Below are 60,948 nucleotides of genomic sequence, written 5' to 3' on the forward strand. Positions count from 1 at the left end.
AGGCTGTGCTTAACCTCAGGGAAAGAACAAACAGACTTCGGAGAGGGAACTTTCCAAATTCAAGTCCTTTATTGAAAAGAGCAATGGCAAAGGGAGGTAGAGCTTAATAAATACATGGAAATATGGGGCTGGGAAAGATCTGGGTCATATGGTTCACTCATGGGGGCTGTAAATATAAAATAATGGGGGCCAGCTTGAGAATTTGAAAGGAAAAATATCAGAAAGCAAAATAGAAAAGGCCTTTCCCTGAAAGGAAATTTAATTAATAGTATTTAGTTTCAGAAAAGATGTCAGCCCTCATTGGGAGAAGTTTTCTCACCTGGCCTTCTCTATCCCTGTTGTTTGCATTACTCCTGATTTGTGCAATAAAGCCCAGGATATTTAATAATGTATTTTACTTGATGATTATTTATCATTTAGTTAAAGATTATACAGAGTAATAACCACAATCATTTCTCTCTAGTGCGTTCAGAAGACAGTCTAGTGCAGAGGAGAGAATGCTGAATTTGAAGTCCCAAGACAAAATTTCAATCTTGGATGTACCCACCTGACTTTAGCCAAGTAATTTAATTTCTCTGAGTCTTGACATCTCCATCTGGATCATGAGGGGGTGGGGGTAGCCCCACCCCACCCTAGGTATCTCCCACCCCTAGAGCTAGGATCCTATAAGATTTTAAATGGAATTTAAAGATAACATAAGAAAGCTACCTTAAAAAGGTTTTCTAATTCTTAGAAGGTCAAGCAGTCAGAGATGTCAGAGGTGGGACACTCATTCTAGCTCTCTCCTGAATCAAAATCCAGAACCCTTTCCTCTTTTTTTTTTTTTTGTAATTTTTCAAAAATTTCAAACTTAAATACAAAATGAGAAAAGAAACAAAAAATGCCTCAAACATGACAGACCACAGGAGAGGATTCGATATAAAATAATAAATTTCCATTTTGAGAAAACATATATAATAAATACTATAAGGGGTAAACATGTACATAGAGAAACAGACATCCAGATAAATTATATATGTTGCATAGACATGCATATGTAAATTATAGTTTTATATATAGATGCATTGTATATATATGCATATGTGTAAATAATGTGTGCTATACATATTTATATATCATAATGCATATATATACATATGTACATGATTATACATCTCTATAAATACCTATATGTGTGTGCATATATATTATACACATATACATATTTTGTTGTTATTTGTCCTTCCTTCTTAAAGAGGACTATGACATCAGGGAGGGGATGCCATGACATGAAAGTGAATTGAATTTAAGTGAAAGAGGGCTGGGCAAGGTCACCTGCCTCACTGTCCCCTCCAGAGCCATCTGAGCAAGATATAGATCAAAACGACTGGAGATGACCCTGGATGAAATGGGAGACTTTGACCTTTTTAAGCTAAGGTCTTCAACAGATCTCAGTTTGACTGAGGCAACACCCCTATTCAGTGATATATGTGCATATATATGTGTTATGCCAAAGTTCCCTTTTAATGTTGTGACCCAGTTTCTCCAATTGTCCTATTTAGTTATTCTGCCTTAGGTTATTACCTTTCCCTCTTAATGTTTGAGATAAAGGTTATAGACATTCCTTCTTAATGTTTGACAAGATAAAGGTTTATCCATTTTAGATGTCATTAGAATATCAGTAACCTCCCTCCATTAGGTTATCCCCACCTAGGTACCTCCATCATGTTCTTGTTATTCTATAAAAAGCTCACTGTCCCGATACCGATACTCTAGACTCTTTGAGTCTCGTCTAGCCCTGGGATCAACCATGGATCCATTGGTCCCATTATTTCTCTCCATTTAATAAACTATTGAATTGGTCTCTAATCTCTTGTCTTGCTCAGTTTCTTTGAGCAAGTACATATATATATGTACTAATGGAGCCCTTGAGAGATCTCTCTCCATGAAGAGAATTTGGGAACTCTGTATTCCAGAGAATTGTGATAATATATAAGGGAAATGCCTTAGAGAGATAGACTATGGGATATGTAATAATAATAAAAAGAACAGTTAGCATTTATAGCACCTACTGTGTGCCAAGCACTGTGCTTATGTCTTACAAATATTATCTTATTTTATTTTTACAATAACCATGGAAGGTAGGTGCTATTATTATCCCCATTTTACAGGTGAGAAAATTGAGGCAAGCAGAGGTTAAGTGATTTGCCCAGGGTCCCAGAGCCAGTGAGTATTGGAAGAAAGAATTGAACTCAAGTCTTCCTGAATCCCGATACAATGCTTTGTTCACTTACCACCTATCTGCTCCACATTGATATTCAGTAACTGGCTCCCTCAAATAACCCTAAACTACAATTTTTTTAACTTGAATCTTTTTCAGCTTCATTCAGGATTCTTTAAATCTTACCAAAGGGGCAGCTAGATGGTGCCATAGTGGATAAAATGCCTAACCTGGAGTCAGGAAAACTCATTTTCCTGAGTTCAAATCTGGCCTCAGATACTTACTATCTGTGTGACCCTGGGCAAGAGATTTCACCCCGTTTGTCCCAATTTCATCAACCGTAAAATGAGCTGAAGAAAGAAATGGAGAACCACTCCACTATCTCTGCCAAGAAAACCCCAAATGGGGTCATGAGTCACACATAACTGAAATGACTAACCACCCACCACAAAGATCATATACCAACTTTGAGAGTTTCAAAAGGTCAAGAGAGTGGATCACAGTAATTCAAGAGTCAGAGATTGGGAGAGGTTTTATAGTGACAGTAACACTGATGGCTCAAAGAGCAAGGAACAATCATTAGGGGTGACTTTCAGGAGGCTGCCTAAGGAACCACTAATTTCTCCCCATTATTAGAGAACTTCAAAAAAAAATACTACTTTTAGGAATGATATAGAGGAGATTCATTGGTAGGTAAGGATTGAACCATATGGCCAGAGAGGTCCCTTCCCAATGTGAGATTCTGTGATTGTATTTTTTTCCCCTGAGTAATGAGTCTAAATTCAAAGATGATCACCAAGTTGATTCCAAGAAAAATTGAGTGTTTGGCCACAACATATCTTGAAGATCATCTACCAGCCTCTAGAGGTGTTATGATTTTCATCAGTGGGAGTGGTGCCCACACCAATGAAACCACAAAGTTTTAAAGAACGTCTAAGATCAGTCCCAAGGTGATTAAAAAAAAAATGAACTTACAAAATGACAGGAAAATACTTCTATTTCGGTTGACACACAGGGGATGGAGTGTCTAAAAGATGAGGCAGGAAAAAAATGAGGTAGGGAAGATTTTGTGTTATGCATAAACAAATATAGTAAACTCTAAAACAGCACCTACTCTGTGCAGACCCCTGTGCTCAGAGCTGGCGAGTTCCAATAAGATGTGATCTTTGCCCTCAATGAGCTTACAGTCTAGGGACCAACACAGATGGCTATATTACATAATTTTCTATGATAAATAGATGAGAATATTTTTTAAAGTGCTATGTAAGATGTGAAAGGGAAAAATGTTACTGATTTAATATTATGGAAATCAGTTTCTTCATTTATAAAGTCAGCAACATAGTACAGTGATAAAGTACTCAGGAAGATCTGAGTTCAAATATAGCCTCAAATACTATTTAAATGACCCTGGGTAAGACAACCTCTGCTTGCCTCAGTTTCCTCCATTATAAAATGGGGGAAATAATGGCATTTACTTCTTGGCACAAAGTAAGTGCTTAATAAATACTTATTTCCTTCCTTTCTTGTGGCAAAGTGAAGAAATTGGATTAGACAGGCTTCTGAGATCCTTTCCAGCTCTAAAATCTATGATCCTATGGTAAGTTACTTCTCTGGGTTTCAGTTTCCTCATTTGAAAAGATCCGACTCGATCCATGGGTCCCTTCCATATCTAACTAGGCACTTAGAATCCTACCATTGCAAGAGATAATTGCATAGCAACTTGGCTTCCATACTCTTATTTGGTCCTCTCCACCATCCCTGAGAGGGAGGTTCTCATTAGTATCCAGATCCCCAGTTTACAGATGAGGAAACTGAATCTCAGATAGCTAAAGTGATCCACCCAGAGATCCAAGAGCTGGTAGCTAGGATACAGATTGACTGATTCCCATTCTGTTCTACCACACTGCCCCCTAGTGGAAAGAGCTCTGCATCATGATGATGATGATGATGATGATGATGATGACAAAGATAACCCAGATTTTAGTCATTGTGATTTATGGGAAAGGAAACTCAGAGACTATCTAGTCTGATCCCTCTGTTTTATAAACAAAGGAACTGAGGCCCATGGAGAAATGGCTTTCCCAAGGAACATAGGTGATAAGTGGGGTTTGAGATTCAAACCCCAAGTTCCCTGAATCTAGAACGAATGTTCTTTCCACTGTATCACTAGGAATTCATTGAGTCAGGGTATTTTAGTGGAAGGCAACAAAGTTGGTATGAGTTCAAATCCAGGATCTGCCATTCACTACCTGTATGATCTTGGAAAAATCATTTCAAGTCTGTGAACCTCAGTTTCCTCTTCTGTAAGATGAAGAGATTAGACTAAATAGCCCTTGATTCACTTCCAGCTCTAAATTTATTTCTGGAACTCAGTGCCCCAATCTGTAAAACAGGGGTCCTAAAGCCTGTCTTAATAATAACTTTCCTGGGGCAGCCAGGTGACACAGTGGCTAGAACATCAGTCATGGAGTCAGGAGGATCTAGGAGAATCTAGGACGATCTAAGTTCAAATCCAGCCTTAAGCACTTACTAACTGTGGGACTCTGGGCAAGTCATTTAACCCCAATTGCTTTCCCCCCTCAAAAAAAATTTAAAAATAACCTTTTTGTGAGGAAGTGGGAAACAGGTTAATACGAGGCTGAGAAGGATCTTACCTACACACACTAATAATAGTACTACCGCCATTAATAAATCATTACAGTTATAGTTTGCAGAGCCCTTTCTAGCTAATATCTTATCTGGGCCTCCAAAGAGCCCAGAGTGGTAAACACCTAAAAGGTACTATTATTCTTATTTCATAAATGGAGAAACTGATGCAAATGGAAATGTGGAACATTTTGCTCGTGATCATGACCTTGGAAATGTCAAACATGGGATTTGAATCCAGATCTTCTTTACTCCAATCCCAGCATTCCATCTATTAAACAACACTTCCTACTGCTATCACTAACAATAAAGTTAGCATTTACATAGCACTTTAAAGTTTTTAAAGTGTTTTACATATATTATTTCATCTTATCCTCACAGCCATTATGGAAAGTAGCTACTATTTTTATCCCTATTTTACAGGTGAAGAAACTGAAGCAGACAAAGGGTAACAGACTTGCCCAAAATCACACAGCTAGTAAGAGAGGTATCTCTTCAATAACCTGATAGTTCTCTACGTGACTGACATCATAGGAGAGAGATTAAGAGAAAGAGACACACAAATCCAACTGAAGTTGAATTTGAATTCAGGTCTTCCTGATTTCATGTCTTAATGCTCTTTCCAGAATTCTAAATCTCTTCCAAGTTTCCAGTGTTTACCTAAAAGATGACATTTAAAGTCAGTTTTTTGCCCTGGAATCATGGTCTCATTCCAACCCCACCCCCAGGAGTTGTGACCTGTTTATACAGAAGCAGTCCTTTCTAGGCAATCATGAAATTTTGCTAGAACCCTGGGATATTTCAGCTACTGAAAAGATCCAGAGGCTTTCTCCTTCTGGAGCAAAATCAAATGGCAGGAGAAGGAGATACAATCTTGGAGATTGAAGACTCCCAGGTCTCCAAGAAGTCACTGAGATATTTCCTGTAGGGATGGATTCTATGCATGGCTTTTTCCTAAAGTTTTGTTGGAATTATTGACATTGATGACATAATGACGCTGGGTAAACCGGAATCCGGGGCAGATTCATTTCAAGGGAGAGTGTGACATTCAAATTTCTAGTTAACTCTTCTTTGTTTTTCTTTCTCCTCCTCTTCCTCTATGGCTGGACCCACCAGCCATAGAAGAAGAGTTGGACATGATTGAAGAACAACACAGACATATTAATTTGAGCAAAAGAAAGAAGGCAGTTAAGACTAATGACATCAAGAAAGAATTCCCATAAAAGATGGTACATGCACTGAGAGGGGAGCGGAAGGAAAATATGTTTTCCAGGAGTAGTGGACAGCCTATACAAGAACAAAGAGGTGGGAGATGGTATTCCAAGCATTTTGTTGGCTAGTCATTTTTCAGTGGTACCCAATTCTCCATGCCCCTATTTGGAATTTTCTTGGTATCTCTGTCAAGTTTGCCACTTCCTTCTCCAGGTCCTTTGACAGATGAGGAAACTAAGGCATTTAGGATGGAGTTGCCCAGGGTCACACAGCCAGGAAGTGTCTGAGACCAGATGGGAACTCAGGAATGGCACCACCGTGTTCCAAATATAAAAAGACAATAAATAGGTTGATTTTGATACAACAAAACATGACTGAGGAAAGAGACTGTGCCATGGGATTGCAGAGTAAGATTAAAATCAGGCTGGGACTGGCTTTAAAGGCCAAACTAAGGAGTGTGTTTTATCTTTGAGGCGAAAGGGAGTCACTAAAGTGTCTTGAGGAAGGGGTCAAACACAATTAGATGCGTGCTTCAAGAAGATAATCTGGTATCTGGCAAAGCAGAGAGAGAGAAACAACCAGGGAGACCTGGTTTAAGTCCTGCTTCTGACAAATACTGGGCAAATCAGATCCTAGTCCCCACCCCCACCCCAGCACCTCTCATGTCATAAACTGCAAAATACTTGCCAAGAGTTAGGTGCCTCTGCAATAGTCTGATAGTCCTCTAGGTAACTGGCATCATAGGAAAGAGATGAGAGAGACAATGACAGAGAGAGAGAGAGAGAGAGAGAGAGAGAGAGAGAGAGAGAGAGAGAGAATGAGAATGAGAATGTAAGGGGAAAATAGAAACAAAGACAGAAAAAGAGAGACAGAGACAGAGAATTAGAAAAAAAAGAAACAGAGAGAGACAAAAACAGAAAGACACAGTGATGAGAGTCAGAGACAAGAGATAGAGACAGAGGGAGAGACAGACATCAAGAATGAAGGATGCAACAAGAGACCAAGGCAGAAAATACAATCCTTTCATTTTACAGCTCAGGAAACTGAGTTCCCAGAGAAAGGGAATCAATTGGCTAAGTTAGTAAGGAGCAGTGCCCAGATTTGATTCTCAGATCACAAATCCAAAAGACTTGCAGTGACACTGGGCTATTGATGAAAATGACTCTCATTCTTCTTATAAACCCCAATCATAATTTCTCAGCTGGATTGAGACTCTCATCCGAAATCAATAACTACTCCAAATTACTCTCTGTGTGTGGGAGACTGGGTAACAATGGCCCGGCATGGAGGTAATGAATCCCACTGGAGCCCTACTGGGGCACGTTCAGGGAATCACCCTCAGAGAGACACCACTTGCTGAAACAGGGATCACTTGAGGGCACTACCCATTTCCCCTGGCGCAAGAATTGTCCAAATAAAGTCACAGATCTTCAATTATGAAGTTTAGCTCTTCAAGGGACAATAATCTGTTGTCTATAGATGGAAAAAAAAAGAGGAAGGAAAGAGTTGAGATAAATCAACTCCACCTGAAAGTACAGTGCTCCCCATTGAGCTCGTTTCCCAAAGAATCTACCACACAAGCTCGTAGTGAGGATCGGATACACAAACACACATATTGTTGTTAAGTCATTTTTTAGTTGTGTCCACTCTTTTTGAGCTCATTTGGGGTTTTCTTGCCAAAGGCGCTGAAGTAGTTTGCCATTTCCTTCTCCATTTAACAGATGAGGAAACTGAGACAAATGACTGAAGTGACTTGTTCAGGATCATACAGTCAGATCTTAACTCAGGAAGAGGAATATTACAGACACACACAAATGAAACGCATGCATGCATAAATGAATGAATGAATGAATAAAAGTGCCTTATCAAGCACAAGTGCCAGATACTGGGCTAAGCATCTGGGAGACAAGGACAATAAAGAAACAGTATGCGTTCAGAATCAGAAGCAAGATGCATGGCTAAGTCATCGAGAAGCTTCCTTTTGATGCCCCACAGGCAACTTTATTTCTTCCTTTTCTTTCTTTCTTCCTTTTGAGACAATTGAGGTTAAGTGATTTGCCCAGGGTCACACAGCTAGGAAGTGTTAAGTGTCTGAGATTAGATTTGAACTCAGGTCCTCCCGACTTCAGGGCTGGTGCTCTATCCACTGTACCACCCAGCTGCCCCTCCCAGACACCTTTCGAAGGCCAAAAGTCACAGATGAGTGGCCAACCTGCCTCAGTGAAGGGAGTTTCCATGATGGGAGTTCTCTTTAATTAATGAAATCTGGATCCAGAAGAAGGTGCAAAGTTCAAATCTCTCTGACCCTAACAACCTATGCAGTTTCAGGAAAGAAACTCCCCTTCTCTGAGAAAGATATAGTTTACTCTATAAAATGAGGGCACTGAACTAAGCAGCCTCTAAGGCTCCTTTCTACATCTGTGATTTTGAGATATTGAGTCTCCAATGGGACTAATGCAATTTTTAATGATTAACAGTTACATTAATTCATAATAATTAATAATCACATTAAAGCTGACCAAAGATACACACAATAACGTGCTGCCTAATGTTCCTATCAGCTCTGAAACAACAAAAAACAAAAAATAAAACACACACACACACACACACACACACACACACACACACACACACATTAAAGTGCTGTTATAAAAACCAGTCACCAGAGGGCAGCAGGTCCACGTGTTACAGAGCTACAAATAGCCCCTTAGAAATAATTCAAAGGGGTAAATCAGTAAAAAAATAAAAATAAAAGGAAAAGGAAAAGGGACCAATTTTGAACTCTTTTTATATATCCCAATAGGGTTGTAAGCAGGGGTTTATCAGAGTATGAAGTAGCAGGCTCTTCAGACCCTGAAGCTCCCATGAAAGGCAGAAACAGTGTTGCACTAGAGGAGCTTACATTCTAACAGGAAGATTTTGTGTGTGTGTGTGTGTGTGTGTGTGTGTGTGTGTGTGTGTGTACACAAGTATAAATACATATATAAACACAGAATGGGTCTCTGTGTGTACATGTTTATATATGTATGTATATTAGCTCACTGATGGTAAGGGCTATCTTTCTTTTTATTAATTGTATCCCTAGAGCTTATCCTTGTACCTGACACATTATCGGTGGTTAGTAAATATTCATTGGACTGAAGATAGTAGATAGGTAGATAGATAAATAGATGGGTGGATGGATGGATGGATAGATAGGTAGATGGATGGATGGATGGATGGATGGATGGATAGATAGACAGACAGACAGACAGACAGACAGATAGATAGATAGATAGATAGATAAGTAGATAGATAGATGGATAGATAGGTAGATGGATGGATGGATGGATGGATGGATAGATAGACCAATAGATAGATAGATGGATAGATAGGTAGATGGATGGATGGATGGAGAGAGAGAGAGAGAGAGAGAGAGAGAGAGAGAGAGAGAGAGAGATGGATGATGGATAGACAGATAGATATATAGGTGAATGGATAGAAATGGAAAGATGGATGGAAAGATAGATAAAAAGATACAAACATAAATAGATGATAGCTAAAGAAGTACATGGATAGAGACAGACAGGTGGATGAATAGACAGATAAATACATATATACATAAATTGATTGGTAGATAGATGGTAGATAAAGAAGAGGTCGATGGATATAGAGATGGAGAGAAAGATAAATATATACATATATAAGCTGGTAGATGGTAGATAAAGAAGTAGAAGGATAGAGATGAAGAGACAGATGAACAGATAAATACATATTTACATAAATTGGTTGGTAGATAGATGGTAGATAAAGAAGTAGATGGATAGAAATGGAAAGATGAATGAATGGATGGGTAGAAGGTATATAGACAGTCATATATGTGTATGAATATATAGATATGCATATGTATATGCTATGTATGTTGTGTGTATCTATATTATTGTATTAAAATAGCTTTATTTTGTATATATCATATATATATATATATATATATATATACACATGTGTCTATATATACACATACATATGAGACAGACACTGGGGTAGATGCTAGAGATACAAAGAATAGAACAATTCCTATTCAAGAGGAGCTTATATTCTAATGAAAGAAACAAATACATATGAAATAATATTAATAAATTAGAAATAAGTACAAAGTTGTGACGACCACGTTAACACCCCGGACATCTCAGAATCAGCTGGAGGCAGGATAAGCAAAAGTCCTTAGTCTTTATTCTTGGTCTTTAGAGGTAGAAGTGAAGGGATGGATGCAGAATCTCCACAATCTCCTTCTTCCTCATCTACTGCCAAAAGTGACTCTGGCTAGTCTTACTCCACCCCCCCACCCCCCCACCCCCAGTCCCTCCTACAATCCTCTGTATACACCAATCATTGAGCCGGCACAGGATAGTGGGAAGAGCCATTTTCCAAGCATATGCCCATAGAGTATTGTCCAATCAGTAGTTAGCCTCAAGTGCTCAGCTATCCTGACCTCAGTACATCGACTCAAGAGTTTCAGCCCTCTACAAAAAGTAATTGAATACAAACATCAATCTCATGATGATTATGTCCAGATTTGGAGGTGACCTTGGGAGTCTAAGAAGCCTGATGGTCGCTACTGGTTACCAGGGGAGTTTCTGCCTCAGAAGAGATGACTGCTGGCAAGAAGAATAGACCAAACATTAGCCTGTGTGGCCAGCCCTTAGGAACAGAGGTGCAGAGCAAGGTGAAATAGTGATGTTTATACAGTTTTCCCATAACTGCTTTATGTTCTGATGGAGTTTAGGTGTCACCTCCCAGAAAAATATGACAATAATTAAGCTACTGAATCCCACGTTCAGCCTGTAGAGATATGTTTATGGTTAGCATTTCTTTTGTATTTAGGAGAATACCAATCTCTCATACCCGATTCACATTGTACCTCTCTACTTTGGGAAAACCATAGACATGAGCTAAAACATAATAAAACCTCTGTAAAGGAGGATTTATGACTACTGCCAAATGATGGGAGTTATGAAGAGCATAGATGCAATGCTGACCCTGCTTTCAAGTAGTATGCAATTTAATGCAAGAGAACAAATAAATGAGGCTGCTGGTGACCTGAGTGTTAAATTTTCAATGTGAGCATCTATCCCTCAGAAATTAGTAAATGCTACAAATCAAGGCTTAATTTATTGTTTTATTGATTACCAAGACTTTGAAAAGGGATGTGGAAAATGTTAAAAAAATATGTATTAAATCTAAAAGTACAATCTCGTCTGATCCTACTAGGGTCAAAGCCAGTTACTGAATATGTATCCACCCACCCTTGACCAAACAAAGTGAGAAACAAGGGCAAAGATAAGGTTCAGGAAAAAGTCCATAAGCAATTTGAGGAGCTGTTGATCATTGCAAGAAGGGGGAAAGGGGAGGCAGAGGGGAAGCATTCCAGTATATCACTGTCCTTCCTAAAATATGGCACCTGGAGTTAAACACAATTCAAGGTCCTATCCACATTGTCAATGTCACTTTTCCCCTCCTAGACACTACTCCTTTGTTACTGTTTCCTATGTCACTATCTTTTATTCCTAAGTTCATTTCTCTATACTCTATGGAATTCTCTATGAATTATAATCAAAATTCTTGTTTTTAACATTTACAGATTCAAAATTTTTAGTCTCTCTCATTTTCCCATCAAAAGCAGAGGCCTGGGATCCATGGATAGATTTCAAGAGGTCCATGAACTAGGAAGGGGTGGAGAAGTGACATTTTTATTTCGATATAATTGATTTTCTTTATAGTCCTATGTATTTTATTTTATGCATTTAAAGAGTTAATTCTGAGAAAGGGTTCATAGGTTAAAGAAATACATAATACCAAAAAGAAGGAAAAGGAGGAGAAGGAGGAGGTGGAAGAGAAGAAGAGGAAGTGGAAAAAAAGGAGAAAGAAGAAAAAAAAGAAGAGGAGGAGGAGGAGAAAGAAGGAAGAGGAGGAAAAGGGGGAAGGGGAGGAGGAGGAGGAGGAGAAGGAGGAAAAGAAGGAAGAAGAAAAAGAGGAGGATCATGCAGAGTCACCTTTTAGACTCAGTTTCCTCATCTGCAAAATGGGTGTGATCAGATTCAACCTGACTTACTTTGCAAAATTAGGATGAAAGTGTTTTGTCAACCTTAAGATGAGTTACATGGGTAAGAATGGGTGTTCAAAAGAAAACCAAATATAATAAAGCATTGCCCCTTGATTACCGAGACAAAGATCGATTCATTCAATCTACCATGATCCTTGTTTTGCAGCCAGGGTTATGTGGCTGACTCACCTTCCATTTGTGGTCTACTATGTCCTTCAAATCACCTCCTCCCTTATGGGTGCTAGACTAACTATTGATGTTAGTGTATTTTGCAGTTCTATGTAAGAACCTTTCACAATCAACATGGGGGGGGGAGGGGGTCAATCCCTCCCAAACTGGTTAAGACAATATATGTCTCTCCAGTGAAGAGGTTGTATAACTTCCCCACTCCTCCAGATCTCTGCAGCATGGAGAGCACATAATGATGCGCATTTCTCATTTGCAAGACTTAACCTTTACACATTATTTAGCTTGATCTTTTCCTTCCAGTTCCTTTAATAAAAGAGAGAGAGAAAATACATAGAAACAGCTCTTTTCATCATGCTTTTCAGTCAACCCGTTCTGGCATTTTCCCTTTGTCCCCCCAAACCCATTACAGTTAGTTACCCATTCAGCTCCCCTATACTGATCATCTTTTCTATTTACCTTTTCAGCCCTGGTGAATCAAAAGAAAATCAACCTTTCTCATGCATTAATCTGGAAGAGCCAGGGGAAGTATTTGGCTGAGGTAGATTTTAACCTTTAATTTCAAAGATTTTCAGACAACTACCAGCTTTCCATTTTTCTTTTGCAATTCTCTAATAGGGAGTTGTCAATTATCCACGATGGTTTTGTTTTAGTTTGGCTTTAGTATATATATCACAAGCACCATCCTTATGAGACCTGGAAACGTTAACCTCAAGATAACCAAGTAAGGTAAGCGGATGGCAAGTGTAATTACCTTATAAGAAACACAAGACAATTCATAAAATGATAACTAGCTGAAGGAAAATAGTGAGATTTGACACAATAGCATTTATATTATACAATATATAATATTATATAATAATCATCATTTATATAGTGCTTACTATGTGTCAGGCACTGTGTTAAGAGCTTTATGGTGATATAAATAAAGATATGAAAAAATTTTATATTCAAGGAAATTCACTGAAGTCTTGACAATTATACTAATATAAATATGAAGAAAAATTTATATTCAGGGAAATTCAATTGGGAATATGCAAATTCAAACTCAATGATGGTTTTATGAACTACTATGCTAATAAATTATCAAAATTTTATCTCCTCTTGAAAAGTTCCAAGCTTTTTACTTAAGGACCGTTGTGTCCTTATGGTTATGATATGATCTAGCTATGTAAAATCATTCCAAAGTGATTTCTTTCCTTGAAATTTTTTAACTTGATGTATCACTAGTTCCATTTGTGGACTTGACTATATAATGTATCTTAATGGCTTTCTCATTTTTGAGTATTTTTGCTTGCTTCTTAGGAATATTACATTTACCCTTGAAAGTTTTACATTTACTCCACCCCCATAACACTCTCAACTTAAGGTAACCCATGCATGGTTTGGATGACATCATTCCTACTCAAAACCTTTTAGTGGCTCTCCCCACTCCCACCCCCTCACAAAGTCCTGCAAAACAAAGTCCAAGCATCTTAGCTTGGGATTCAAGGCTTTACCAAATCAGTTTCTTTTCTTTTTTTCTTTCTTTTCTTTTTCTTTTTTGTTTTTGTTTTGTTTTTTGCTGAGGCAATTGGGGTAAAGTGACTTGCCCAGGGTCTCATGGCTAGGGAATGTTAAGTGTCTGAGAATAGATTTGAACTCAGGTCCTCCTGACTTCAGGACTGATGTTCTATCCACTGCACCACCTAGCTGCCCCCAAATCAGTTTCTAAACCACTTTTTCAGCCTCATCTCAAACTAGTCCCAATCATCTAATCTACCAAACTAGGATGATTATCTATCTCCATCTTCCCTTCTTCACTTCTCTCCTTGCTCAATGCACCCACAATCAGAATCAATCAACCAATAAATATTTATCAAGTGCTTACTAAGAGCCAGACACTGCTGGAAGCACTTAGGATGCAAAAAGAGGCAAAAGATAGTCCCTGCCCTCAAAGAGCTTACAATCTAATAGGGGACAAACAAAGCAAGTTATATGCCAGATCAATGGAAAATAATTAACAGGGGGAAGGCACCAAAATTAAGAAAATTGGGGAAGACTTCCTGTAGAAAATGAGATTTTAGTTGGGACTTAAAGGAATCCAAGGAAGTCCGTAGTGTGAGTGGAGGAGGGAGAGTCTGTCTACTCCATCATATTGGAAGAATTTGAAATTTACATGTCAAAATCTTCCTCTCATCCTCAAGGGACCATAGGACTCTCCTATACTCAGTCATCTTGGCAACTCCCTAAGGTGTCTAATATATAAATTGCTCTGGGTTAACCTTCTAGGTCCTATACAACCTGCCTCCAAACTACTGAATTCTGGGAGGCAGCCAAATTAGACTTCTCACAGCTCCTCACACACCACATCCTATCTTGGTCTCCATTCCTTTGTGTGCATTTCCTTCTTCCTTCCATCTCAGAATACTCATCTTGTAAAACAGAGCTCAAAGCCTCCTTCTCTTTTCTGAGTCCCCAACCTCTCGTGCCCTACCTTGCAAACTCCCTACTTTGTATGTGTGTGTGTAAACACATATATACATACATATAAAAATGTGTGTATAAATGCACATACACACAAATACATATATACATACATGAGCATATATGTATATAAACTTTACTACATGTGCATCCATATATGGGACAATTTATGCATATGTACATATGTGCATATTTACATGAACATACCCTTGCTGTTTCCTTCATTAGGATGCAAATTTCTTGTGAGTGGGAATTATTTCATTCTTCATATTTATACCTCCAGCATCTTACACAATGATTGACACATTGTAGGTGCTTAATTTGTCGAATGAGTGAATGAACAAATTTCACCGACACATTTACTATATGGGATGTTTCTTGCTACGTCCTATTGCGGAAGAGAATTAAGAATCCATACTAAAGAGGAATATAAATGTTTTAATTGTCTAATTCCACTGGTAAATAGCATAGCAAATTACAGCACAGTATTTAAGTAGAGAAACTTACAGTTATTAGCAAATGAAATACTTCCCAAATAGCCCATTAGTTACTCATCAGTTATTCTTACTGATTTTGAATAAGTAAATAATATTGTGATGACCTAAAATTCTGGGAAGGTCATAACGCAGGTGGGATAGAACAGAAGACTAGTTGCAATGGCTACATGAGCCTTTGTACATAGAAAAGAGATGGTTAACCAGAGTTTTTACAGAACATGCAAAATCAGTATTCTGCTTAAAAAAAACACATTGCAACGAAATACATTATTCTTTAAAAAAAAGAAAGTTCTTTTGAGCAGTTGAATGTTTTAAAAGACTGAAAACCAGTAGTATAAAAGGGACAAAAATAGCCATGAGAACCTCAAACCTTTTTAGCTACTTGATCAATTTAAGATTTTACCAACCAAAAAGAAATTGATTCAATTTGTACCGAGAGCACTAAAGATTATAGATGTCAAATGTATGGTTTTTCATTAATTCCCTTACAATGCCTCATTATTAGATGTTATAAATAGAATGAAGATTTTTGTCCTATAAAAGCTATCCAAAAATGTATTGGTGAACTTATAATTCATGAGCTCTCCCATCTGGCCCCAGTGATGGGGAGCATGCTGTCTACTGGTCTCAAGGCTGATTTCTTTCTAAAGTGGCTTGCCCCAGGACAGTTGATGAACTTGATTTTCACAAGGTGCCCACAGGGTGGTTCCATACTCTGAGCACGATGTCCAAATAATTTCCTGCTCCTTCAGTCGCATTCAAGTTTTGCCTGTAACTTTGCCTTCCAACACTTGGGATTTAGGATGTCCAGAACCTTCTTGAAAATGTCTACAAGATGTCAGCGTCTCCTGTGTGACTAAGTTCTTCCCAAATGTTGATGAGTAAGCTACAAAAGGCCAAGGGAAAAAGGGAGAGAGGAGAAAGGTTAGTAGGCTAGAGTCCAAGACTCTTTAAAATATCATGCATTAGCCTAAACCTGAAAATATTTCTTATTTTATAAATGCATTTTTTAAATTGAGGCAGCAATATGGAGAGAGCTAACCTCTGAGTATGGAAGCCCTAGATTTAGATCCATACTTGATGTGTGACTCTGAGCAAATTTTAACCTTTTAGTATGTTTAAGCAACTTTCTGAGCCTCTATGTAGAAGGGCAATTGCCAACCCACATTGGCGGAAGAAGTTCCTCCCCCAAAACTCCCAACACAAATGAAGTTCAGGTTTTTAAGGGTAAGAAAAAAGAGACTGCAATACTCTCATAAATAAAATAAATGAAACTTTGCTGCTAAAAGAAAATCAAATGCAAAAGAAAAAATGGCAGGAATATTTTCAAAATCAAATGAACCAGAGCTTTCGAAATGCAAATAAAATAAGCAAAAATTAGTTGTCTCCTTGAAGTACCCATTTCATTTTCTGAAAGGCTTTTAACATGAAGAGCCCTCATTAACAGCTCAACATCATCGAGTTAAAAAAGCTAATATACCCAGTCAGATTTACTTCTGAGAAAATATTTAAACCAGAACAAGTAACTCCAATACAATTTAAAGTCTTTTCATAATTCAGCAGATAAATAGCAGTACAGACTTGTGATAGCTACTCTCTCTCTTGCGTGTGTGTGGGATGGGCATCAATAATAAAAATGATAACATTTATCTAGTGCCAACAATGTATTAACCATTGGTTGGCTGTTGTCCTTCCTATTCCAAGAGAACCAAAATGGCATCGCTATGTTAGTTGAGTTATGGTAATCCAACTGTAGCCGATCAGACCAATGAGAGCTTGCAGTGCTCTGCCGCAGATCAGACACAAATAGTCCCTATGAACATTTGAAGCGCCTTTTCTAATTTTGCACATCTCATGTTTCTTTGGGCTAATTCAGTTCTGCTTTGCTCCTAGAGTACAGTACCTTCTCCGATTAAAACAATAGTGCTGTCTTAAGTACAATAATAACAATGACAATAACTGACACTTATATAGTGCCTACTATGTGCCTGGCACTGTGCTGAGGACTTTACATTTATATTATATTATCTGATCTCTACAACAACCCTTAAGAGGTTGATGCTATTTATTATACCCGTTTTATCGATGAGAAGACTGAGGCAGATAAAGGAAAAGTGAATTGCTCAAGCTTTATGTGACTAGATTTCATTCTTCCTCCTCCATTATTTTCTAGGAAATTTGTACTTCCTTGGGGACAGAAGCATGGTGGACTGAGGGGGGTGGTGTGAAACTGAAATTCAGGGTCTGAGTTCAAGCCTCAGTTCCAATGCTTGCTAATTGTATTACCTTGGAAAAGTCATCTTTTCAGTCCTAGTTTCCTCCTTCATAAAATGGGATAATATGTATACTTCCCACCCCAATGGAATTAATATGAGAAAAGGACACTGTAGGAAAGAACGCTGTAAAACACCAAACAAATGTGAGCTATTATTTCATTAGATTCAGTCCCAATTGCCTCCTTCATAAAATGGGATAATATGTATACTATCCACTCCATGGGATTAATATGAGAAAAGGATACTGTAGGAAAGAATACTGTAAAACACCAAACAAATGTGAGCTATTATTTCATTAGAGAAAGTCGGCTTGTTATTTATTTATCCCCAAAACTTTCTTCACTGGGATTTTTTGGCATTATTTAGTTACTCTTTATAAGTCACGTATCAAGTTCCATCATATGGAAGAACCATAAAGCAAAGATCTGGCAGACTCGGTTATAAAGTTGGAATAGAGTACATGGTCCTTTTTACAGATAAGAAAACTGAGGCTGAGAACAAATATCATATTTAGCCATATTTTGGCAGAAAAAAAAGGGCAAAAATAAAATTATTCTGTAAGAAAGAGTGGAAGAATGAGCAGAAATCAGGAAGGAAGGGGTTAAGAAGAAGCATCATCATTATTATTATTACCATAACAATCACTAGGGCCATACTGCTTCCAGCTGCCAACAATTACACAGGCTAGGATTCGAGCCAGTAGTCATGTGGAGGAGACTGTGTTGATACAGAATGTATCAATGCTGCTATTCTTACTTGGAGCTGGATTACCTTCATTATTGGGTAAACAAGAAACAGCTCTGTCCTGGAGAAGTTGGCAGCAGATTCCATCATCCCCTATCCTCTATAAAAGAAGGGGGTTGTTCCATATGACCTCTATATGCCCTTCTGGCTGTACTCCTGGGATCCACTGGTCCGATGTGGAGTTACAGCCTTATTAAAAAGTCCTATAAAATAAAATTTAAAATACCTCCGAGATGGACAATATGGAATCCACAACTCTGGGCGCCAATGCTGGGGTTCCTGGAGACTTCACCCAAGCCCTCTTGGAATGGATAGAAAGAACCTTTACTTCTATCTGGGAAGAGTTTCCACCTTCTCCTTTACAATGGTAGAACCCCAAAATGGGAAGGCTGTCACTACAGCAGAAGTGGCTACTCCCAGAGCTTCTTCTGGTCCTTGTCAGAAATTGCCACTGACCCAAGGCTTCTCTATCCCATCCTCGCTCCTACCTAAAGGTTCAGCTCCAGCCGGCCTTGACCTTGGCAGACAAAAGCATACTAACTTCCTTTTAATAATACAGACAGTAATTATTTCAATTATTTTCCTAGATCTATCATCTTTCTTTACTGCATGTATTAGGAATTTGCCTGAGGAGCAAACATGTAAAAAGCCCCTACTTTGGATGAGACTGACTCACTACCAAAGTCAATGTTGCTATTGGCTTCTTTGTCCCAGTCCCTATGTGTCTGGTTTCCCATCCCTCTGGACCCAGACTTCTCTTTTTCCTGGTTCTTACTCCTTGGATTTCTAGATTAGGGGTTCTTAAATTGGGGGAGAGGATCTCTAGGCAGATTTCAAGGGGGCGGTGAACATGGATAGGAGGGGGGAAATGACATTTTAATTTTCACTATTTATATACCATATCTTTATAGTCTACATAGTTATTTTCACTTCTAAGTGAAATTTAGCATTTCCTCCAATTTTTTAAAAATATGATTCTGATTGTTTGGGAAGGGAAAGGTAAGGGAGGGAGGGAGGGAGAAAGAAATCTGGAACTCAAAATCTTAGAAAGACTTATGTTGAAAACTATATGTATAATAAAAAATTAAATATTACTGAAATTTAAAAAATACAAGTTAGGTTGGGTTGAAAAAATAATAAAAAATTAAAAGTAAAAATTATGATTCTGAAAAGGCTTCCCCAGAAAGGGTCCAAGATATGCAAAAAGATTTGGGACACTCTTTGAGATGTCCACCTAGAACACATTTCCCGATTTTAATTTTGTCTCCATCATCCTACTTGGGTCTAAGTCTCCACTCTCCTTACCTAAATTTTGACCCTCATCATTTGGCTGACCATCTAAGCCTATGAAATATGCTTTGCCTCCTAAACTCCCTGTTATCACAGATCCTCTATAGCCCCTCCATATTTGCAGAAGGACTTTGCCATTCCAACTCCTTCTCATTGCAGCAAAAGTGCCCCCAGAGATTCTCCTGTCCTTGTCAAAAACCACCATTGACCCAAGACTTTTTTACCCATCAAGTTTCCATTCTCACTCTTACCTAAAGCTCAGTTCCAGCCGGGCTTGACCTCGATTCTATTCAGCAATTATTTCAATTATTTTCCCAGATCTATCGTCTTTCTTTACAGCATGTATTAGGAATTTAGAGATCTTCCCTAGCCCAAATCTGTAAGTCTGAAAGTCTCAGACCATGATAGCATTCACATTGACAACATGAGTGCTTTAATGCATCTATTCTATCTTGTAATGATAACTCCTATTGAGAAGCCACAATTCTACCTTAAATGGTAATTCCCATTTATAAGCCATATTATAAGCACACACAAGAAGTCACTTATAGGTGTTCAGAGGACTTTTATCTCAGGAGCGTGCATTACCTCTATTTTATAGATGAGGAAACTGGATTTCACAAAGATTATATGGTTTCCTCAGGGTCACACAGTTAATAATAAGTATCAAAGTCAGAAGATCTGGATATAGGAGTTCTTGGCTATATACTTGCTGTATACTTGCTGATGCTAATGAGAAGCACCCTTGTGTGATGAATATCTAGTAATTACTCAGAACCCAGGGCATTATAAATATGAGATGTGGGTAAAGAATTTACAAAGATGACATACCTCTTATTTATTGCATCAGGATGTAATTTCTTCTAATCTGAAAGAAAGAAATTGAAGAGAATTAAATGTTATGATTTTTATAAGAGTTATTTTTTCAACTTAAAGCAAAGCTTTTTCAACTATGGGATCATATGATTAAATGTGTGGGGAGTCACAAAATTATGCTTTATTAACAGTAAATATTTGATTCATATAAGTATTTTATATATCTATATATCCAAGATCACATAAAGTGAAAAAGTCTGCAAGTAGAAAAAATGAAGAAGCCCTAATCTACAGGAGTGTTTTACCATAATTATACAGTAGTCTCTTCTTTCATAAACTGAGACCTATCGCAGATCTTAGCTTAAAAAGGCCATTGTATCCCATTGTAGCCAAGGTCACCTCTAGTTGTCTTGTTCTTTTGGCCATTGGACCCAGATGGTTCTGGAGGGGAAAATGAGGGAGGTGACCTAGCATAGCCCTTCCTCACTCAAACCTATTCACTTGCATGTCATGCCCCTCCCTGATATTATGGTTCTCGTTAAGAATGAAAAACAAATAACAACAGAGACCATAGTGGGCACAAACCCATTATGATTCCACAGAGCAAATAGGACTGTATGCTCACACAGAGTGTACCCAATACTATTGAGAATAGTTCAACTATGTATGTATGTATATATATATATATATATATATATATACATACATACATAGTTGTATATATATATATATATATGTATGTATATATATATATATATATATATTCTGATTCTCATAATTTTGTAGATACTCTTTGATGGCAGCAATTTCTCCACCCTTTCAGATTGCAGCCCATCCTAGAATTCTCATTATATAATATATATCCATATCCTCCTATAAATCCTCCCTTGCTTTATCTGATACTCTAGACTTCCTCATTTGGGTATTTTCATAATTTATGGCTATGATACAGCCTTTGGGCTGTCTGTTGTCAGCCCTAGCTCTCAGTAAATGGCTGGCCCACTTCCTCTTCCAATCATACATGACGTGCATGGTGACTTTGACTCCACTTCTTGTCTATAAATTATTACTGGTGAGATACCTAGTTACATTTCTCATTTGATTTTTAGGTTACTTGAAATTTTGATGCTTTGGCATATTAACAGGGCACATATAAAGCACTTTCAGGTGCCTCCATATGGGGCAATCTGGGAATGGGCAAAACTCAGTTTTAAGAGTTTGATTTAAAATTACTTCCACAAATAATATGTCAGAAATTCGGCATAGGCCAATATCTCACACCTCATACCAAAATAAGGTCAAAATGGGTACATGATTTAGGCATCAAGGATGATGCCATAAATAAATTAGGAGAACAAAGGAAAATTTACCTATCCGATCTTTGGAAAAGGGAGGATTTTATGACCAAAGAAGAATTACATAACATTATGAAAGGCAAAATGGACAACTTTGATTACATTAAATTACAAAAGTTTTGCACAAAAAATAACAACAGAAACAAGATTAAAAGGGAAGTGCAAAGTTGGGAAAAATATTTATAGTTGGTATTTCTGATAAAGGCCTCATATCTAAAATACAAAGAACTATGTCAAATTTATAAGAACATAAGTCATTCCCCAGTTGATAAATGGTCAAAGGATAAGAACAGACAATTTTCAGATGATGAAATTAAACTTATCTATAGTTATATGAAAAATGCTAAAAATTATTATTGATTATGGAAATGCAAATTAAAACAACTGTGAGGTACCACCTCACACCTCTCAGATTGACTAAGATGACAGGAAAAGATAATAAATGTTGGAGGGGATGTGGAAAAACTGGGACACTAATGGATTGTTGGTAGAGTTGTGAAATGATCCAACAATTCTGGAGAGCAATTTGGAATTATGCCCAAAGGATTTTGACCCAGCAGTGCCATGAATGGATCTGTATCCCAAGGAAATCATAAAAGAGGGAAAAGGACCCACATGTGCAAAAATGTTTGTAGCAGCTCTTTTTGTGGCAGCAAAGAATTGGAAAATGAGTAGATGCCCATCAATTGGGGAGTGGATGAACAAATTGTGGTATATGAATGTAATGGAATATTATTGTTCTATAAAAATGATGAACAAGCTGATTTTAGAAAGTCCTGGACAGATTTACATGAACTGATGCTGAGCAAAACAAGCAGAACCAGGAATACATTGTACACAATAATTGCAAGAATGTATGATGATCAACTATGAAAGACTTGGTTATTCTCAGTGATTAAGTTGTCTAAAGCAATCCCAATAGACTCTGCACAGAAAATGCCATCTGTATCCAGAAAAAGAATTAAGGAGACTGAATGTAAATCAACGCATGCTATGTTCACTTCTTTTCTGTTTTTTTTTTTTTTAATTTCTCCTATGGTTTTTGCCTTTTGCTCTAATTTTTCTCTCCAACATGATTCATAAAGCAATGTGTATTAAAAATTAATAAATAAAATTACTTTCACTTTCTAAAAATTTAAAAAATAATCTTTATTAGTGGGTCTCACTTAAAACATCCCTAACTTTGATCAGAGTTCAAATGGTCAAAGAGCATATTTTAAAACTCTAATCATACCTATGTTAAAATATTTTAATGCTATCCAACTGGTACCAATATTCTTCTTTGATGTGCACATTTAAGAAATTCAGAAAAGAAATTTTTTTTTTCCAATAAAGAAACACATTATTTCACTTATTCACAAAACTCTTCATCTTTGTGTCATGTTATAGAAATTCAACTTGTAAATAATTTTAGAATTTCACAAATTTACATAATTAGACCTCAGTGCTGATTTTTTAATTCCCCAAATGATGGCATTTAAAGTACAAAGTGCTGCCACAGAAGATAAGTATCAGTAGAAGCTAAATTTTATTTCAGAATTTGGCTTCGAAATGGTTGACAATTTCAACCAATGGGCATAATGAGTATAGTTATAAATAATTTTTTGCAGTTAAATAATTATGGTCTAAGTCAACTAAATTGAAATGTTTTTAAGAGAGAAAAATAAATAGAAGCAGCGCAATAAATACAACATACCCTTTCTTGCACTCTTTGTCTGACTGGAAACCATTGTAACAGTATCCGAGGGTAGGCCGACATAGACCCCTCCGTAGTTCCTTAAGGGAATGAAGCAGGTACACAGAATTTAAGTCTATTTCAATATTTCTATACCTCTATAGAAGCAGTGCTAGATGTTACCAAAATAAACTCAGCTTTCCCTTTTCAAAAGCCAAAGATTTGGGGGCAGCTAGGTGGTGCAGTGAAAAGAGCACCAGCTTTGTGTTCAAATCTGGCCTCAGACACTTAACAGTTCCTAGCTGTGTGACCCTGGGCAAGGCATTTACCCCAATTGTTTCAGGGGAAAAAAATGTCAAAGATTCAAGCTACCATTGTTTTGGGGAAACAATTGAATTATGTCCTATATTAAAACAGAATAAATGGACATTCATCAAGCATTCATTTATTATAAATACTGAACTAGAGGAAAGGAAGGAAATAAGCATTTAGCACCTACTATGTGCCAGGAACTGTGCTAAGCACTTACAGTTATTATCTCTTTTGATCTTCACAGCAACCTTTTGTTATTACCCACATTTTACAGTTGAGGAAACTGAAGCAGACAGAGAAGCTAAAAGTCATACAGCTAGCAAATATCTGAGACCAGATTTGAAATGAATCTATCAAATGGGCAAAAGCATCCCAAGGAAAATCAGTCATAATCAAAAACGCACCTTCTCTTGTCGTCATCTGTGATGGATTCTTCTGTCCTAAAAAATCAAAAACATCAAATGTGAGCCACTATTTATATATTTTCAATTCACTGGCTACAGATTGAGTAATGGAAAAATCAGAAAACAAAGAGTTAAATCTTATCCCATTTTGCTGAAACATGAACTACTTGTTTACTTAAAGAATTTAGTCCCAACCTCAGTCATTCATATAATATAGTAAAGAAAGAATACAATGATTTTCTACTTAATAAAGTTTTATTCACATACAAATCTAACAACTAGCAAAAAACTCAATTATCAGTGTAATTAAAAATATTTTCAAAACCTGTCACTCATATGAAGAAGCAATAATCATGAGGTATTAAATAATAATGGATTTTTCTGTCTACTTCTTTCTGGTAAAAAATAAAAAAAGGTGGAGGCCTACAGATGTAGAAAGTTACATACCCTTTCAGATTAGATCACAGTGTTGTTTGTTTTGCTTAACTGGATTTCTTTGTTACAAGGATACACTCAAAGTGCAGAAAGGAGTGGAAGGGAATGAATAGGTATGATATAAACAAAAGAATAAAACCTAAAGGATTTCTTAAAACAAAAATGAGTAACAATTTGTTTCCTTTTATTAAAATACTTTGTTTCAAATGGGTTATATGCTATGTAACCTGGGGGAGGAAGAAGAGGTGGGAGGGAGGGAGGGAGAAAAGACTACAGAGAGATCTCCTAATTTGAATTGTACAGAAAGTATCTATTATCTCTTGACTTCAAACCCAGTGACCAAAGCCAGCTTTTTGCCGATCAGAGCTCCACAATCAGGAATAAATTTCTAATGTGACATTATTAAGTACCTGCTTTTTACTAGCACTGGAAATGTAAAGATGAATTAATACTAACCATGAGCCTGACCATGGTAAAAACATGAGCTTGACTTCCTTATGGCATTGCCAACAGAACACAAGCTTTGGTGGGTTCCATCAGGCTGGAAAGGCTTCAAGAACATCCCTGGAGATATGTCTGCTTATTATGTGCTGCTCATGAGCCTGCTTGGCCAAGTCTAGAATCTGGAGACTGCAGCACCAGCTACATCTAGCTGTAGTGGAAAAGTTCTAGACTTGAGAATCTGGATTTTGAATCCTTCCTTAGATGCTTATTGCTCACGTGATCCTCAGGCAAGCTACTTACTCACTATCAGTTTCCTAATCTGCAAAATGGGGATGATGTTGAAAGCATTTAGTCTTCATGGAGCTATTATGAGAACCAATGAGATTTTAAAGCATTTTGCAGCTCTTAAAGAAATATATCAGTGCTGCTGCTAATGATGGTGATGAGTAGATTGGAATAAAAATCCTAACACTATTTTCAAGATTTAACACAGAATCTTTTTATGGCTTCTTCACATGGTGCAAGAACAATAGAATGCTTTTAAAAAAAAAAAAGCAGTGAGATTACTACCCATGTAACCTTGGACAAATCACTTTAGCTCTCTGGGACTCAGTTTCCTCATCTGTAAAATGAGGGGATTGGATTCAATGCCTTCAGAGATTTTCTTTAGCTTTGGAGCACTGCTTCTATGATCATAATAATAACTCATTTAATTTATATAATAATTTATAATCATAACATCATAATAACTCACATTTATAGCGTGCTTGGAGATTTGCAAAATGCTTCACATTGGTAACCCAAGGTCTCCAAGACTATGTGCTTACATGGACTGGGTATGATCCTGATCTCAAAGGGTCAGTTTTTCTCTTTAATTTATTGCCTTCGAATGGAGTGATTCCATTAATATATTAATGGAGTAGTTGTGTTGGGTGCCACAACTGCAGATAATAGGATGCCCAGATCCTTTATAAGTATTCAGTGTACTAAATTACATGTCTTGTATAGGGCAGCCTTTACTTCACTCCACAAAAAACACATAAGATTTAGAGTACTGAAAGTAGCCCACAGTTTCATAACCTACTGAAGTAGCACATCAATTTATCCCAGGTGGGAATTGAATGTGGGGTTACTATCAAAATGACCTTTTGATATTCTGAAGAAATTCTATTTTCTATTCGTGATACCATCCTAAAATTAAGACTCCCCTCAAAAGTTATCCTGTTTTGGGGTTTACAAAATAAGCAATTTTTTTTTCAATTGGACGGTCCATTAAGATGCTGTACAATAAATCAGGGATGGCAAACACACAATCCAAAGGCATAGGTGCTTTTATGCAGCTCCAACCGGATTAAAATGTAATTGGGAGATATTTAATAAAATTTTTTATTTAAAAAAACAATAAAACATGGATAATGTTGAATTTTGAAACTAAGTGGCCTAGCCCTGTTTCTATATGAGTTTGATACCACTGCAATAAACTACTCTCTTTTCTCCATGGAGAAATCTCTATCAAGAAATCTTCTTTTGGGGGGCAGCCAGGTGGCACAATGGATAGAGCACCAGCCCTGAAATCAGGAGAACTTGAGTTCAAATCTGGCCTCAGACACTTAATACTTCCTACCTATGTGACCCTGGGCAAGTCACTTAACCCCATTTGCTTCAGTTAAAAAAGAAAGAAAGAAAGAAATCTTCTTTTCTCTCCAGAAGGTTTTATCTTTGAATTTACAAAAAAAGAAGTTTTATAACCTTGAAGTAGGTCCCAATCTAGTGTTGTCCAGTAAATCAAATCTCTCTTTCTCTGTCTCTCTGTGTCTCTCTGTATTTTTCTCTGTCTTTATCTCTGCCTCTCTTTTTCTATCTCTTTGTCTATTCTCTCCCTCTCCTTCCTCCACCCTTTCCTTTCCTTCTCTCTTCTCACCTTCCCCCTGGAGTCATTCTCATTTTCCTAAATTCACATCTGGTCTTAGACACTTACTAATTGGTCGGCCCTGGGCAAGTCACTTAACCCTGTTTGGCTCAGTTCCTCACCAGTAAAATGGACTGTAGAAGGAAATGGCAAACCATTTCAATGTCTTTGCTAAGAAAACCCCAAATGGGGTCAAGAAAAATCAGACATGGTGAAACAACTGAACAACAAATCCCTTTTAATTAGCTTTACCTAATTAGTCACCACCTCCAGATATATAGTGAAGCTTTAATAGCTTAAAACAGCACTGAGAATTTTGGGACACCCTATATATAGTTTAATTTACGTAGACTGATTGTATAATTCTCCATCCAATTGTTTACCATATAAATCTGACCATGAACAAGGATCTTTTTTCAACTCAAAAAGTGTCCAAGTGTTAGAAAATGATGCTGTGCTAATCAATATGGTCTAAAGAACTGTTGTTCACTACTTGTAATTAAAATTGATTTCAAAGTGGAGTTCTGAATCTGTGATAATAACATTGGCCATGCCCATCAAGAGGAAGAACAACTTGCTCCTTGACTGCTTCCTTGTGTCCCATCCCCAATGGTTGACTGAAGGTATAATGAGGTCCTTTTGAAAGCTCTAAAGAGCAAATGAGTTTTGGAGAGAAATAGAATTTCATAAATTCTGCCAAGGCTCATCTTTTTCTCTTATTAGGTTTCTGTTTACCAAGTTTCCTCCTCTTGTCTACTATTCAATCTGCTCAATTCATGGCAGAGTCAAAGATTACTGCACAGCTTCCAGAAGAGCTTGAGTTCTTTCCATTAATAAAGCCCCATCCTCAACCGGAACAAGTCATTTAACCCTGTTTGCCTCAGTTTCCCCATCTGGCAAATGAATTGTAAAAGAAATGGCAAGTCACTCCTATATTTTTGCCAAGAAAACCCCAAATTGGGTCAGGAAGAGTTGGACACAACTGAAATGATTAAATAACAACAAATCCTCAGCCTAATCCTTCTTCCACCTCTACCATCCCAAAACTTAATAAGGAAAAAATTAAAACACAACAGTTATTTAACATCCTGGGGACTAAAACCATTTGTGCTCCCCATTTTAAGTGATCAGCTCCATCTTAGTGACCAAGATAACTAAACCTTCAAGCTCAAGGGAGTTGTAATTTCTTGATTAGGTCTACCCTCCCTACCCCCAACAAAGGATCACAACCTATCTCTGACTTCTTATCTTGAGAAAGTCCATAGAAAATCCACTTAACACAATGAAAGGTTTCCACTAAGACTTTTAATAATAATAGCTAATCTTTACATAGCATTGTAAGGTTTACAAAATGTCTTTACAAATATTATCTCATGTGATCCTCATAACAACCCTGCTAGGTAGATCCTATGTTTGTGCCCATTTTACAAGGGGAGAATTTGAGATAGACGGAGATTAAGAGACTTCTTGGAGTTACATAGTAAATATCTGAGACTGAATTTGAACACATCTTCCTGACTTCAAGTCCCATGCTCTCTCTACAAACTAGTTGCCTATTGGTAGCGGGGATATCAATATAGTGAATATGCTTATTCCAGGCCAGTTCAGTGATTCAAGCTCCAAAGGTTAGAATGTAATGAATTATTGAGGACTATAAAATATAATAAAACCAACTTTACTATTGGGATTAGGCTCAGAATGAGAGTCAGAGTCAGAGGATCACAGGACAATTAGGTGGTACCAGAGTAGATCAAGGCCTGGAGTCAGGAAGACTCATCTTCCTGAGTTCCAAATCGACCTTGGACCCCTACTAGCTATGTGAACATGGGCAGTCATTTAATCCTGTTTATCTCAGTTTCCTCATCTGTAAAATGAGCTGGAGAAGAGAATGGCAAAGCACTCCAGCATCTCTGTCAAGAAAAACCCCAAATAAGAGTCAGAGAGTAGGACAAGACTGAAAAATGACTGACCAACAGCTAGTGTTGGGTTAAAAGGATAACAGAAAAAAAAATCCCAGATCAAGAAAGCAACCCATAAGCAATTAGAACTCAGGAATAACCTTTGATTCATCTCTACCTCCTTTATACTTCTAGGGACCAAAAAGCAAAATGGCCCCAGCCTCGTTTACTTGGGATGCCTGGGAGGGCAACTTGTAGAAAAAGAAGGATGACTGAGGAGGTAGGGACAAAAAGAAGGAGAAGAGACTGGGTAGTGGTCCTATGCTGGACCCCACCCTCAGGATAGGCCAATGGCTCCTCCTGAACCATGGAAAACTGTAGCACCTACCCCTCACACAATCCAGTCCATGTTCCACCCATATATTGTATATGTTTCACCAATTTTCTCAATCTAGAAAATAATTTTAATCAACCAATCAATAAGAGTTTATCAAGTTTCTAATTAATAGGTAGTATTAGTAGTAGCAATAGTGGTAGGCTCCATATGAGGCAACAAGGATATAAAGTCAGATTTCGTCCTCAAAGGTTTTATATTTTATTGGGGGAGACAACATATACTCATATAATAATGATATATATATATATGTGTGTGTGTGTGTATACAAATGCATACACATACCCATGTCTGTGCACATGCATATATGTATATACTAATATGTTTGTATACATGTGTGTATATAAGTACATGCATGTATAGGTGTGCACATGTGTACAAGCATATTTGTGTGTCTATAGAGAGAGACAGACAGACACATACATATAGAAGATAAACACAAGATAATCTGGCAAGGGCATTAGCCATTACCCTGGATAGAATACAAGGCCTAGAGAGTCAGGATCTGAGTTCAAATGTATCTTCATTCCTAGCTATGTGACTCTGGAAAGTCACTTAGTCCCGTTTGTTTCATCTAGAAAATAAGTTGGAGAAGGAAATGACAAACCATTCCAGTATCTTTGCCAAGAAAATCCCAAAAAGGGTCACAAAGTGTTAAACACAGCTGAAAAACGGCTGAACGACAATTTTGGCACGGTACCATTAGAAGAAGCTACGATCAGAGGGGGAAGGAAGGGGGGAGATCAGGAAAGGACTCAAATAGGGATTTCTTTTTGTTTGTTTATTCCTCTTGCATGCAAGTCATTGCTGGTAATGTTTGCCAACTTATATAAGGCCATCATTTGTCTCTCTGGTGTGCATGTACCACGGATACAAGAAGCAAATAAATATTATTACGAATGAACTGTCAAATCACTGATCCCTTTTCACTTCTACAGTATTATTGAGGAGGAAAAGGGGTATATGGTTTAGGGCTCAGTCATGAGTTTAAGGTAGCTTGGGCTCGACTGTGAAAAATTAAGGTTAATCAGCAGAGGTCTGGCAGTTCATTGTTTGGGTTTTGGTGGTTCAGAGTGAGTGTAAATAGCAACTATTTTGATTCTGGCCAGAAACTCAGGGGGCCTTTTCCTCCCAGATTGATTTTTTTTTGCAAAGTCAAACTAGGCCATCTTTTGCCTCAGTTCTCACCTAGCCTTTTAATCACTGAATGGGTATAGCCTCAGACAAACCTGGGAAAAACCTTAACTTATAAAAGTCATGCTATCCCACTGCATTCAGGGCCATCTCTAGTCATCTTGATCTATATCTGACCACTGGACCCAGATGGCTCTGGAGGGGAAAGTGAGGCACAGACTTCCTTCACTTAAATCCAATTCACTTGCAAATCAAGATATCATCTTCCTGATGTCAATAAGCTTCTTCAAGAACAAAAGGCAAACAAGAAGAAAAGATCTGGCAAAAGCCATCTATGTCAGAACTCTTCTAGATTATTATTGAAACTATGTCAGAAATGATCATAATAGCCAATATTTATATCGTATCTACTATGTGCCAGAAAGTGTACTAAATGGTTTAAAAGAAGGTAAAATTTTCCTTAAAAATTTTCCTGACTTTTTGCTTTGGCTTATAGCATCTCCTTCGGTTAAAATGCCATTTCCCTCCCAGTCTCCACCTATCAAAACCCTATCCATTGGAAACTGCCATCCACATCTAGAAAGAGAATTATGGAGACTGAATGTGAACTGAAGCATAGAATTTTTACCTTTCTTTGCTTACTTGCTTTTTCTTTCTCATGATTTTTTCCCTTTTGGTCCAATGATTTTTGAACATCATAATAAATATTAAAAGGATTGTACATGTTTAAGCTATATTGGACTGGTTGGTGTCTTAAGGAAGTAAGAGAAAGAGGGGAAAAATTTGGAACACAAAATTTTAGAAAAATAAATGTTGAATGAGATGATTCAGAACAATTCCAATGATCTTCTGATGAAGAGAGCCATCTACAGCCAGAGAGAGGATTGTGGGAACTGAGTGTGGTTCATAATATAGCATTTTCACTCTTTTTGTTGTTTTTTGCTTGCATTTTATTTTCTTTCTCATTTTTCTGATTTGATTTGATTTTTCTTGTGCAGCAAGATAATTGTATAAATGTTTATGAATATATTGGATTTAACATACATTTCTACCATATTTAACATATATTGGACTACTTGCCATCTAGGGGAGGGGGTGAGGGAAGGGAGGGAATTGGAACACAAGGTTTTGCAAGAGTTAATGTTGAAGAATTATCCATGTGGAGCAGGACCAGGAGATCATTATATACATCAACAACAATACAATATGATGATCAATTCTGATGGACCTGGCCCTCTTCAACAATGAGATGAACCAAATCAGTTCCAATGGAGCAGTAATGAACTGATCCAGCTACACCCAGCAAAAGAACTCTGGGAGATGACTATGAACCATTACATAGAATTCCCAATCCCTATATTTTTGTCCGCCTGCATTTTTGATTTCCTTCACAGGCTACAAGTACACTCTTTCAAAGTCTGATTCTTTTTGTACAGCGAAATAACTGTTTGGACATGTATACATATATTGTATTTAATTTATACTTTACCATATTTAACATGTATTGGTCAACCTGCCATCTGGGAGAGAGGGTGGGGAAAGGAGGGGAAAAATTGGAACAAAACGTTTAGCACTTGTCAATGCTGTAAAATTACCCATGCATATAACTTGTAAATAAAAAGCTATAATAAAAAATTTTTTTAAAAAGAATTATCCATGTGTATGTTTGAAAAATAAAAAGCTTTAATAATAAATAAATAAAATTTGAAAAAAGAATGAATCAGAGAGATTAAATTTTATATCAAATAAAAAACTATTGCAACCATAAAAAAGAAAAAGAAATGTTGAAAATTATCTTTATATGTATTTGGAAAAATAAAATATTATTAGTAGGGGAAAAAAAAGAAAGCATTTAGATGCATCAAGAGAAGTAAAAAAAAAAAAAAAAAAAAAACCACAAATAAAATCATATCCATATTTTAAAGCCAAGCCCCAAGAACTAGATAGTAAGTTAACAAGTTTTTCTAACTCAGAGAAAATATTTGTATTCTTTAGGTTCACTCATTATACAATCTCTACATTCATATAGGATCATGTTAAAGAATATTTGAGGGAAAAACACTTTTATCTCATGGTAACTGCCAAAGTGACATTCTCCAAAAATGACCTTGCCTTCATTCTTTCCAGACAAAAGTTACCTCTCCCTCTACAGGACTTTATTTATCTTCTCCTATAGTACTTTCAACTTTCCTTTTCCCTTGAGTCATTATCATTAGTGCTTCTAACTCAGATCTCTTACTAAACTACAAGTACTTGAAGTTAGGAATAAAGTTCCTATTCATTTTTGTGACTTCCATAGTATCTAGGAGTATACAAGGTAGATGCTGGGGGAAATTGTAAAATTCAGTTGAAACTGTATTACTTTAGACTCCAATGAAGATATGATAGGGAGCAGAGATTCCAAAACATACAGCGACATAAGAATATCAAACTGACTTTAGTCTGAAAAAATAGAAGAAAAAAACTAATCCTTTCTAGCCCTGGAAATCTTACTGGAATTTACTAAAACATATTGCTTAATTACTTAGGCTTAACAGAAGATTAAATAGAATTGTAATAAGGAAGAAAATATCTACAATCTGGATCTACTAGACAAATTGAGAGAAATTTTGCAAGTTGCATTGGAGATTCACTTCTATCCACATTATTTCCTGCCCATCAGTCCTTAATAAACACCTACTATACACTGAATATCAGCTCTTCACCTATCCAATTTCTCTCTTCATCTCCTGCAAAGTATTTAATTCTCCATGAATATCTATAATCAGCCAATTTATGAGGCTTCCCTTCTCTTCCTAGAGCAGCTACCCTGGCTTAGACTGCCTTTGTTCTCAGTTTATTTAATGTCAGCCTGTTTATGAAATCCAGCTCTCATCATTCCTGGGTACTTTCAGTCTGAGAATCATTTCCATTGCTCTGAATTTTCACCTTATCAACAACAACATTTATCTTTAATAGACTACATGAGAAAGGAAACCTTAACCAAAGTTATCAACTCCCACTGAAGTCACCACAGCTTCCTTTTGGGACCGACCCAACATATATATGCTTCCTCTGCTGATGTTTGGCCTCCCTTGCTGCTTGATAAAAGGGGGATTGGGGCCCTCCACAGCTGCACCTCCCCAGAGAATCAAAGAGTGGTTGGAAAGATAAAAAGCATTCAGACAAAGTAAAAATTGGTTTTAAAAAATCTCTTAAAATTAATCCCCGAGGGGTGACTGTGCAATGTCCCAGCCTGCAAATATGCTTTCTCCCAGGCAACATGACTCTACCGGCTTCTGGTGAGTCTCTAGCTAAAAGCTTTATTTAATTGGGAGACTAAACTCAATTTGTATGATTTTGGACATGGGAGGAGGAGAGCGGAGGAAAGTAATGGGTAGGGAGGAGGTGCTCTGGCCAGAACAAGCATCTCACTCTCCTATGCAAGATCAAGCCTTCTTCCCACCAGAGTTATTATTAAGATGCCACTCCCCACACCCAACCACCAGGGCCTAGAGGAGATAAAACAGCCCTCTGGGACAGGCTCTTGGCACGAGAATCCAGGAGCCATTAGGACAATTATGGTCCCAAATCCAACTTAATATATTAGCTAAGGGCAATAGATTGATAATGTGGAAGTGGCTATAAAAAAATAAAAGCTAAAGGCCAGCCCTGCCCTGTGACTAGACAAGGAGCAGTAATTATTCCTGCTACAACTAACAAAACAAGGTCGTCTCTCTAGATTTATAATATGGATCTGTCTATAGATGTGAATAATCCTGTGGTCTTAAAATATACTCATATTTACTACCTATCCATATGCATAGATAGATGTATAGAAAGATAGACATATTACACATATCATATTAAACATGCATTTCTCACACTCTGGAGTAACTAAACCTGGTACCTTCCCAATCAGCACACAATCAGAAGCCATTTCAAAAAGCTCAATATAACTCAAGATCTCCCATAACATTTTTAAGCTGGAAAAGTTTAATTTATTTAAGGGTAATGGGAGAGCATGAAGGCAAGAAGATATCATGATCCTCTATAATGTTAATTTTCCAATCATGCTATATTAATAAATTAAAAGGTCAAATGTTCAGTCCCCATCATAGAATCTTAACATTGGAAGGGATGCTCATATAAGGGGAGGTAGGTAATGCTTGAAGTTTCCCAGGAGAACTGTCTCCATATAAGTAATATGGACGTATAGATACACAATTCACAAGCATTTAATTAAGCACCTACCTATTTGGTAGGTACTTTTGGGCCAGGGACATGCTACAGGCTAAGGAACTAAAGGAAAAAAAGGAAACAACCCCTATATACACATACAAAATACATAGGACTGATCCATTAATAAGCATTGATTAAGCACTTATGGTATTCTAGACTAAAGCTTCTTAAACTGGGGTCCTATAACTGAGTGTGAGGGTCATAAAATTATGATTTGTTATCAATAGATGTCTAATTTGTAAACCTATTTTATTTATCTATGCACCCAGGATCCTATTTTATCTATATATCCAGGATCATGTAAAAATTTCTTGGGTGAAAAAGGATCACGAGTGGAAATAGGTTAAGAAGATCTGCCCTGGATAATCCCTAATCATTTAAGTACCTGGCCAGGTACATGTTACATGCCAAAAATCTAAAGGAAAAAAGGAAACAGCCCCTACAAACACATACAAGATGCATAGGATTGATCCATTAATAAGTATTGATTAAGCACTGATATACTCTAGACCAAAACTTTTTAAACTGGGGCATGAGGTCCTATAACTGAGTATGGGAGGGGGGGAGTCACAAAATTATGATTTGTTATCTCTAAATGTTTTATTTGTAAACCTATTTATCTATAAGTTTTTATCTATATACCCAGGATCCTATTTTGTCTATAAACCAGAATCTTGTAAAAATCTCTCAGGTAACAGGGATCACGAGTGGGAAAAGGTTAAGAAGACCTGCCCAAGACACTATACTAAACTTTGGTATTCAAAGACAAAAAAGAAATAGTGCCTTCTCTCAAAGAGTTTACATTCTTTTTTTTTTTTTTTTTTGGTATAAATTTTTTTTATTAAAGCTTTTTATTTACAATATATATACATGGATAATTTTTCAACACTGACCCTTGCAAAACTTTCTGTTCCAAATTTTCCCCTCCTTTCCCCACCCTCTCTCCTAGACATCAGGTAGTCCAATATATGTTAAATATATTACAATATATGTTGAATCCAATATATGTATACATAGTCATACTGTTTTCTTGCTGCACTGGAAAGATTGGATCAAGAAGGAAAAAAGAAACTGAGAAAGAAAACAAAATGTAAGCAAACGACAATAGAAAGGGTGAGAATGCTATGTTGTGGTCCACTCTTAGTTCCCACATTTTTCTCTCTGGGTGTAGATGGCTCTCTTCATCACTGAACAACTGGAACTGATTTGAATCATTTCATTGTTGAAGAGAGCCATTCAGAACTGATCATGGTATAGTTTTCTTGTTGCCGTGTATAATGATCTCCTGGTTCTGCTCATTTCACTCAGCATCAGTTCATGTAAATCTCTCCAGGCCTCCCTAAAATCATTCTCCTGATTGTTTCTTATAGAACAATAATATTCCATAATATTCATATACCATAATTTATTCAGCCATTTTCCAACTGATGGGCATCCACTCAGTTTCCAGTTTCTGGCCACTACAAAGAGGGCTGCCATAGACATTTTTGCACATGTAGGTGCCTTTCCCTCCTTTAAGATCAAAGAGCTTACATTCTAATAGGGGAAGAACACTATGTACTAATATAAGTAAAAACAAAGTGATTTAATGGGGGCAAGATGGAAAGGGAGCTGAGAGCTCACTGAGTTTATCCTTCCACCCAATTCGGTACTGTCTCTAGAGATTGGATTTGCCTTGCTTGGTCCCAGGAGACTAAAAGTAGGGCTAATTAGGAAGTTCTGGGGAGGAATAATTGACTCATCTTAAGGAAAGATAATGGAGTCATACAAAATTAGAACAGGATGCCTCAGGTTATAGGTCTTCAAACAGAGACTTTATGACCACTTGCTAGGTAGGGATTCTGTGGACAGGATTTTTACTCTGGGTAAGATTGATTTAAATGACCTCTGATCTCCCTAGCAATTCTGGAATGAGATGATTTTATTGTCTTTTATTTCAATTTTCTTAGTCTACAATTATCCTTCCATTTGTCTATCAACCATTTTTTTAAAATTCCAAAACCATTCTACAGTAAATGGATGGCATATTTTCTATTCTTTAATTTACAGGACTGTTGTGAGGGTTCCACGAGATAATATTTGTAGGGCACTAAGCACAATGACTGTCATGTAGTGGGTTCTTAATAAATGCTGGTTCCCTCCCCCCATCCCTTTCCCATTTACATTGAGGGAATTGTATAATTGCACACCTATTCTCACTGACAGAGTTGGCTGCAACAGTGTGGTTATTTCCATGTTTTCAGAGCTGCCAAAGAGCATGAGCTTATTTTGATTTGTAACAAATTTAATAAAGAAATCCCTGAGAGACTAACCATAAATTCGGACTCCAGGCCTCTGGCTTTTGGGATTGGTCCCTGACCATCAAGATTCCCGACCACTAAACCAAGGCCAGAGCTGCTAGTCCTGCCCAGGTCTGTTCTCCCAACCCTATCCCCAAGAAGGTAAAAATCAGCATGCTATCTGGAGCTTGGGCCGCAGCTGTCCTGGTTAGTGGAAAAAAGTGACAATCACCATCAAATTCTCTCTTCTCCTTCTCAATTCAAAATACAGATTGTCTGGGTGCAAAATACTTAATCTGCAAGAAATCTTCTGACTTCTTATCTCTCAGCCCCATTCCTCTCATGTCCCTGCTTTTCATAGCCCTTCCCTTCCTTCTCTTAGATCTTCTGGAATACACACACACACACACACATACACACACACACACACACACACACACACACACACAAACTTATATCACTAGCAAACTAGCCTTCATATTAGACCATTGGCCCTCATAATCCTTCCATCTTTTCCCAGCCATAGGAATCTAGCTTTTCTCATTCTTCTGAGGGAAAAAAAAATGGATCCCTTAGTCATGCTCTCCAGTTCTGCCTGTGCATGATAACTTAGACCTCTGTTTTGTCATCTTCTGCTCAGTTTTAAAAAATACTTCAAACAACTCTCTTTTCATAATTTTCTCTTTCTTTCATTTCTTTCCTTCCCTCTTTCATTCTTCTTTCTTTCTTCTTTTCTTTCCTTCTTCCTTCCTTTTTTGTTCCCTTTTCTTTCTTTTCTTCTTTCTCTTTTCTTTCTTCCTTCCTGTCTTTCTTTTTTCCTTTCTTTCTTTTCCTTTTTTCTTCCTTCCTTTCTTTTCTTACATTCTTTCCTTCTTCCTCACTTCTTTTCTGTATTCCTTCCCTTATTTTTCCTTTCTTTTTTTCTTTCTTCTTCCTCTCTCTCTCTCTTTCTCTCTCTGTCTGTCTGTCTGTCTGTCACTCTCTTTCTTTCCCTTTCCTCCCTCCCTCCCCCCTGGCTTTCTTTCTTTGACAACTCTATTTTTCACTCCTTCATCCATCAAACTGAAAAAAATTAAACCAAAACCTTTTTAACAAATGGATATAGTCAAACAAAACACGTTCCCATATTGGCTATGTCCAAATATGAATGTGTCATTCTGCATCTTAAATCTATTGCCTCTCTGTCAGGAGGTGGGGAACAGACTTCACCATCAATCTTTTGGAACTATGCTTAGTCATTACATTGATCAGAATTCTTAAGTCTTTCAAATTTGTTATTCTTGACAATGTTTTTTGCCAACTTTAAATTTCTCTGCTCACTTCACTGTCTTTCCAAACCTCTGAAATCATTCCTTTCATAATTCTTATATAACAAATCTAATAAAGAAATCACTAAGATATTAGCTATAAAATTCCACCTCATATATATTTTTTAATCACTGAATCAACAAGTATTGGCTGCTAGGTTGTGCTAGGCTTCTCTGCCTTCAGGGAGCTTACATTTTAAACAGGAAAGGCAAAGAGAACATATATGGCAAATGGAGAATGGTACACACAAAATATCAGGACAATTCCTAATTCTGAATGGACTAGATCCAACCAACATTTCTGCCCTTAATTTCCTATTTTCCCATTAACTGCTTTATAATTTCACTCATACATTCTCAGTTCCCTTCTCTTGGGACATAGCTCTGAACTTTGATTCAGGAAGATCTGGATTCAAATTCAACCTCAAAATTTAGTTGGGAAACTCTGGGCAAATAATTTAGCCTCTTTCTGGCTCGTTTTCATATCTGTCAAAGAAGGATTAGTGTAACTTGTGCATAGAATATTAGGACTTAAATCAGGAAGACTCATGTTCCTGAATTCAAATATGATCTCTTGACTTTTACAAGCTGTGTGGCCCTAGGTAAGTCACTTTACTCTGATTGCCTTAGTTTCCTCATTTATAAAATGGGCTGGGAAAGAAAATAGCAAACCACTTCAGCATTTATATGCCAAGAGAACCCCAATGGGGTCATGGAAGAATCATGTTGACCAAACAACAATAAAATAGAAATCTTTTAAAACCTTTAGGACTCACTTCCCAGGTTTATGGTGGTGATCCATAGAAATCATTTATGGCAAGTACTTTGGTAAATCATAAAGTGTTCTATACATGTCTGTTCTCTCCCGCCTTCTTTTCCTTATTATAACTGGCTTCTTCATTACTTCATGCATTAGAGGACAGCTATATCTGCAATTTTTGGCTCCAAAGGATACTACTTATTTCTTTCAATCCTAGAGGCAGGAAACCCAAAGCTCAGTGCCCCCCTTCACTACCACCTAGTAAATTGAAAAAAATCCTTACTAGAGTCACCTACTATATACGGTAATAAAGACCTGAAGACAGGCCACCCCTGGAGAACTCCCTTGAAAAGGAAGAATACAGATATAATTATGAAATTGAGTTCCATGTACCAGATGCTACATGATCTACATCATTCAGCTATAGCTGCATTTGAAGTGCCTTACTTTTATGACCAATAAGTGATTTGTACTTTTCTCTATTCAGTGGCAGTCTGTTTAGCTATTAAAATGAGCATTAAAAGCTCTTTTCAATTTCTCAGATTTCCACCTTCCATGACTCATGGCGTCTGTTCAGTTGTAATAGTTTTGCAAATCTTATTTTAAACAAAACTAAGAAAAGGGCTTTAGTGAAAATCCTTTAAGGTAGACTGTGAATGGAAAAAAAATAAACACTAAATTTACTATATTTCACTTATGAATGTGTCACTAATTAACAAAAGTACATAGGTCACTTATGCTATATGTAAAGAAAGGCCAAGGATATGCAAAGGCCTGTCAATTTGAGAATAGGATTAAAAGTTATTAAATGGTATCAAAAATCCTGGGAAAAGCTGATCCTGCTTACAGAACTTCCTTAGAAATGACCGGTATTATTGGGAATCTCCTTCAGAGAAAGGAAATCACCTTTCTCTTTTTATATTACCTTTTAAGGTAAGGTTAGAAAATAAATTTCACTCATTATTTACTCTACTGATTTTCTATTTTAAATCATTGAGGTTTTGCTTATGAGTAAATAAGTGGTAATTTTGCAATGGGACACCCAAAATTTTAAGTGACTAGTATCTTTGGGAATCTCATTCAGAGAAAGAGGAAATAGGAAATCACCTTTCCCTTTCTATGTTTTTATATTACCTTTTAAGGTAAGGTTAGAAAATAAATTTCACTCATTATTTACCTTACTGATTTTCTATTTTAAATCATTGAGGTTTTGCTTATGAGTAATAAATGGTAATTTTGCAATGGGAGATCCAAAATTTTAAATGGGACTGTACTGAAATGTACTGTACCTAGGTTAATACTTATATATGACCTTCCTGATGAGTTCAATCAAGGCACCATATCCCGACGACATCCTAAAACATTGTTATTGGTCTTTCTAGGATGACTAATGACAGGAAGATGATCTCTAGACTTGCATTTTATGGGATTTTAGGGGGGAAGAGCTGCATAGAGTCACCAGCCTCACTCTCTCCTCCAGAGCCAGATTGGGTACAGACGGGATGGGCAGAGGTGATCACTGGACCTCCGTTTCAAGGAAGTGTGTAGGATGGAAGAGGCATCATATGGCTGGACACGAGTAAATACTGTTCCAATTTTTGAAAAAGGTTAGAGAGCTGAATTTCCAAATTAAGCTTGACTTCATTTTTAGCAAAATTCTAGATTTTATTACAAAAACTATAGGATCATAATTTTCAAGCTAGAAGGGAATGCAGAGACAAGAAAATCCACTCCCTCGTTTTATAACAAAATACAAAAATATCTGACATTTATCTAAATAAAGATTTACAAAGCACTTCATATATCAACACATATATATGTATGTTCATTCATGTATACATTCATATGCACAAACAGGTACCTATATATGAATTACTCCCCCTTTCCCCAGATCACTGCCTTGTCATGGTGGAGAAACTTATATAGCTCAAAGAAACTACGAGATAACTCACTCCAGTATCTTTACTAAAAAAGTCCAATGGAAGATGTCGCCATGGTCTGGTACACAGAATCATGAAGAGTCAGACAATTGAACAACATACACGTGCATACTACATATACATTTTAAATTTTTCATATGATAAAAACTGGGCCCCAAAAAGTTTAAATAACATAAATTGTAGGAAATAGAAGAGGGCTATCAACCAAAGGGTTGATTTTCACATTCACTCCATTACATCACACTGTCCCATTTTCCACATACAAATCTGGAAATTTATTCTTTTGTCATGAAAATGCCATATTTTGAATGGAAGATTATTGGAATAGGGGAAGCAAATTCTATCATGAAATAGATTTTTGAAATGTTATCATGAAAGGTATGTAAGAAAAAGAGGTACCTTGTGAGCATCTACCAAAGAAAACAAGGCTATTTATCCTGCCCTAAATTTAGGAGGACTGCACCATATCTTTGTACTCTTGCTCTAATTATAGCACAAGTGGCATATGTGCTTTTATTAATGTGTGACACTTTCATAAATAAAGATCACACATAACTACCATAAGAGCTGATGTTTATATAGAATAACATATTGACATAGGGCCAGCCTCAGAATTAGGAATATCTCAGTTCAAGTCTCCCCTTCAACATATTATGGTTGTGAAATCTTAAGAAAGTCACTTACCCTCTCATTATCCCCAGGCAACTGACTAAGACTGAAAAATTGCTGAACTGCTTCTAGGTGGAGCAATGAGTAGGGCACTGGGCTTGGAATCAGGAAGACTCATCTTCCTAAGTTCAAATCCAGCTTCACTTAACACTGTTTGCCTGGGTTTTCTTATCTGTCAAATGATGGAGAAGGAAATGGCAAACCTATATCTCTGTCAAGAAAACTGCAAATAGGATCCTGAGTTGGAAAGGACTGAAAATAACTGAACTTCAAGATATGCATCAATTGAAGTAGTTTCCTTATGAGAAGTTCCTTCTACCAATAAAATCATGAAATCATAAATCTGACTTCTTTCATTAAAAAAAGATACATGGAGACAGATTTTGGATCAATAAAATGAAAAACTTTTAAGTGATAAAGAGATTTCCCAAAGGAGAATGAATTGTCTTGGGAAGCAGGGTGTCAGTTCCCTTTAACTTGATCCTAGAAACTCAGCATTTAAAGGTTCCTCAAGAAAAATTGCATTGCAAGAAGAAATAGAATGCAAAACCATACTAGGAGGGGATCTCAAACTTCCTCTTTTAGAACTAGATAAACCTAACTACAAAATAAACAAAAAAAAGTTAAGAAGATGGAAGTTTTTTTAGAAAAGTTAGATATAATAGACCTTTGGAAAAAATTGAATGGGGATGGAAAAGAATATACCATTTTTCAGTGTACATGATGCCTATATTAAAAAATGACCATCTATTAGGGCACAAAAACCTCACAATCAAACATAGAAAGGCAGAAATAGTAAATACATCCTTTTCAGATCATGATACAATAAAAATTGCATGTAATAAAGAATAGGGGAAAATAAACCTAAAATTAATTGAAAATTAAATATTTAAATGCTCCTCAGCAAGTATCAAATCTAACCCATAACTTGTCAGGGACATCACAGAGTGGTATTTTTATTGATTTCCGGGTTAGACAAGCACCCCTTTTGAGGTATCTTAGAATGCTAAAATTCTGTGATTCTAATTTAAATAGGAAATATAGTATCTAGGATTTGGTCCAAAAATGATCATACTTAAATTTCTGTGAAAAAAATCCTTTAATTGAAAATCATTATTGTAATCCTTATTAGGCAAGCATTTCATTCCTTCATCTCTCAGATGGCTCACACCTAATGGGGGACAAGAGGTTAGAATTTATACTTCCCGAATACAATGGGGTTGTATATGTCATTATTCTCTGACAAATCATTTCTATTTGCTAATGCAGGAGTTCTACCCAAATTAGGGAGAAGGATAGTTTGACATCTTTGGCTTTCAGAAGAGAGATAGCCCTTTCTGATTAAATTTGAGGTCAAATCTAAGGCTAAAAATGTGAACCACTAACAATAATACACTATTCTAGAAAGGGTAAGTAAGCTATAGTCATAAACCAAAGAAATAATTTCCACACATACCCAAAAGAGAAAAGAAGATTGGTTGCACATTAACTTTTCCACTCACACCAATACATACTTCTTCACCAGTGTGATTTTCAAAAAACAAAGTACACTAATAAAATTTTAAATACTCACACATCTTTAACAGCTCCAGCAGGACCTAAAATGCAAAAAAGATGATAATATTAGTGTTAATCTACAGTTCAGTTTAAAAATTAAGCCCAAATAATACTTATAAATTAACCTAATAACCACTAATATTTCAAAAAAGTAAAAAATTATAAATAAAATACAGATCTAAATTTAGTTTTGACTGGTGAGAATCACTGAATTTTAAAAATGCTGTAGAATGGAGCATAGGTGGAGTTTCAGAAATAATTTTGTTATGCTTCAAGTCACACTTTCTTAAGGCATTATGTATTATAGAATGGCTTCATTGTTATAATGACTAATTATCACTAATATTATGTGTGTGTATGTATGTGTATTAACCAGAAATTGTCTGATTAAAAAAAACCTGGCTGTAGCCCATAATTATTATTGTTTTTCAACATATCTTGATCATCTCTTTTTCCTTTCAAAAAATCTTATTTAGGATACAGCCTATATTCAAACCCACACAGAATATATTTTTCACTTATATTTATACTAATATATAAAATAAAACTAGAACTACTGTAATGAATTGAAGTAACAGAAAGTTCATTTTGATCTGAAACTGAGCAATTTCAATAATTACATTGTATACAGCATCACTGGGGCAGATGTTCTTATGGATAGATGCTTCTCTGTGACCTAATCAGTTTTATATTATAATTTTACAAGAAGAATGGGATTATGGTAGCAAATTTTCTTTCAAATATTATTTTTCATTTTGGGGACAGTGAGGTACAGTGGATAAAACCCTGATTTTGGAGTCAGGAGGCCCTGAGTTCAAATTTGACCTCAGATACTTAACACTTACTAGCTGTATAACCCTGAGTGCTGTATGACTGTGAGCAAGTCACTTAACCTCAACTGTCTCACCAATAGATACAAGGATAGATAGATAGATAAGTAAATAGATATATTTCACTTTCACAGAATTACCAATATATGATTTGTTACTAGATGAATGATGAATTAGTTCTGAATCTCAACATGAAGGAAATATTTCTTTTCTTTTAAAGAAAGGAAGTAGTCGGGTACTTTTGTACTAAATAAGGCTGGCTACAAAAGTATTCTTTGATCATTATACTTTGTCAAGAACATCCGATTCAAACAATATTTTACTGAAAGTTCTCATAAAAAACCACCAAATCAGATTTTTAAAAACATATTTTTCTTCAATCCAATCACATTAACTCAACTTTGGTTTAACACTACATTTCGACAATATGAATGTTGTATTCACTGTTAAAAGTTACCCAATATCACAATTATCAATTTATCTTAGCACTTTTTAGACAATGAAATTGGAGAAAGTAATAAGTATTCTCTCTCTCTTCACTGTCAGTCAGAACAGCAGTTATTAGAAAAAGGCAGGGACTTTATGTCCCAGCGGGACTTTATGTTGCCAACGGGGAGGGAGAGTCTTGATTCCAAAACTGTCCTTATCTTTAAAAAAAAAGGTATAGAAGCCACAATAACGATCAGATTTAGCACAGAACTCATATTGTAGAAGATAAACTTTTGCCTCCAATATCCAGAGAGCACTGAGAGGTAAACCGTGGAGAAAAAGCAATTTTTGTTGAGTTCTCTGACTTATGCCTTGTTAAACCAAAAGCAGGGGAAAGGTATAGGAAACATTCCCAAAAGACTTCCACTTTCTTTTCTGGTGACTACATTAGAAGCCAATTATCAATTTCTCTATGATGATATCTTCTCAGGACTTTTTCTTTTTTCATAGGCAAAGCAGCCTCAGTCTCCCATACTATCTGACTCACTTTCAGAAAAGGCTCTCATCTTACTATATCCCTCTCTTCCAAAGCCAGTAAGTAGCTCTATCGCTTATCTATTTATCTCTTTTCTTTCCCTAGCTTCTTTTCATATTTGTTTTTAATATTTGGATCTAGCAAGCTACATGACCTTGTGTCAAGCAAGCCCATTTGGGGTTTTTATATCACAGAATGAGATACCAATTCATACCACAGATGTATGAATGTCTAATTGAATTTCCTCCTATTAGGCATTTTGCATCTTGAAGGTTATTATTAAAAATTATATTCTCAACTTACATGAGGTTTTGATTGAGGTACATTTTTATATTGAGCCAAGTCCAAGTCCCTACTGTATGAGAAAGGTATGTCTGTGACAATGAGGGAAATTCAACCCACCATGACACTTAGTCATTTTCTCAAAATTCAAAGAATTTGTGACTGAGCTGCAAAGGGAATAGCTTCCTAAAACAATGTTCATAACACATGAGACCAAAAGCTAAAAGTCCTTTTCCTTTCCTAAAAAAAACCTACAGTAGACTCCAGTTATACAAAGTCAAAAAAAATACAGTAAACTCCAGTTATACAAAATAAAAAAAAAATCCAACTACTTTTAGAAAGTATTAGAAAGTTACACAATTATTCATGTTTCTGATGATAACCTAGATCAGAAATTTTTTAATGTGCCATAGAACCCTTAGTGGAACCTATGAAATCTTTCAGAAAAATGTGTAGGGTTTTTTTTGATAGAAATATTAAATTTCAATTAGAGGCTAATAAAAACAAAATAAAATATTTTCCCATCCAAGTATAAATACCCAATGAAATCTATCCCTGGATTCTAGATTAATAATCTCTGGTCCAGAGGAAAGATACTGACTTGCTTCTTGAATCATCAAAAGATATAGTGCATTCCATTTGACTTGGTATATATTTACTGAGCATCTATTTTTCCCAACACTATATTAGATAGTATAATTTTAGTGTTAAGAACATTTTATTATATTCTAATTATTTTAAAACCCTTGGTTACATATAATAATTAGTTCATCAGAATACCAAGTAACTCCAAACACCCCATTTTTCAACCACCCTAGATGAACCAACATTTGACAAGCATTGATAAGCATTTTCCTCCCCCCAAAAGTTTCCTTCTAAAAAGCAATATGGAACATAATTAACATTTTTCAAAATCAAGCCTAATGGAATATAGCCTACATTTCAGCATCCTAGACCTAAATCTCTTGGAAACATTAAGACATGCCAGCTGGAAAGCACCTAATTAGTTATGGCAGCATTTTTAACATTATAATATATGCGTGTTACATCTTATTTCTTATAGGCAGATGTTTTCTTTGTGACCCAATCAGTCTATATTATAATTTTACAAGAGGAAGGGAATCATAGTAGCTAATTTTCTTTCAAATATTTTTCATTTTCATAAGATTATTAAAGTAGGATCTGTTCCTAGAAGAATGATAAATCATAATGTTAAGGAAATATTTGTTCTTTAAAAGAATGAAGAAGTCAGACACTAGTCAGTAGTAAAACTTACTAGAAAAGGCTTCTTTTGATCACTGTACTTTGTCAAGAATATCCAATTTAAATAATATTTTTCTGAAAGCCTTCATGGAAAAATTAATTGCCAAACCAGCTTTTAAAAAAATTCTTTTCCAAAATTGGCAGGTGACAACTATTTCTTTCTATAAAATAATTATCTGGGATTGAAAAATACTGGAGACCTATACAGAATATTTTCTTCCAACATAAATGATTATGCCTATAGTTTTCAGTATTTTATGGGAAATAATAAAAAGTGATGATAAATTTTTTCCCCTTTGTTCCATAAACTTTAAGAAACTATAAGAAAAACTATATAAGAAGAAAAGGTGCTTCTATACAGCTAAAAAAAATGATAGAATCCCTTTTAAGAACACTATATTCAATCAACTAGGTTTTTAAATCCCAGATTAGCAAGTAAAAGTAAAAGACAAATTCTTTAGTCAGACCAATTTTTGCTTTTCAAAAACTATTAAAATATATAGATTTCCAAGCAATTTCTTCAAATACTTAAGTAAGGAAAAAAAGGCCTATTTGCCTAAGATATATCTGTATAATGAACGCACAAAGAATAGTTTTGTTCAGAGTTGTCCTTGTTTAGATATTGTATTTTTACTATGCAAAAAAAAAAAAAATCAAATAAAGGTCAAATAACTTACAACCAAAGATAACACTAGCTTCTTGTCCACACAGATATAAACTGTGCAGAGAGATTACTCCTCCATAATGAGACAGAGATGTCAAGCCTCAGATTGGGAACATATTCTATTAAAATGGCCTTTAACATGATTGAATTGTTCATCCATAACAATCGGTGTACTATGAATTCTACTGAAAGGGATGATAGAAATGGATAACAATAAACTGAATCCACTTGGGTCCACAGTTTCGAAACCTATTTGTTTCTACTGAATTACTCATCTAGCTAGAATCCACAGAGGTTACTTGGTCACTTCTACTTGTCTCACCATCACTTGGAGTGGGGAGAGGAGATACCTTGAAATGTACTAATACATAGTAGTAGGTGTAAATGCCCATTGTATATAAGTGTTTATTGAAACAAATCAAATTAAAAATCAACACTATCCTCCAAAAGCCCAGATTCCCTCATCATTATCATGAGTGACCATTGCTCAGATCTAAAATCTTGGAATCATTTCTCACTTTTCCTTCCTCTTCAGCCGACATATTCAACCAGTAACTGAGGCTTCCTAAAATGTTTGTGTCCTTCCTTCCTTAATCTTCCCCTTCTATCACACATCCAGATTTCTACAAAAGATTCCTTAGGAGCTGGGGTCTTTAATTCTTGATTCTCCTCCCTCTAATTCAACCTGCAATCCTGAACCTTAACATTTCATTTAATTTTTCTTTTTTTAAGCATATTATTTACTTTTAACATTTTTTCTTTTTAAATTTTGAATTCCAGATTCTTTCCCTCCTCCACACACTGAAAAGTTAAGCAAAATGTTATCAATTCTACATGTGAAATCATATAAAACATATTTCCATATTAGTATGTCACAATAGATATATAGAGTGAGCAAGAAAATTATCCTTCAATTGCCCTCAGTTCATCATTGCTCTTTCTAAAGAGTCTTTTTTCATCATGAATCCTTTTGAATTGTCTTGAAACATTCTCTTAATTAGAGCAACTAAATATTTCACAGTTGATCATTATAACATTGGGTAGATAACATTGGTCTGACTAAAGAATTTGTCTTTTACTTTTACTTGCTAATCTGAGATTTAAAAACCTAGTTGATTGAATATGGTGTTCTGCTTTCAATAACAAACTATTGAGATTTAAAAGGATTTTATCATTTTTCTAGCTGTATAGAAACACCTTTTCTTCTTATATGATTTTTCTTTTAATTTCTTAAAGTTTATTTCCCATAAATCATTATAACATTGTTATTACAGTACACAATGATCTTGAGGTGCTTCTTATTTCACTTTGCATCAGTTTATTTAATTCTTGATTGTTTTGATTATATTGATTATCTGTTATATCATGTTTGTTTATTTTATCTACCCAATTATTATGTTATATCATGCTTTTTTATCTTATCTACCCAATTATAAATCCTTTGTGCACAGAGGACCAAAACACTGCAATAGCTGCAAAGTTTGAACATACTAGGCATTCCATAAAAACTGGGTGAATTATCAATTCAATTTAGGCAATCGGTAAAAACAAAACCGCCCCTTCCTTCAAGAACTCTACATGGAGGAGAAAGACAGGACAGCAGAAACACAAATAAATGAATGCAAACAATACAGACCTAGCATAAGGGCCAGCAATTAAACCAACTGAACTTAAATGGAACCATGGATTCTAAGAGCCTTAGATGTGACTTTAAGTAGGCCTGAAGATAAGGAGAATTTGCAGTTAATTTGGGCTTGTAGATAGCCAAACCCCATACCATTAAGTTCTGAAACCAAACCAACTAGTTTAAAAGCTAAACTGTTGGTCCAGATGACCGTTAAGATTTAGGAGGATTAATTGCCAAAAATTCTCCTTAAACTATTTCTACACAGATAATAGCAGAATCATCACGGAAAAATTCTGACCACAAGTCTTCACAAAAATAGAATACAAAGAGTTGCCAACTACATTATCACAGCTAATCAATCAGTCCAAAAGTCATGGACAGAATGCTTTTGCAATACAACACTCAGAAAAAAAATGGCCTTAGCACCATGTTTACAGGGACTAAGTCAACCATCCAGATATCAAGGAACAGCCAGACCTTTGCTCAACTGTCTGCTCGGCCAAGGATTAAATGGAGAAAAATAAGGAGCTAAATTGCCTTTATTTAATAGCTGGTTGCCTTTTGAGAGAGAAAGAGAGAACGCGAGAGCAGGTGTAATTCCTCTTTCAGATGCAATGATTTTTAAATTGATTCTTTAATCAAGACAGTTTTATAGACAAAGCAAGGGAAAGGTCAAGCTAATTAACTGGGTTTTCAGAAGTCACTAAAAAGAAAATACATTCCATAAAGATACCAAGTCTTCATAATACATTCTTAGGTTAGGGGAAAGCTAATCATTCTAACACCAGAAAGTGATGATGTCCTAAAACATAAAGAAATCGTGTTTTCATTGTCTTATTTTAATCATGTGACTATAGTGGCTCTCAATTCTACTTAGGCTGAAAATTCAACTCCTTTTGGGACATTTCCTCAATTTCTACTATTCTAGTCACTGAGGTCTTGTCAGCACTTAGCTAGATGATAGCTAGATGATAGCATCAGAGATAGAGAAGAAAGATTTCTAAAGCTTGGCATTGTCCAAATCTAAGATTACATCGGTTTCTTCACTTCCTGAGTTCAAATCCAGCTTCAGACACTCACTAGGTATGTCATTTTGGACAAACTGTCTGCCTCAGTTTCCTCAACTGTAAAATGGAGATCACAATAGCATTTATCTCCCAGTGTTGCTGAGAAGATTAAATGAGATAATATTTGTAAAACACCTAGCACACTTCTGGGCACACAGTAAGTATATAATAAATGCTTCCTTCCTTCCTTCCTCCACACTGAATTTATACCAAGTTATTTTGCTTTGGCTAATACATTACCTTCTCATTTTGATTTTAGTCTCCCTAACCAAATCATCTACCCCTTTTGACAAGGAATTGAATCTTGAGGTTTTAGACCTGAAAGAACTCTAAGAGATTATTTTCCAGGATCCAGAGCCCAGAGAACTTCACTTGAAGTAAGGCAGGTGGCCCAGTGGTCACTAAGACTTTCTAACTCCAAATCCATCACTGTTCCATTTTAAAATATTTTAATTTCTTTCCTTTATCTGCCCCCAAACACCTCCTAATGAATGTAGTGCCTGATATACACATGTTCAATAAATAATTGTAAAGTAATAATTAACTCACAGAAATACTTTTGAAGGACAACTTCATCTTGGCCATGGTGAATCTATATGGTAAACTCTTAATTATATAAGCAGTGGCTATTCAGTTCACGGATTGTTTAGGTCACTTTTCTTTTAGTCTTTACTCTTTTATTGAATTTAGTATTAGTGTCTTCATTTCTCCAAGGTGTATAGAATCCAGATTCAATATGGCATAAATATTATTCATCCTTCATTTCAAAAGCAGAATAGGAATATAAGATAAAAACAAATCTGCCTCAACTTTTTTTTTTTGAAAGTGACATGGGCTGGGAAGAATGAACAAGAAGATGGAAAGCTATCTATGATTATTTAGGTCAAGTCATGTTTAGGACTTGGAATGAAAATTTCAGGTTCATCTACATTTGGAAGACATTTTAAAGAATTTTATATCTTCTTTAAAAAGAAACTGGTTTTTTAAATGTAACTGAAAATTTAACTTTTTATTAAAAGTTTTTTTTTATATTTTCAAAATATATGCATTAACATTAACCCTTGAAAAACCTTGCGTTCCAATTTCCCCCCTCCCTTTTCCAACCCCTTCCCTAGATGGCAAGTAATCCAAGATATGTTAAACATGTGCAATTCTTCTATACATATTTATATAATCATCGTGTTGCACAAGAAAAATCAGATCAAAAGGGAAAAAATGAAGAAAAAAACAAAATGCAAACAAACAACAACAGAAAGTGTGAAAATGCTATGTTGTGAACTACACTCAGTTCCCACAATCCTGTCTTTGGGTGTAAATGGCTCCCTTCATCACAAGATCATTGGAAATGACCTCAATCATCTCTTTATGACCTTAATCATGTCCATCAGAATTTATCTTCATATAATCTTGTTTTTGCCACATACAATGATAAAAATTTAATTTTTTAAAAAGAAAATAGCTACTTCTAAATTTAAAGTAGAAACACACTTGTGGATGCCAGGTGGCAGAGTGGATAGAACATGTCCTTTTGGACAGAGGAAGACCTGAGTTTGTATCCTAACTGAGACACATACTAATTGTTGTTTGTACTTCATTTTCAGAGAGGACCAGTGACATCACAATGAGCAATGTCTTGACTTGTGTGTGAATTTGGCTTTATGTGAGGCAGAGCTTGGAAAATTTGACAGCCCCTCTCTCTCTTCCAGAGTCATCGAAACCCTATGAGAAGACAAAAATCCAGATGCTTGACAATGGCCTGGGATACAGTGGGTAATTATTCTCTGCCTCAGTTTTTTCCTATATAAAAAGAGGATAAGATCTACAACTCCCAAATTTGCTGTAAGGATTAAAAGAGCTAATATATTTAAAGCACATTGCAAGCCATAAGATACTAAATAATGCTGGTTTTGGTGACAATCTTAAGGAAAATAACTCTTGCACTTAAGAGGTATTTGAACATTAAGAGCAGACTTTTCTGAAATATCTTGGATGTATATAGATAGATGGATGGATGGATGAAAAAAAGAGAGAGAGGGAAAGAGAGACACAGAAAGAAAGAAGGGAAGGAGGGAGAAAAAAGGAAGGATGAAGGAAAGAAGGAAAAGAAAAGGGAGGAAAAGAAAATAAAGAAAGAAGAGAGGGAGGAAAAGAAGGAGGAAGATAGATATAGACAAACAGGCAGGCAGACAGATAGACAGACAGATATAAATGTATAATTATAAATTTCAAACTATCTGATTCTTGGGGCAATTTAAAACTTTTTAAAGGTTTTTGTTTTATTCAGAGGGCAGAAGGAGAGGGAAGGGAACAAATATTTATTAATCACCTGCCATGTGCAAGACACTGTGCTAAAAGCTTTAAAAATATTATCTCCTCTGGTATTCACATTACATCACATCACATCACAATCATTACTGTTATCTCCATTTTACAACTGAGAAAACTAAGGCAGACAGAGAATAAGTGATGTGCCCAGAGTCACATAACTAACAAGGGCCTGAAGTAGAATTTGAACTCAGGTCTTAGTCACTCCAGTCCAAGTGGTCTACCTACTGAATAAAATTATTTAATTTCCTTCATGTACTTTTGAGGCCTCAAAATAACATGTAACTAATACTTTACTTGGTATTTATGATAAAACTTTCAAGTGAGAAGATCATTTGTATTTCTGTGTTGTGCCTTTTCTTTACTTTTTTTTTCCAACTTATTTTTCTCATCATGGCCCATTTCCTTTCTGGAAATGAATTCTCTACCACCAGCCAACAGACAACATCAAAGCAACGATGAGCAAACCCTGAAGCCAGCCAGCCAGCTGGATTCTCAAACAGGGAAATGTTTGGGAAGTGACTTCTTAGATGCAAGGGCAGATTCATCAAAGAAGTGATGTAATAACTCTCTGTTCACTCTGTTTTTCCTTCATGTTACATTGAGTAGCCTTCCTAACCTGTTCTTTGAATATAAAGTCATTTCTGGCAGATCGAAAACTAAACTAGGAAAAAGTGCTTTTAAAAGTGTATCAACCTTCATGAACAACAAAAGACACTAATGATCCAATCACCAAAAGGATTGATTCTCTAAATTCTTCTCCCAATAAAAATGTACTTCCCTTCACATTCTAGAGGGGAAGTTTATTAGAAGTTTCAAAAGCCACATTTTTATAATTCAAATCAGTTTCCCACTGGTTTTTTTAATTCATACAAAAACTTCATCAATTTTGACTGACAACTCAAAGTGGCTCCTACCATGCATTTGTATATGTCTTCTTGCCCTATTCCAAGGAATAACCATTTATTAAGGACTTACTATGTGCAAAGCACTATGTTAAATCCTGGAGATTTAAAGAGAATACTTTTGAAGGACAACTTCATCTTGGCCATGGTGAATCTATATGGTAAACTTTTAATTATATAAGCAGTGGCTATTCAGTTCATGGATTGTTTAGGTCACTTTTCTTTTAGTCTTTACTCTTTTATTGAATTTAGTATTAGTGTCTTCATTTCTCCAAGGTGTATAGAATCCAGATTCAATATGGCATAAATATTATTCATCCTTCATTTCAAAAGCAGAATAGGAATATAAGATAAAAACAAATCTGCCTCAACTTTTTTTTTTTGAAAGTGACATGGGCTGGGAAGAATGAACAAGAAGATGGAAAGTGGAGAAAACTCTGCTTTCCGGGAGCTCATATTCTGATAGAGAGAAATGAAATATGAAGGAGTTTTCAACTGCAAATCAAATGGAAAAGCACAATGGCAAAACAGACTGTAATCCATCATTTCGTATCATTCCCAATAATAAAACCACACTGGTAGCTTTTTCCCCCCTCCAAGTCAATCTGCTAATTAATCATCTCAAAACAATCACTTAAATATATTGCTTCAGATCTATTTTAATGGAAACTAATAGTTTGTCTTTTGTATAATTCAAACAATCATCATACCAATGAATGTTTTTAAAATGTTGGTTTTCTTAAAGTATGAGATAAGCTTGCACTGAATCACCCACACTTTTCCAACCAGTTCTCCTGTGTGGCCAAGGGCTCGTAAGTGTGAGAACACTAGCCAACATTAAAGGTATAGTCGGAGACCCTGAAATAGAAATTTTTTTTTCATATAGCCAACAGGCCCTTTTAGAGATCAAATGGGGTCTTATTAGCACCATGCTCTGAGTTAATCATTCTGTTATGTAACCCTAGGATAGCCACTCCCCCATGTCTTCTGAAAGCCACAAGGCTGAAAATTTAACAGGGAATGAAATAGAATTAAGATCCTTCTCATTGGGTAGACAAAGGTCCTCACAGCAATGCTTTTATATCAAATTATACATGTTAAAATCTATTTTCAACTACTTCTTTAAGACTAGAATTTCCTACAGATTTTGGAAGACCCCAAATCCTTTTTTCTTACCAAGTTAGAACCAAGATATGTAATCATCGAGATCAACAAGAATTATTTTTTCCCCAATTAACTGGCAAAATGTCTGAGTTCAACCTATTAAAGACCCTCAAAAAACAAGGGTCAGGGTTTTTCATTGTATCCTGAAATAAAGAGTGAATTAAAATTAACAACTGGCCCAAGGTCACAAAATCATTGGCAGAGTTTTCAACTGGCTACCAGTGAAACACTTTACTGGCAGGCTACTATTTGCATACACTGGACGGGTTATGACATGGCATTTGACATATCTGAATGAAATGAACTAAAAGCAGACATCCAAAGGGAAAATTAAGTAGGTCAAATGATTAACACCCAAAGCAGACTTTGCCTATAAGAAATCGTAAGATGCTAGCTGGGTAAAATAGGAAGGATAAAATTGAGAATAGGTCATTTGACACATGAGCTGGCTGGCCCTCAGAACTATGGGAAACTTCTGCCAACCAAAACAAGTGTTGAAAAGAGAACTGTCAGTGAAAGGTTTTAAATAAAGTATTAACAGCAAATCCCTGTTAATTTTTTTAAAAGCTCTATCACACATTGTTTATATCCCAATAAAGCCCTAATAATTTTAAATCTTTCTTAATCAGAATCCCACTCATTTTCCCTACTTAGTTAATTATCTTTTCCATAAAGTCTGATCTCCCAACCACCAACACTTCCCATCCCATTACTGTAAGAGACTAATCTTTACAGGCAGCAGAAATGCTGACAAGTCATTTTTTTGTCTTTTGCTTTCCCCTAATCCTACCCACCCATCACCTACCAAAATCATCCTGGATTTCTCTGCTGTACTTTTCCAGTGGTGGCACCAAAGCAGGTAATGTTCTGCTCTTGAGTGTGAGGAACTCAAGAGCGCATATGTTTGAGGAGAATGAGGAGGAATGGGAAGGGAGATGAAGAAGGGATTGTTTTCCCCAATAGGATTTTCTTTGCCCCCCCCTCTTTTAAGAAAAGAATAGAAAGTTTATTTCATTATGATGAAGGTCCTATTGAAATGAGGTAACATACATTAGTGCACCTCTTTAGCCTAAGGATTTTCAAACCCCATGGAAACTCTCAATCTCTAATCCCAGACACCAGGCCTTCCTTTTCCCACCCCTGAATGGTCATATATCGGAGATTTCCAGATGAAAGGCAAGCTAGAGATAAATGATTCAATCCCTTTGTTTTCCAGAAGGGGAAACTTGAGGTCTAGAGCATTGTAAAAGAAGGTAAAATTTGGAGTTTGAAATCTGGATTGTCTTATTTGACTAACCGCATGGATTTATGCAAATCACGTGTTTGCTAAGGGCCTCAGTTTCCCCCTGTGAAAAAATAAAGGAGAGGCTAAGGAAATCGCCTCAAGTTCAAATAAGCATTTATTATGTGCCTACTATATACAAAGTCTTGTGTTTTCTAGTTTTCTTCCCATTCTAAAATCTTAAAACCAGTCCTTACCAGGGGAAGTAACTTGCCAGGAATCACCCAGATAGCAAGCAGCCCAGGGACAGAGTTTGGGCTCAAACCCAGAGCCTCTGCCTCCCAATCCATAATTTCATTGCAGGCAAAAACCCCGTGCCATCCTCGGCCATGATCCCTTGAGCCCCTGAAATGTAATCAAAGGAGAGGGTAGCTCTCTACCCCCCTTCTCATGATTTTCTTCCCATCTTAAACCAAAGATGGGGAGTGAGATGGGGTGGGGAATGATGCATTGAATAAAGCTTTTGGGCTTGGAAGCAGCTAATCGGAGGGTCCTGGTTCTACCGCTGGAAGAAGCTCAGAGACAACCCCCACCCTGGTCCCATCCCTTCCTTTTACAGATGGAGAAAGTAACACTCGGAGAGGTCGCAGCTCTAAGGATGAAAGGGACCTCAGATACTACTAGTCCAACCCCCCTCGTTTCACGGATGAGAAAACCGGCTCGAAAGCAGGAAAAGACTTCAAAGTCCACGAAGGGTCACCCCTTCATCTTACAGAGGAAGAAACTGAGGCCCAGGGACAGGGGAGTGACTTGTCCAAGGTCACACGGATAGTCTGATTAGTCTGGCTCGGGTCCTGCCTGGGGCGCCGGGTGACCTTGGATGCCGCGTTTCCTCCCGCTCCCCCGGCCTCAGTTTCCCCGCCTTTCGGATGGGAGGGAGGTTGAGAGTAGGGGTGAGGGTCCCCCCTCTGCCCGCCTCACCTCGGACCGAGCTGGCTCTGGTGGCCGTGGAGTTCCCGCAGCCCATGGCTCCCGCTTGGGCTTCCTCTCCGGCTCCGCTCGCTCGGGACGGGGACCGGGACGGGGAGTAGGACAGCGGCTGGCCGGGCGGCGTCTGGCCGCGGCCGAGGGGGAGGAGGGGCCGCGAGGAGCGGGAGGGAGGGAGAGGATGGAGGGGGACGCGCCGCCGCTGCCGCAGCCGCCTCCCACCCAGGACCAGGACTCCCCGCCCGCTCCGGCTCCGCCAGATGGTCAGGGAAGCAGGGAAGCCCGGGCCGCGCCCCGTCGCCTGGGGAACGGCGCCAGCCAATCCGAGGCGCCGCGGCCGTTGATTGGTTCTGGCGGAGAAGGGCCGAGAGTTTGAAGATGGAGGGGGCGGCTCCCGCTGGGGGAGGAGGGGATGGAGACCCAGGGGTGCCTTAGGGGACTGGAGCGAGCGAGCGAGCGAGCAGCGCAGCTCGCCTTATGGATATACGTGGTTTCTGCGCACGTGTCAAGAGAGGGTGGGGGCGTGTGTCTGAGTGAGTGGAAGCGGGAGTATGTTTATTGCGGGGGCATCATGTCTCCGAATACACAAGATATGTGCAAAGTAAGCAAGTTTATAGACCTGGTGTAGACTTGAGTGTGTGGGCCTGCGTACCTAGAATGTGTGTGGGGAAATGGGAGGCTCAGCCTGTGTGATCTTGTGACTAATGCATGTACACCCTACGTGGGTCCATGGTGTGAGTCTCCAGATGTGCTGGGAGTGCTTTGGGTGTAAGGGAGAGCCTGGAAGCAGTTGTTTCCATCCAGCTTCAGATATTTATTAGCTGTGTGTTCCTGGGCAAGTCTCTTAACCTCAACCTGCCTGGTTTCCCTCAACTGTAAAAGAGGGATGATGTCCCAGCACTTCCCTCCCGGGATGGTTGGGAAAATCAAATGAGACAATGTTTGTATGGGACTCTGAAAATTTTCAAATGTCGTGTGTAAATGCTAGCTAGCTGTTATTATCACATCACAGTTATTTTCTAGAGTGATAAGTACATGGGGTACATATATAGTGGGTATGTATGAGTGGTAACACTGTGGCTTGTGAGCATGTGTGCTCGTGTTAACTTTTGTATCTTTGTGGTATCTGTGCTAGTGGACAGATGTATGTGTGTTCACGTGTACAGATTCAATGGGGGTACATTTTGTGCACGTGCATTTTGTGTGCTTGATCTCTGTATAGAGAGTGTGGCCATATTGTGTCTTTGTGACATTCATGTAGACGTGTCAGAGGTTCATAGGGTTCAAGCAGGAATGGAGGTGAGAGTTCCTTTTAAAGGTGAAAGAACTGAGGTTTAGAAAAGATGAATATTTCACCTAAGCTGACACCATTATTTAAACCCAGAACCCTTGATTTTAAGTCTAATATTCTTAGTTTATGTGTTTGCATCAGGTATATGTAGTTTCTGTGCACATGTAACATATGTACTGTGGTGATGCACACATATAGGTTTTGTATTCTCTAAATATAGATTTATGGGATAGATAAATAATCTGTGTGTTATGTGTGTAATCTATGTATGTATAAATTGTGTCACTGTTTGTGGATATATAGTCTATGCATATGGGGCATTTGTTATGTGTTTTCTTATTGTAAGTATATATACATATATGAATATGTATGAGGGTATGTATCCTTTTCATCTGTATGTTGTCTGGTACATGAGTAGAACATTTTGGTTCCAAACCAATACTTGAAGAAACAATTTCTTTTCCACTCCCGAATACTTTGGGATACATATGTCAGCTCTCCATCGAAAGCTAAACACTGGGACTTGCTCTTGTTAAAAACACTGTACCATCTATAAACCAACAAGCCAAGAAAAATTTTCCTGATCCCTACTTTGAAACATCATGTGTGCCCCTGACAATGACCAGTATTTTCTCTCTTTCCTGTTGCCCTTCGATTCTAGGGGTTCAAATTCAGGGATGCCCCTAATCCAAATCCAAACTTGGCCTGAAAGCAGAAGAGATGACCTTCATTGCATTAGACCTCCACCAAACATGAGAAATAAGAAATCTCTTCTACACTGGCTGCTGTCTCACTTGAACCCTAGATTCTGATAATATATAATGTGAGAAATAACCTTATGGGCTTCAGATCAAAGAAAGTAGAGAGCTGCTATAAACTAAGGGAATAAAGTCTGAGGTTTTTTTTGTCTTCTTTTCTTTTCTTTTTTTGATTCAGCAAACACTTATTAATCCCTCACAATGTGCAGAGAAAGAATTGATGAGCTTCTGAGTTTAGATAAGTTTAGTAAGCTCCTTGTGCTCAAGGGGCTCATAGTCTGATAGAAATGGCCCAAGAATAGATACCTACAAAACATGATGCTCCATTGTGCTAAGGATAAGGGATACAATGTCAAAAGTCACACTACCTCCAATCTACATAAGTCCATTAGAGAAGTGCAAAATACACGGTTCTATCACATCCAAATTTTACTTAGAGACAAAAATAATTTTATTGGACATTACAAAGTGTTGTAAAGAGGTAGTATGACATAATGGTTAGAGAGATGACCATGCTACTAGGAAGACCACCTGCAGGGAGAGAATGGTTTCACTTTGAGTGCAGATTGAAATATATTTTTTGTACTTTCTTAGTTTCTTGTCTTTTTATTTATTTGGGCATAGTTAATAAGGAAATATGTTTTGCATGACTGCATATGTATAATAAGCATCATATTTCTTACCATGTCAGTTGTGGGAAAGGAGGCAAATTTTGCCTCAGATGCTTTCTAGCTTACAAGTCATTTAACTTCTGTTTGCCTAGGAGGAAGTTAGGTGGTGCAGTGGATAGAGCAGTGGATCTGAAATTCAAATCTGGCTTAGACACTAGCTGTGTGACCCTGCAAGTTACTTAACACTGTTTGTCTCAGTTTCCTCATGTGTAAAATGAGCTGGAGAAAGAAATGGCAAACCACTCCAGTATCTCTGCTAACAAAACTCCAAATGGGGTCATAAAGAGTTGAATATAACTGAAAACACCTAAACAACAGCAACCTATTTTATACTAGGTGCTATGCTAAACATTAAAGATACAAATAAGGCAAAAACAGTCCCAGTCCTCAAAAAGCATACATTTAAACGGGGAATAATATGAAATATCTAGGTACCAAGAGGATATAAAGAATCTCACAGGGGAGAGTCCTAGTATGGACAGTGGGAAATGGGGGATTAGGGACAGGAGGAAAAGGTTTTCCATAGAAGATGGTGTTAGAGCTCCAGGAAAGCTAGAAGGTGAAGTTGAGGAGGCAGAACATTGTAGTCCTGGGGAGGAGCCATTGCAGAAGCCCAGAGGCATGGTGAGAGTTGGGGGTGGTTAGAGATAGAGTGTCATGTGTGAGGAACTGCAATGAGGCCAGTGTACATGGACTGTCCATTGTACAGAGGAGAATAAAGAAAGCTGGAATTAAACTATCCAACCCAGCCCTTCCTTCTTTAAACAAGAGCTGATTTGAATGCTTTCAAAATAAAAGCAGACAGGAATACAAGGAAGGAAGCTAGTAATGGAGGAGAGTGTAACACTGAGTGAATGTTACAATCACATTCAGTGTTTGCTCTGTTATTTTACAGGTGTTTCCCTGGCTCTGAAGGACCTTGAAAAGAAGATAGCAGCAGCTTTATTCATGGCTTCAGAGGTCAGTTGAAAGTAACTAAATCTTCTAGCATTTGAATGAAAGTTAATTTCTATTCCTATATTTCATAGAAATTTGAAGCTTAATATTTATTTTTCTGTTGTTGCTTAGTCATTTTTCAGTCATGACTGCATTAGGAGCTTTCTTGGCAAAGATACTAGAGTGGTTTGCCATTTCCTTCTCCAGTGCATTTTACAGATGAGGAAACTGAGCCAAAAAGGGTTAAATGACTCGTGTGGGGTCGTGCAGCTAATAAGTGTCTGAGGCCATTGGAATTCAGGTCTTCCTGACTCCAGGCTCAACACTTTATCCATTAAGCTTCTGGTCATTGCCTCCCAATATTTATTTATTTTATTTAGGCTAACTTCCCTTGTTGTTGCAAGTGATGATATACGATGATATACACTGAGTCCTGACAAGGCTTCCAATGTCCATTTCATTCACTTTTGGCACTTCTGTTTTGACTGCTCTTAATTCAATCCTTTATGATAAATGTAGCTCATATTTAAGATCTACTTTATTTCACTAGATACTACTTGTTTCATGGGCAGCTAGGTGGCACCATAGTGGATAGAGAACTGGACCTGTAGTAAAGATGCATCTTCATGAGTTCTAATCTGGCCTTGGACATTTCCTAGCTGTGTGACCCTGGACAAGGGACCACTTAACCCTGTTGGCTCAGTCTCTTCATCCGTAAAATGAACTGGAAGAGGAAATGACAAACTATTCTAGTATCTTTGCGAAGAAAACTCCAAATGAGGTCACAAAGAATTGAACGTGAATAAGATTAAAAAATATATATTGAACAACAAAAGTTGTCTTATAGTATAGTATTCCCACTTTACACATAAGGAAAATGGCTC

General features: G+C 36.9%; 1 protein-coding gene across 1 annotated transcript; it reads right to left on the reverse strand.

Annotated features, from left to right (window-relative positions):
- Nucleotides 1-15,210: 15,210 nt before the first annotated feature.
- C5H12orf75 (chromosome 5 C12orf75 homolog) lies at nt 15,211-57,139 on the reverse strand. Its single transcript, XM_031940133.1, has 7 exons — nt 57,130-57,139; nt 56,403-56,882; nt 43,125-43,149; nt 24,162-24,197; nt 23,467-23,546; nt 20,431-20,467; nt 15,211-16,175 (listed from the first exon to the last, which is right to left on the reverse strand). Exons 1-6 carry the CDS (start codon nt 57,137-57,139, stop codon nt 20,463-20,465), a joined length of 636 nt encoding a protein of 211 aa, XP_031795993.1. The 3' UTR covers nt 15,211-16,175; nt 20,431-20,462.
- Nucleotides 57,140-60,948: the final 3,809 nt, after the last annotated feature.

Source organism: Sarcophilus harrisii, chromosome 5 (genome assembly GCF_902635505.1).
Source record: "Sarcophilus harrisii chromosome 5, mSarHar1.11, whole genome shotgun sequence".
Classification (NCBI taxonomy): Eukaryota; Metazoa; Chordata; class Mammalia; order Dasyuromorphia; family Dasyuridae; genus Sarcophilus; species Sarcophilus harrisii.

Excerpts from the sequence above, each read along its gene's own strand:
- C5H12orf75 (XM_031940133.1), bottom strand. Across the intron at positions 24,198-43,124 it reads GCTGGAGCTGTTAAAGATGT|GACAGAAGAATCCATCACAG; the intron begins GTGAGTATTTAA and ends TTGATTTTTTAG. Across the intron at positions 23,547-24,161 it reads ACAGATGACGACAAGAGAAG|GAACTACGGAGGGGTCTATG; the intron begins GTGCGTTTTTGA and ends CATTCCCTTAAG.